Consider the following 72,089-nt stretch of genomic DNA (forward strand, 5'->3'; position numbering starts at 1 on the left):
GAACGCGCCAGGATGACCATATGCATGCCAGTTCTAATCCCTGCCGCTCTGCTTCCCATCCAGCTCCCTGCTTGTGGCCTGGCAATGTAGTTGAGGATGGCCCAAAGTTTGTGACTCTGAACCCAGGTGGGAGACTGGCAAGAAGCTCCTGGCTTCTGGCTTCAGATTGGGACAGCCATTGTGGCTGCTTGGGAAGTGAATTATCAGACAGAAGATCTTCCTCTCTACCTCTCCTCCTCTTTGTATATCTGCATTTCCAATAAAAATAAATAAATCTTAAAAAAAGAAAAGGTAGCCTGTACAGTTAAAAGCAGTTGAATGTCAACTCATACTGCTACTCAAAAGGCTATGCTTGGAATATTCTACCCCATCAACAAAACCCTGTGCAGGGAAGAAATAAGTGTGGATACAAATGAAGCTCCTCCCCGCAAACATGTGCAAGGGCTCAGTGCAGTAACCTAGTGGCTAAAATCCTTGCCCTGTATGTGTGAGATCGCATATGCACACCCGTTCATGTCCAGGCTGCCTCATTCCCATCCAGCTCCCTGCTTGTGGCATGGGAAAGATTTCGAGTTTGGCCCAAGGCCTTTGGGCCCTGTACCCATGTGGGGGACCTGGATGAAGCTCCTGGCCCTTGGATTCAGATCAGCTCAACTCCAGCCATTGCATACAACTGGGGAATAAGACAGTGGACAGAAGATGTTTTTCTCTGTCTCTCTCTTTATAAATCTGACTTTCCAGTGAAAAGTAAAATAATCTTTTAAAGCAGAGATGTGTTTGAGTAAAATAAGTGACTGATGTGTCTGTCTGTCCTGATCTAATTTTCTGTGTCTATTGAAAATTACAGGGTATTTGATATCTACTGATTGATTTTTAAAACTTTTTATTAATTAAGGGGTTGGCAGGGCTGAAGAACCTCCGTCTGGTGAGCATGCCCTCCTGGTAAAATGTAAACAGTGAGAAGTGAGAGGAGGAAGATGATGATGAAGTAATAGTTCCTGCTGTGATTTGAGCCACCCAGCCAGCACTAATGTAACTGCAGTGCTTTCAAGGTTTAAGGGTCTCTATGTCTCCAGAAGGGCCATCAACACTGTAGGGCCTGAGGACACTGTCAGTGTCTGAGGGTTGCTTTGTCTTCAAGTAGTTTAGTTATCATTTACTTTTTGTTTCCAGCTGGGAATTTTGGGTCCCAATGAATGCCATTAAAACTGATTGTGCCTGTACCTTGCCTGGTGGCTCACGTCCTTGCCTTGAACGCACTGTGATCCCATATGGGCACTGGTTTTATCCAGGCAATCCTGCTTCCCATCCAGCTTGTGCTTGTAACCTGTGACAGCATTCAAGGATGGTCCAAAACCTTGGGACCCTGCATCCCCATGTCACACTGGGAAGAGGATCTGGGCACCTGGCTTTGGATTGGCAGAGTACCAGCCATTGCAGTTGCTTAGGGAAGGAATCACTGGATGGAAGATCATCCCCTCTGTCTCTCCTCTTCTCTGTATATCTGACTTTACAATAAAAATAAATGCATCTTTGAAAAAAAAAACCAAAAAAATTGTGCCTCTTGTCAGCACATGATGCTGCAGTAAGCAATTCTCTTTATCTGACGAAGATTCCCACCAAAAGAATCATGTTTGGATGTACCAAGTCCCCTGGTGACTTAGAGACTCGTGGCTTTCAGGTTGCCTTGCTGTCTTGTGTGACTCCAGACTGCAGAATTTAGGGAAGTTTTAGTGGACAGCATTATAGTTAATTGCTCACAGCTTCCCAGTCCAGACTAACTGGCACTTTCTCTCCACCTCTTTGGCCACTAGAGCCTCACCACACAGAATATTGTTTGTTGTCAAAATAGCCTGTTGTTTCCAAACTCACTGCCTAAAGGTCCTCTGGCCTTAGTTAATGCTATGTATAGTATTAGGATAGAGATTTAGCTGGCATGTTTTCAGTTGTTTATATTTCTTGGAAGGTGCACTAGAAGAAAAGACCAGAGGGTAAGAGGAACATTCTCTATGTACACTCCTTCAGTTATAAACCAGAATCTTTTTGTAGAAAGTGATTAGGCCGGGCCCAGCGGCGTGGCCTAGCAGCTTAAGTCCTCACCTTGAACGCCCCGGAATCCCATATGGGCGCCGGTTCTAATCCCAGCAGCTCTACTTCCCATCCAGCTCCCTGCTTGTGGCCTGGGAAAGCAGTCGAGGATGGCCCAATGCATTGGGACACTGCACCCGTGTGGGAGACCTGGAAGAGGTTCCTGGTTCCCAGCTTCAGATCAGCACGGCACTGGCCGTTGCGGCTCACTTGGGGAGTGAATCATTGGATGGAAGATCTTCCTCCCTGTCTCTCCTCCTCTCTGTATATCTGACTTTGTCATAAAATAAATAAATCTAAAAAAAAAAGTGATTAGGCCATATCTCTAATCCTTGTCATCTCCATGATTTCTCTTACAATTGCCCTTGTATCCTCTTTTTTTTTTTCCTTTTTACACATGTTTGATTGAAAGGCACAGTTACAGAGCAGGTGAGATATAATGAAAGAGAGCGAGGTATTCCATCCAGTGGTCTATTCCAAAAATTGTTGCATCAGCTGGGACTGAGCCAGGCAGAAAAGTCAGGAGCCAAAAACTTATTCTGGGTCTTCCATGCAGGTACAGGGATCCAAGTGTTTTCCCAGGTGCTGTAAAAGAGAGCTGAATAGCAAGATGAACAGCAAAGTTTTGAACTGGTGCCTGTGTGACAGAGGCACTTTAAGTGGAAATTTGATCCACTGTGTCACTGTGCTGAAACAGTATCTCCAATTTGATATTTTCTGTCAACCTTTATTCTACCAAGGGCCATTTGGACACTTACATCATTAAGAATCCATAGAAGATCTTGAACTTAAGAATTGCCTTGGTAGCAGTATGATAGCCTAGTGGCTATATTCTCAACTTGCATTCATGGGAATTCCATAAGGCAGCTAGTTCATACCTCTGATGTCCCACTTCCCTTTCAACTTCCTGCTTGAGGCCCGGGGAAGCAGTCCCCCAAGCCTTAGGACCCTGCACTCACATGGGATATCTGAAAGAAACGCCTGGCTTCAGATTTGCTCAGACCTGGCTTTTTTTTTTTTTGGCTACATGTAGAGTGGATCAGTGGATGGACAAAAGTCTTTTCTCACTGTATCTCCTTCTCTCTGCATATCTGCTTTTCCAATAAATAATACTAATCCTACTAATAATAATGCAGCATTTTTGAAACAACCTGCTGGTAAGTTATTGCATTTCAAGTCCTCCCTGCTGTTACTCTAGGAAGGTCAGACCAACGGGCTTCACAGGCTCATACAACATTTGGAACACGCATTCTCCACCCCTCTTCTAAGCCAAATTCATAATTAGTTTAGCTAAAATAACAAAGAAGACATACTCAGGACATACTGCGTAGCAGTGGTCATCAGAACAATCTAGTACTGGTACAAAAACTGGGAAGATCAATGGAACAGGACAGAAATATCAGAAGAGAGCCCACACATGTATAGCCAACTAATCTTTGACAAGAAAACTGGAAACACACCAGGGGAAAATCCTTTTTTTATTCAACAAATGCTATTGGGACCACTGGATAGCAACTTTCAGCATTAGGAAGCAAGACCTGCACCTGTCACAGTGTACAAAAATCAGCTCTAAATGGTTCAAGGACCTAAATCTGCATCCAGAAACCATGAAAGTATTAAAGGAAAGCATTGGAAGCATCTTCCAATAACTAGTGTACTAGGAGACATCTTAGAAAAGATACCAAAAGCACAAATGGGACTACATCAAACTAAAAAGTTTTTGTACAGCAAAGAAAACAATTAACACAGTGAAGAAGCAGCCAACAGAAAGGGAGAAAAATTTGTGCACACTACACAAATGATATGGGACTAATATCCAGGATTTACAAAGAGCTTCAGAAACCCAGAGACCGTGAATAAAGAACCCTGCAAAAATGGGCAACGGAAATGAACAGACATTTTTCAAAAGAGCAAAGAGAAATGGCTAACAGACATAGGAAAAGATGCTCAGGCTCCCTTGCCTTCAGGGAGATACAAATGAAACCACATTGGGGTACCATCTAACTCCAGTGAGACTGGCCTACAATCAAAACTCCACTAACAATATCTGTTTGTGTGAATGTGGGGAAAAAGGTACCCTTATTCTAATTCATACCTTATTTCAAGGCGTTTCATTTGTGGGATGTATAGTGATGGAGTAATAGAGAGTACCATATCCAGATGTGGGGATGCAATGCAGTATGCATCCATACTTCCAGTTCAAAGATGGACACCCAGTGAAGCTTTTGGTAATTTGTAGATGATGGGATGTTGGACGATCTAACATTGTCTGTACTAGCAATTGAAGGGCACACTTAAATAGCAGACTGATTTAATCATGAATCCTTATAAAGGACTATACTGTTGTAGCAATGTGGGGAAACACTGTCCAGGATTGAGAGTGTTGGGGGATGGAAGAAATCCCAGTCTCTCAGAAATTGTACCATAAAATTCAAAATACGAATTAAAAAAATACTATGAAAAATAAATTTTGGGCCTAGTGTGGTAGCCTAGGAAATAATGACCTTGCCTTAAACATACCAGGATCTGATATGGGCATTGGTTCTAAACCCGGAAGCCCTGGTTGCCATTGAGGTCCCTACTTGTGGTCTGGAAAAACAGTCAAGGATTGCCCAAAGCCTTGGTAACCTGCACCCACGTGGGAGACCAGGAATAGGTTCATGGCGCCTGGCCTCGAATTGGCACAGTATCAACCATTATGGTCACCTGGGGATTAGATCATCGGATGGAAGGCCTTCCTCTCTGTTTCTACTCCTCTCCATATGTCTGGCTTTGCAATAAAAATAAGTAAATCTTTTAAAAATATAATAATTTTAACGGTCCTGTTCTGTTAGAAACAAAGCAAAATAAAGAGTCTCTTGAATGGAGAAACCAGGTCTGGGGACTGAGCCTCACAAAAAAATGCAAAAATGGAGCCAACATTTGCAAACAGTAAGTAATCAAATTATGTGGCTACCTTAGAATCCTCCCAAAGCTCCTTGGCCCTGGTAGCACTCCAACACAGCTGGAGACTCAACCTATTGTACCTCAAACAAGGAGGCCTTTGAATGACCCTGAGAAAAGCCTGCTGTTTCTATGCAAATTACCCTGGAATAACTGAGAATAGTCTTCCTCTAGTAAGAAACTTAAGGAAAGAGAAAAGTGAAGAGAAGATCAACAAAACAGATTTGAGAGTTTCTTCTCCTAGTCACCTTGCCCACCACATTGATTATGGTCTTATGCTTTTCCTGTTAGGGTTGCTGGTAGGCTGTATCATTATTAATTGATTGGTTACATATCCAAAAAAATTTATACTGCTAAATTTATGATCCCCAGGTCTCATTATAACTCCATTTCTGAAAGGCAATGAGTCAATGGTTTGACTCTAGTTACTAAGAAAGGGGGAGATGTGAAATCTGGCCACAAAATGGAGTCACTTTGGTTCAGGGCTGCACAAATGTGCTAACTTGCTGTTTATTCTTCTGTACAAATTGCATTTCCAGTTTCCTGCTTTGGGATGCGGATCACTAAGCTAAAATATCCTGAAACCTCAGTTCCAGAAATCTAGTTTGTATGATTGATTCACTCATTGTTTCTATGGCTGCCTCCTATGTCTGGCCAAGCCTACCCAGTATTCCCACGGCAACCTTCTGCAATTACTATCACCTACCCATTGTCTCTATGACAGTCTCCTGTAGCTGCCCAACTCACATGGATCCCATGGCTGTATAACTCATTCTTTTTATAAGAAATCATCTAAACCACACCTCAGGGTAACTCTGGGAAAAAAAGAAAGCTGGTTAATCCAATTGTTTTACCTGTCTCCTCAATACATTTTGCTGTGTAGCAGAGTAGTTTGGGTGCACTTCTTTGGCAGAGGCTTAGATCGGATGCAACAAAATAAGCCTAAAACATAGAACTCAAGTAACGCAGGATTATTGAGACTGTTTCCCTTGGGGTCAGATGCATATTGGGTTGAATCTTCTCATGTTCAGACTCCATATTACAGTGCAAATGTGAACATGGAGACAATCAACAAACAGAAAATACAAGGCCTGAGACTCCACCTTGTAGCAGTAGTCGATAAATCAACCAATACATAATTCATTCAAGCAGTAAAGGGAAAATTTCCCAACAAAACATAAACCCATCCTTCACAAGTTGGCACAAGAACCAGATCCAACAAATGAAAAACAACAGCCTAAGAATCTCTTTTGAAACAAAAACAAATAAATTAATAACTTCTTGAATACATCCCCATAACCACACAGAAAATACATTGAATAGGATAAACAATATTAAACCTTCACTATGTTAATCTCATCCAGGTTGTCAGAAATAAGACTACAACATAAAACACAAGTAAGCAGCATTACTGAAAGTTTCCCCTGGGATTGGATGCAAACAAGGTTACCTCATCTCCTGAACAGAATCTGGGTATACAATGGGAATGCAGGTATGGAAACAATTAATAAGCAGAAAACACAAGTTCTAAGCATATTTTTTCAAGCATAAAAAAACAAACTGATTAAGTAATTAAACAAAGGATATCTTACATTATCCAAACTATAAATTCACCAATTCACATGATGCCTGGCTCCAAAGGAGTAAGAATTACAATTTGTGGAATAATGCAATGGCACCAAGTACAAACAAAATGGCAAGCATTCAAAAAAAACAAAAAAAGAATGTAGGGCAGGAGACACTAGGAAGGGAGACTTACTCAAATTGAAACATCAAAATAGGATGTATATATGTAAGATCTGTAAGCTTTCTTTGCAATAAGCATGTAAATAAAGCTCATGGCATAATGGGTGGAGAGTAGGAAGAATATGAAAAGAAGTTCCAAAACAAGGGTGTGGGGGATGGTTGTGGAAGTTTGATATTCATAGGACTGTCTCTCAGTTGCCACAGGTTGTGTCAAGCTCCAGATCACAGTGACATCATAGACACTTACACGGATGAGTTGAAGCAACAAAAAGCTGACAGCACACCAACATTGGTGGGTCATGGCCAAGTGAAATGTCAAAGCTCTGAACTTGAGCTGCAGTCTGGGTCCTCGCTCTTGCTTCAGTCACATAACACAGTGTGGCTGTTCTGGTGACAGGAAGCATTCTGATTGGCTGTATTTCTGAACTCACAGGGCTGTGTGGCCATATAAGCTGTCCAATTAGCAGCTGCCTGGTCATAAGAACCCAGAATCCTGCAGCCTCAGCATTCTAGAAATGCCATGGTGAGACAGGCTCTTCTGTCTGGTGGAGACAGGTGGTGAGTGGCTCAAGTTCTGCTTTCTGTGGCTTTTCTCACTGTAAACGTCCTAACAGGGAACATGTTCAGCCTCTGTGGAAGGAGGCAGATTGTTACTCAGTGAACTTCAACAATGTGGCATCCTACGGGCTTTATCCAAGATAGGTCTGGGTAGCTCTCAGACCTGATGGGCAGCAAATCAAGAGCTCTGATTGCCATTTTGTACATTGTGGAAAAACGTTAAGACAGCAGAAACAACAGTGAGGTGCACATGTGCTGAGCTCAGTGAAAGATTTCTGAGCTCTTTGCATTGTACTGGCCCCAAAGAAAATAGTACAACCTATGGCATTGTGCAGGTCAAAATGAATCTGTGTGGCTCTCAGAAGTAAGAGCCAATGGGTTTTGCAAGACTGGCACCATCAACAACCTAGCAAGTTAGGACACCTGGTGTCTTAATCCTGGGAACTGCTCCAACAAGAAGTGGGAGAAAGCTTGTACAGACAACAGAGCAGCATCTCCAGAGTATTACAGAAGGTGGAGACTGGTGAGACAGGAGTTGGAACTATGGTGATCATGGTGGAAATCTAACATTAGAACCCAGACCTGGAACTTGCTAGACAGTGCAGAAGTGACTGCAAACAAAGAGCCATGTACCAACTCCAATAACTAAAATCAAATTGTAAACCTGTGGCTGATAGAGCTTAGAAACCTGCCCCAAGTAGAAGAATCTGATAAGCATAAGTACAATGGCCCAGAGCAAAAGAAGAGACAGAGGCACAATTAATATTACTGAAGACTCCCCTGCAAAGGAGCAAAAGCCTGTGCCAACCTCAGAGTTCACTGAGAAAGGCATTGAGAAAATGGAAGATACAGGATTCTAAACATTTGTTATAAAGCTTCTTATAAAAAATGAGAAGCATGTAAAGCAAGCATTCAAGGAATTTAATGAATATGTCACACTGGAAATGAATCAGATGAAACCTGATATATCAGAAATGAAAAATACAGTGAAGCAAATTAAAAATACAGTGGAGAGTCTCCAACCTAGAATGAAGGTGGTAGAAAAAAGAATCTAAAAATTGGAAGATATTTCCTATCACCAAAGGAAAACACACAAAAAGCTGGAAGCAGAGCTGGATCAGGCCAAAAAAAGTATTCAAGAATTGAAACACACTATTAAAAGGCCAAATTTAAGATTTATGGGAGTTCCAGAAGGTGCAGAAATAGAAACTGGAATTAAAATTGTATTCAATGAAATAAGAGAAAATTTCCCTAATATGGAGAAAGAATTGGGAAACAAGATCTAGGAGGGGTACAGAATTCCTAACTGTATTGACCAAAAACAATCTTCACCATGACATACGATAATCAAGCTCTCTTCAATCGAACGTAAGGGAAAGATTGTTTAATGTGCACGAGAAAAAAAATCAACTGACATATAAAAGAACGCCAATTATACTCATAGCAGACTTCTCACAGGGACCCTCTAAAGGCCAGAAAAGAATGGAGCAACATATTCCAGATTCTAAAAGCAAGCAATTGTTGGCCCAGGATAACGTACCCAGCAACACTTCCTTTTGTCTTTGAAAATGAAATAAAGTTCTTCCACAGTAAAGAAAAGTTATAAGATTATGCCTCTTCCAACCCTGTCCTACTAATGATACTTAAAGATGTTTTCTTGACAGAGATAAGGAATAGCGTCCACCAAACCCAAAATTGAATCATAAAATGGTAATAATAAAAGAAGTAAAATTTAAAGCAAAAGAATATGGAGCAGCTGTTACATGAACCAGCTCTTAGTATGAGAGAACAACATCACAGATGGTGGTGTAACTGGCCATCCCTTCAATTTTTAAGATTCATTTTATTGGACAGATATATAGAGAGGAGGAGAGGCAGAGAGGAAGATTTTCCATCTGTTGATTGATTCCCCAAGCAGCCTCAAAGACTGGAGGTGAGCTAATCTGAAGCCAGAAGCTCAGAGCCTCTTCCAGTCTCCCATATGGGTGCATAGTACCCAGGAGATTCTTCTGGATCTCCCACGTGGGTGCAGGGTCCCAAGGATTTGGGCCATCCTCAACAGCCTTCCCAGGCCACAAACAGGGAGCAGGATCAGAAGTGGAGCTGCCAGGATTAGAACCGGTACCCATATGGTATCCAGGTGCGTTCAATGCGAGGATTTTAGTTTCTGGCCATGGCACTGGGTCCCTTGCCTTCTTGATAATTGTATTTTTTCATATTTCCCCATAATAAAGGTGGCTCATTCAATTTATTTTAACTGATTTGAGTGTAATGTGTTTTCCTCTGAAGTGGTACAACACAGCTGCTATTTCTAAATATATTATATAAGCATATGATTGAGTGATCATTGCTACATTAATCAACTTGTACATTTGTCCTTGTTCACTTAGAAAATAAATTTATTTTGAGGATGGGGAGATAGATGGAGACCTGGACTTGAAAATGCTGTCTTGTACGCTTTACATTAGCTTGCCTGTAATTTTTCCAAATTACTCTCCAAAGTGCTGTCTGACTACTTTTGTTTAGAATTGCGAGAGATCACACCGGACTCAGCTGTAGGATGTTCAAGGGGAGTTTTTATTGCCCAAGCCTGAAGACAGCAGCTCCAACTACACTCCAGGACCTACTGCACCACATGTCAGAAGCCAGGGATTTTTAAGCCCTCACCTTCCAATTAGTTTGAAACGAACTCAGTATGTTTTAACACAAAGGAGGAAAGGAAGGTCCGGAGGCACTGAGTACTTCCCAGGAAGGATATAATTAATATTTCACTGCTGTTAGGCCCTACATTCTGGAACTCTTTGTGAGTACACAATTAGCTTCACAGACTCCACCAAGCTATGAACAGAGGGTGGGGGGCATAGCCACATTCCATTTGCCCAATGTCAAGGGGTGCTGGCTATCACTGGCTGCACCCCATAACACTTTCCGACCATGTTAAGGGTGTGAGTGAGATCATGCCAGACATGTCTAAGGTTTTATTAAGGAGTCTATTAACCAAGCTTAGTAATAATGAAAAATACTAAAAATAGCAGATCGCAAGTCCAATCAAAGCAGTAAACAGGGACCATGCTCAAGGGATTACCTGTCCTTGGTCAGCCAAGTGTCAAGGTGCCAGAGTAATGGAAACACCTGACAAGAAAGACAGTGAGCCCTCGCTTCACAGGCCTTTTAAAGGGGCTTGTGAGGGGAGTGGTTACACAACCATGCAATACCATCCCCTCTCGGTTGATGGGTATTCGATTCTGCCCACCTGTGGCTCACCTAAGCGTTGTGGACTAAGGAGTTGATTAGTACTCATTGGGCAGGAACAGGAACTCGGCTTATAACTAAAAAGACTAATTGGACTCATCTGTCTCCAATATCCTGGCTATATTAGGAGGGCAGAGAGAGTACACAAGGAGAGATGAAGGAGCAATCACTGGCTGCATTCCATATGAACCAGTGGTTGGAAGGGGTCTATGCATTTGTCTGTAAGACTTGAAATACGCAAATACATATTTAGAAATATTTCAAGACATCGGCCTGGCATGGAAGACTAGTGACTAAGTCTTTGCCTTCTATGTGCTGGGATCTTGCATGGGCACTTGTTCATTTCCCAGCAGTTCTACTTCCCATCTGGCTCTCTCTTTGTGATCTGGTAGCATGCAAGATGAGAACTTTGGCTTCTAGGCTACTGCACCAAGCTCACATAAGAATTCTTAATTGGGGTTGGCACAGTGGCATAGTGGCATAGTGGCTGAAGTCCTCAACTGCACTGAGATCTCATATGGACGCTGATTCTAATCCTGTCAGCCCCGCTTTGTGGAGAGCAGGAGTATGCCCCAAGATGGCACTTGTTATTGTCTTCTCACAGCACAAAGGCAGTAAACAAGTTTTAGGAAGTTGCAGAAGATTGGTTCAAGGTCTCATGCAGTCTTCATGGTGTGCGCGTGATTAAGGCTGTGATTGGTGTGTTTGATGCGTGGCCAAGCAGCCCTGTTGGAATTGGCTGTTGATAGGGTTTTAACCTAAGTTTGAGAAGAACAAAGAGAGAGAGAACAAAGAGGAGTAGTAGTGGTAGTAGTAGTAGTAGAAGAGGAAGCCTGTAAATATGCTGTAGTTACTGCCCTTCTGTATTATACTTGAATTTCTTGTTTTGTTATGTTATGTAAATAGTTTGTCCTTCAATAAATCCTCATAAGAGCAAGCACCTGTGTTGGAGCTTCACTCACTGGATGAGGGACCCTGTTACCGCTTCCCATCCAGCTCCCTGCTTGTGGCCTGGGAAGGCAGTCAAGGATGGCCCAGGGCTTTGGGATCCTACATCCATGTGAGAGACCCGGAAGAAGCTCCTGGCTCCTGGCTTCTTTCCCCTGGCTTTGAATGTGCTGAGCACTGGCTGTTGTGTCCATCTGGGTAGTGAATCTTCAGATGGAGGATATTTCTTTCTTTCTCTCCTCCTCTCTGTAGATCTGACTTTGCAATACAAATAAAATTTGGAAAAAGAGCTATTTATTTTCATTTTTGATGAAGTGTACATAGTTGATCATGGTGGTTGGATTCAAGGATTAGAGAAAAGTGGGTATGATCATTGTTTCCAAATTTTCTATTTTTTTTTCCTGGATAACTCCTTTTTAATTTATGGGGTTTTTTGATGCTTTTTACATAGTTGTTCACTGTCTTCAGGAAGCTGGGTCAGATCACTGTTTCCACAATCTCTATTTTTCCTTCCTGTAACTAGGGTGAAGGAGGGAAGCCACATCCAGCCTTCCAAACATCACTGCACCCTGGGATGGAAGACAGCCACCCAACAGCAACCCAGGGTCCTCCATGTGGGGCATGCACATCAGGTTTCAAAAGTTAAACAGTTCCAGATTACTTCCACTCCAAGCATAATGAAATCTCTACAGAATCCACTGGTAGACCTAGTCTACCTTAAAATTTCCATTGACCCAGTTATTCACTGCCAAAACTTGGTTGGGGTTGCTGATCGATTTATTCTGTCCTGTTTCCTCTGTTGTGGTACTAGGTGTCCTCTGAAGCTGCCAATGCACTGCCATTTCCTCCCTGTGCACCTGGATATGTTGTACACTGCTGTATCTAAGCCACTGAGGAGGCCCAGGTCTGAAACATGCACTACATGGTCAGACCATGGAACCTGAAGTTCTCTCCATGCTTGGGGCTATGAGTCCAGTGATTCAGTTGGGGGATCCCATAAAAATTTCATCTGATGTGACCACAGACCTGATTCTTGCCAAATCTTGCAATCGTGTTTTGTCCTATCTCTTCATGGTTAGGGTTCTGAATCCAGCAGTTCAACTGGGGGGATCCCCAAAGAAATTTGTCTGAGGTGTTCCCAGACCAGATTCTTGTATTTAGTAGCAAGTACAGGACCCACCAAAGTCCATCGCCCCAATCAGCAGGTGGTTGCAATTGCTGGGTTGGTTCTGTTTTCAGCCCCGACTTCCACTGGAACCAATAGGTGTTGCAGGCCAGCCTGGTTCTGCCCAGCACATACTTGGCCCTCACATAAACCAGTGGGAGCTGCAGCCTAGTCAGAGTGACTCACAATAACACCCACCAGGCCCATCCCTACCCTGGCTTGCCTGTATATGCAGCAGAGAAGTTCATTCTGTCCCACATCCCATTCAGCTCTCGTACATGTCAATGGGTATTAAAGCCTAGCTCCATCCAGCCAGCTCAACTATCCAGCCCTCACAGATGTTCTTGGGTTCCTTTCTGTCTAGCCACCCCAGCCCCTGTTCTAGGGTTTGTGCCTTCCCGTGGGAGTGGTAACAGAAGAAGGAGGAGCCCACTATTTCCCTCCCAGGCTTCTCCCACTCCCAGATTATTCACTCTCCAGGTGGTTCTGTGGTTTGACTTGACAGAATTAGCCCCCAGTGCCAGCTTCTGCCAGCTGATGCTGTAGCTAAGCCCAAACAACTCTCACTCACTCTAATTTTATTTGTACCAGCAGGGTCAATCAGCCCAGCCTGGCTTTTCCCTGATCTAGTTCACATGAAACACACAGGTGTAACCCTGCCTAATCTTGTCTGCACCCATCCCAGCTCATTCTCTCCAGTGGGAGTAGCTGTCGAGCAAAGGAATCCCCCCTTATTCCCCCTGCTGGCTTTGACCCCTCCCTTCCTGTTTCTCACACATGCTGGTTGGCTGCTGTGGTCACATCCAGGGCAGTTGACTTCACCTTGCCTTCCTTAATGTGCACTGGTTTTTGTTGTGACCACATCTGCCTTGACCCACATTCTGTTCTGGTGCTTGGATTCGCCAGTGGATGACATAAATTGATTTAGCCTGGTCTGCCCCTGAACCATGCCAAGTGTATGCCAGTGGGACACTCTCCATGGCCTGTTCTGGGCTGTTTCCTATCAGGCTTCTTGTGCTTACCTGCAGGGACTATGTCCTAGTTGCTCAGGTTCCTCCATCAGAACCTCTCCCAATGACAGATTTCATTCATACCACGGGATGTATGAGCCAGTGGTACTCAGTTCACCTCCTGTCCTAGCAGGAACAGTGGCTTTTCCTGACTGGACTTTAACCCAATCTGGTTCTTGCTATTGGAAGTTCCAGCCCAGCCACGGCTTGGAGGAATATTATTTAAACTTTGCTGTAATGTGGAAGAATTTTATTTCATTTTCAAACAAAAGGGAAAGCTTTGCTAGGTGTGTTATCCTGGGCCCCAAATTTTGCTTTTAGATTCTGAAATATGTCAGTTCATTCTCTTCTTGCTGAGTAACTTTCCTGAGAAGCCTTCTGTGATTTTAATTGGCATTCTTTCATATGTCAGTTGATTTTTTTTCAAGTGCACACTTAAGGATCTTTTCCTTATTTCAGTTGAAGAGTGCTTGATTATCATATGTCGTGGTGAAGATCACTTTTGCTCAACACTGTTGGGAGTTCTGTGCTCCTCCTGAATGTTGTTTCCCAATTTTTTCTCCAATTAGGGAAATGTTTTCTTATTATTTCATTAAATACATTTTAATCCCAGCTTCTGTTTCTGCACTGGTTATGCTATTTTTCTAGAATGTTGATCTTGCTGATCTTGCTGTAACCTGTGACTGTTAAGTCTGAGTGCTGCATGGTCTCTCACTCGGTTGCGGGGCCCCAAGTCTTTGTGTCATCCTTGACTGCTTTCTCAGACCACAAAGAACTAAGTGGGAAGCAAGGCTGCCAGGATGACAACTGGTACCTATATGACATTCTGGATTGTGCAAGATAAGGACTTTAGCCACTAGGCTCCTGCACCAGGCCCATTATAGGATTCTATAAGAATCACTGTAAATAACCTTGCACTCCCGTTTGGATTGTTCCATCATACATTTTCATGAAATTAGAAGCAGCTAATTCATTTGAATAATATTTTCATGATATTTATATTTTGGTCACAAGAGAAAAACTAAATTGTTTTTTATAAGATTTACTCATTTTTTTGTTAGAAAGTCTGATATAGGGCCCGGAGCGATAGTATAGCAGCTAAACTCCTCTTTAATACACTCGTATCCCATATGGGTGCTGGTTCTAATCCCAGCAGTCCCACTTTCCATCCAGCTCCCTGCTTGTGGCCTGGGAAAGCAGCCAATGACGGTCCAGAGCTTTGGGACCCTGCACCCATGTGGGAGACCTTGAGAAAGCTCCTAGCTCCTGTCTACGGATTGGCTCAGTTCCAGCCATTGCAGCTGTTTTGGGAGTGAACTATGGAATGGAAGATGTTCCTCTCCATCTCTCCTCCTCTTTGTATATCTGCCATTCCAATAAAAATAAATAAATCTTTAAAAAAAATAGAAAGTTGGGCCCGGCGGTGTGGCCAGCAGCTAAGATCCTAGCCTTGAATGCACCAGGATCCTGTATGGGCACCAGTTCAGGTGTCGGCAGCTCCACTTCCCATCCAGCTCCCTGCTCGTGGCCTAGGAGGGCAGTCAAGGATGGCCCAGAGCCTTGGGACCTTGCACCTGTGTGGGAGATCTGGAGGAAGTTCCTGACTCCTGGCTTCAGATTGGCACAGCACTGGACGTTGCGGTCACTTGGGCAGTGAATCATTGGACAGAAGATCTCCCTCATTGTCTCTCCTCCTCTCTGTATATCTGACTTTGTAATAAAAATAAATAAATATTAAAAAAATAGAAAGTCAGATATATAGAGAGAAGTGACAGAGCGGGAGATCTTCCATCTATTCATTAACTCCCCAAATGGCTACAATGTCCAGAGCTGTACCAGTTAAAGCCAGGAGCCAAGAGTTTCTTCTGGATCTCCCACGTGGGTGCAGGGTTCCAAGTCCATGGGCCATGTTTGACTGCTTTTCCAGGCCACACGCTGGGAGCTAGATGGGAAGCAGGGCTGCTGGGAATCCAACTGGTACACTGATGGCATCCCAGTATATGCAAATTGAGGACTTAAGCCACTAGGCCCTAGTCTTTTGTTTGTTTGCTTGCTTGCTTGTTTTAATCTTAGTATTAAGAAAAAAACCTGACTTTATTTTCTATTTCTGATGACTTTTACATAACTAACCAGGATAGGAAGGGTTTAGGAATATGGGTGCATGGGTGAGATCACTGTTTCCAAATTTTTTTTATCTTCTCCCTGTATCCTGTAAAAGAAGACAAATTAGAGGAGATGCTTCACCCAGCTTCCCCACAGCACCAGTACCCAGGGATGGGATACGGACAATCGGTGTCAGTCCAGGATCCCCAATGTGGTGCTTGCTTCCAAGGTTTCACACAAGCAGTTTTGCTAGTTCTGAAATTCTGTCAATGTTGCCAATCCAAGGATGAATAAATCCTTCCAAAGTCCTTTGGCTACCCAGTTTCCATTCACCCAGATATTTTCTGTCAGCACTTGGCTGGGGTAGTTGTCTCAATTTTATGCTCTGCTTCCCCTGCTATGGTATCAGATGTCCCTGACCAGCCCCAATGCACTGCCATGTACTGCACATACATCTGGGCATGCCCACTACTGCTTCATGTTTACCATGGAGATGGTGCAGACCTGATACATGTATTCCACAGTCAGCCCACAGATCCTGTGATTCTCCCCATTGTTAGAGTTCAGAGTCCAGCAATTCAGTTGGAAGGATCCCCAAAGAAACTTCATCTGAGATGATCCCAGACCTTATTCTTGTGTGTGCATGCCAGTACATGGTCCAACTCTGTCCATCACTGATGTCAGCCTATACAAGCACAATGGTAGTTGCAATTGCTATGACAGTTCTAGTTCTAACCTGGTTCTCATATAAGCCAACTGATCTTGCAGCCCAACCCAACATTGTCCACCACACAATTAGCCTTCACATTCATCAGCAGAAATTGCACCCTAGTCAGGGTGACACCCAATAAACCCAGACATGTCAATCCCCCAGCCCTGAGTCTTCAAAATGCTGCCATTTGCATCAAACTGGTCAGTCTTCCCCACATCTCATTCAGTTTTCATACACCCATAAGAGTGTTGGAGCTCAGTTCAAACCAACTGACACTGCAATCCAGTCCACAAAAATGCTGGTAAGTACAACTGCCTGTCTGGCCAGGCCAACTACCAGCCTTGATTGTCATGGCCACCTGTGAGTCTTGAGGCCCATCTGAGAGGGGCCCAAAAATTCCCCACCAGTCGCATCCCTAGACATGTATCTTACACTCATTAGGTGGTACTGCAGTCTTTTTGTTGATGTTGTTTATGAATACAGGTGCTCAGGAAGTTTCCACAGCCTTTTTCCTTTTTTACATTAACATTGTTAATTTGTTATTGTCTTTCTTTTGAATGTCGCATATACAGAGAAAACAGACAGAAAAATTTATTGCAAATAGATTCATTCCGTAAGTCGCTAAAGCAGCCAGTCCTGAGCCAAAATGAAGCCAGGAGACAGGAGCTTCTACCATTTCTACCATTCAGGTGCAGAGTCCCAAGGTTTTGGGCCATCCTCAGCTACTTTAACCAGGCCACAAGCAGGTAGCTGAATGGGAAGCAAGGCAGCCAGGATATGAACTATATGGGATCCAGGTGCTTGAAAAGTGAGGACTTTAGCCACTAGCCAACTGCACCTGGCTGAGTTATTTAGTCTTTCCATACAGGACCTGTCCTCTTCCATAATGTGCCAGGTAATGCTGAGACAAAGGTAAACCAGCTTACACTTACTTTGACTCATGGCTGCACCGGTGGATAGAGTTGGTTAGCACAGCTTGGCTCTCCCCCACTCAACTCACATGTAAGCTAGCAGGTATTGCAGCACTGCTCAGACTTGTCTGCCATGGTTTCAGTAATCACACTCACCAGTGGGAGCAGTGACGCAGCAGGAACCTCCCACCAGATACCCTACAGGTCTCACATGTATCAGTGGGTGCTGTACTCAAGTTGGTACAACATTCCTAAACTGAATATTTGTCAGCAGATGCTGTAGGCTGTCATGGCCCAATCTGCCCTCAGCTCTGGCTCCAGTTGATGGGGATCACTACACTGCCCAGCTCAACCATCCCCTAGCCCCAGCCTTAATGTAGACTGGATAGTGTTGGGGCCTGATCAACTTGTCCTGCACCCCTTTCTGGTTCTCACAACCTAAAGTAGGTGTTATGACCTGACCCACACATATGCTGATGGGACCACAACCTGGCTTGTTCTGGGCTGCTCCCAGACTTGCTTCCTGCACTCACCTACAGTGACTGCATCCTGAAAGGTGTTCCCCACACTGATCTATCAGGTCTCTTCCCAGTAATAGATATCACCATAAGGAAGGGACCTTAGCCCAGATTAACTTAATCCACTTTCTGTCCTGGTAGGAAAAATGGCCTTTCAAAATGGGCCCACATCCATTCCGCATCTTACTGTTGAGTGCTTCAGCCTAGCCATAACTGCTCTTCATGAAGACTAAGCTCTCATGAGGTTCAGGAGGTGCTCGGTCCATCCTACGCTCACCCTGTTTCTCTCAAACACCAGTGGCTGCTGGAGTATGGTCCACTCTGGTCATCCTCTGACCAGGTCCACACCCATGTCAAGTGACACTGCCATCATGTTCAGTCCTGTTCACAGCCTCTATTCCAGCGCTTATGGTCACTGGAGGGAACCACAATCCAGCTAAGTCATCTGTTAAACTCCTCTACCATGCCTTTTCCCAGCCACCAATCTCATGTGTGACACTGGTTGCTGTGACCCAACTCAGTTTAGCCTATTTCCTGTCTTGGCCTTTGCCAACAGATGCTGCAGCCTGATCTGGCCAACCTCCAGTCCCAAATTCTGCTGGTGGATGCTGCAACCTTGCTCTGCTTAGTCTGCCCTCATTCTGGCTCATGGAAACTTGGAGGTGTGGTAACCTAATACAGCCTGATCCATTCTCTAGTCTGGCTCCAGCACATGCTAGTGGGAGCCCTGCCAGGTAGGCCCCTAGTGCTAGCTTATGTTGCAGCCATGATAATTAGCCTAGCTCAGGTCTCTCACATGGGTTGGTGCATTAGTTTTATCCATAAAAGCTTTCTGCTTCCCCACTCCAAACCACTTGATCTCAGCCCCCATCCCCACTTACCAGCAAGTGCAATAACTTCATTGACACAAGTCTCTCAGACGTCATTCCATATCTGCAACATATCCCCTCAGTTGTATTCCCTCCCACTGATCTCCTTACCCCCTTCCTTGATCAAGCCACACATCATGCACATGGAGAATTCAATAGGCTTGTTTTATCTAACTAAAACCTTAGGTCACAAGTCTTCATATTCCTCTGAAATCATCAGTTAGGCTCCATTCAAGACTGCACTTTCAAGTGTCCACAAGTGCACCCTCTTCAGCCAGCCTATGCTATGTGGAAGCCAGCCAAATGCATGTGTTTTCTCTTAGTACTGAAGCAGTCAGGTGAACAGCAGTCGCGATAGAGGAACCCCCCAAAATAGTCTTGTAGAGAGGATTGAAAACTGCAAATGACAAAAATTCTAATAGGGACCCAGGTTCTCTTAGTTTTTATTCAACTCATGGAAATATATTTCAGGTTGGCTTACTACTTGTCCTTAATTTTGGGAGCTCCTAGTCTCTGCAATTTCTTTCCCATGAAAATAAAATGTGTGTCCTAAGGAGAAGCCTTGTATGGAGACAGAAACTTTAAGGAGACTTCAAGTTCAACCTTCTCACTATGAAGGAGGTAAAATACAGTTCCAGTGAGATGATATAACTGTACACCAAGGGCTTAATCACACAACTTACGGTAACTTTTGCCACAGCACACAATGTTTACGTGACTGGATAGGGTGTAGATAGAAAAAAAGAAAAAAATTATTGTTTTGCACTCCAACAGGAACACTCATATCCTGAAATTAACCTGCTCCAGGACACTTGGAGCATGCCCCACACTGGGGACCTGGGATGGTTGGAAGGCTGGGTGGGGCTTCTCCCTTTATTTCACCCCCTATTCAGATACAGGGGGAAAAAAAATATTGGTGTGTAAACAATGGTCTTACTCACTTTTCTGTAGCCCTTTACCCTTTGTACCCTAATCAACATTGTAAGATTATTTTTTTAAAAAAATGCTCAATTTGACAAATTTAAGCCTGGTCACTCCTCCACGGTGCTCAATGCATTCTGAGGAAAAAAAAAAAAAAAAGGTGTGTTTTATGTGTCAAGCTGAGATTAACTTATTGTAGAAAGGGGCCAGGATGTGTCAGTTAATAACATCCTCTAACAGATCTGAGAACCAGGATAGGGTGCAGGATCAGTGCTGGATCAGGCCACTACAATAGGCAACTCACATCAGGGCTCAGGCAGGGGGCCATGCAGTTCCTGGATAGGCTGCAGCACACAGCAACATGAAGTGGAATTGGGGGAAACCTGGAGCAAGACACACTGCACCACATGCTGGTGGAAGATGGGCTAAGTCAAGCCATGGCAGTCAGGGAGATGTTGGTGTTTGACCCGTAAGCCCTGGGGGCAGATCTAGTGCGGCACTGGTAGCCTTGTTTGGGCCCTTGGGCACAGCTGTGTGATGAGCCCAGTCCACAAGCCCCAGAGGCTCTATGTGTGGCAGGGCTTGTTACCTGGCCTGGATCCTTGGACGGACAGTGCGATGGGTCTTATGAGTCTGCGAGTCCTGGGAGTAGAGAGTGGGGCAGGCCTCAGGACACCCGGCTTTGGTATTTTACATGCCTGCATGATGCTGTTAGCTCAGTGAGCACCGAGGGTGGGGATCCAATGGGACATGATCAACTGGCTCAGGACTTGGCCCACTTGCAAGAACTGGTCCTTCTCAGTTGAAAAGTAGCATTGGACAACTGGCCTGGATCCACCTGGAGATGTCAGCCCACTGAGGCCTGAAGAGCACATCTGGACCATCTGAGATAAAGGAGGAGAGAACAAATTGGATAAGTACCCCAGCCAAATGATGACAGCAAATATCTGGGTGAATGGAGACTCTAAGGTCAACCATGTCAGCCAATGAACATTGAAAGAGTTCCCTCATCCCTGAATTGGTGAGATGAACAACATTTCAGAACTATCGGAACCACTTAGACAGAAACTTGGTTTGGCATTAGGGGTCCAGTACTCATTCTTAGGTACTGGGATGGTTGGATGGCTGGGTATAGCTTCTCTGCATATCATTTAACCGTGACCCAAAATAGGAAATAAAAAATAGAAAACTTGAAAATAATCATATCAATTTCTCTTTAATGATCTAACACACACATACACACACACACACACACACACACACACACACTCACACACTACATAGAAACCCAAAACAAGAAAAAAATGATTAGGTCATATCCCCCGTCCCAGCCATCGCACAAGTTTAAAGGTGGATGGAGCTTAGGCCCGCCTTCTTTCCAGGATATCCACTCCTGGTGTATTCACCGGGAAGGGATAAGCCTCTTGAGCCAGGGCATGCCCAGGCTCTGCTCACTGTGTGGTTGCAGTGGCCAGATCCAGGACCCCACACATGGAATATGACCCAACCTGGGTGTCTCCCAGCAGCCAATAGGCTTTTGAAAGTTCTCTGCACCCAGACACCAAGGTCTCACTCTCACAATCCTATCATCTTCATGATGTTAGCAGTGGAGACAGAGAAGTTTTATTTGCAAAGTGGCTATATGAGCAGGTGAAGAAGAGTGAAGGGGAAATCACTTCATGAAAGAAAACTAGGTGTTCTTGTGCCTCTTGAAATTAGAGACACCCAGTTAGTAACTCTTGACTTTTGCTCCAACTCTTGGTTACTGAAACAGGATGCATAACTGGAAAAAAAGGACCCACTCCTGTTTTCTCTCAATCCCTGTGGATCCCATCCTTCCACCTATTCCACACTCCTATGATGCAACCAGAGTATGTTAGGATACTGTCAGAGACTGGGAATGTTTTAAAAGTGGAAATGCAAGATATTCAATAAATCTGTTGCAGGAGGCTCTGGGAAGAGTGTTGCCAGGGATGACCTGAGCCAGGAGCTGATCAGAAACAACAGCAGAGAGTTCACAGCTCGGTGCTCACATGAGAATTCTGGTGAGAAGCAGGCAGGAGTGTACAAACTTCATTCTGCAGTTGAAGTAAGGCATTGATTACATGGCCAATTTTGAAAAAAAAAAAAATACCTCTCTTGCCCTCAGTGCTCATCATGGTTGGATCGGGCCTTGACTCTAAATATTAAATAGTAGAAGTGGTCCAGGTTGTCGCACATGAGATACATGTCAGTAAACTTAACAAAAACATTCCATTTACCTCAACATTAGTCATGGTATCCACTCTTAATTATTTTTTATTTGAAAAGTAGAATTAAAATGAGAAAGACCGAAGTAGGGAGTTGTCTTCTGTCCACTGGTTCATATCCCCAATGGCTGAATTACAGTTGCTGGGCTGCTGTGAAACCAGAAGCCAAAAGCAAAACCATCGTGGATTGGCTAGGATCTCAGACAGCTTACCTACTATGTAACAATGCTGGTGTGGTGCTCACTCTTACAGGTGAAAGACTTCAGGGACAGACTGCTATCTTGTAGCTCATACAATGGCAAAAACTTACTGTGGGAAGCCGTGATGCATTAAATCAGTGTGAATCTGAGCAGTAGTGGTGGCAGCTGACACATAAACTCCACCAGAAATAGGCACTCCAAGAGTCTGATGACAGACAATTATTTTGCCTCTGAGATATGCCTACTAGAATCTTGTGTGTTTTTTGACCAGCAGTCCCTGAGACTCCTGAGGGCAATGACAATGGTGTAGCTTGGCTGCAGAATCACCAGAAGCAAACTAGTGAGAGGAATGTCCCTTCATTGGGAAGATCATACAAGCATATATACAATAGAGAGGGAAGGCAGAGGGTGGTCTCAATAGTACTCCCATCCTACACTCTCATTGTAATTGGTCAGTAAGCATGCCTATCTCTCTGGACACTAAGCAAGTCACCAGTTGCATTTTGTAAGCAGGGTTGGAAGCTTAGTGTTTTAGGCCATGTGCAGGCAGACGAAGCTAGGCTAGCACCTTGGCTGAAAGCTATGCCTTTGGGCATGATCATTACATGTGACTGGTAAACAAGATGAGGGCTGCATTTACCTTGTTAGAGTTGCTTATCAGAAAAATTCTAGCACAATTCCTCAGGGACAGAGAGATTGGGATACAGCCTACTACTCTGGATGTATCCCGAGTGAACAGGCCAAGTTGGAGTCTTTCTGACCTGAGACCACTGCCAGGGCTTTGCCTCAGAGACACTGTGTGCCATGTACTATGGCATACTGCATGTGATAAGCAAGCAGAGATCCAGGGGCAATCACACAGAGTGTGATTATTCAAGGAGAGACAGTGGTCAAATAGCATCCACATTTGGCCAGATATCACAAGAGAATCTTCCCTCTGGACAAGATTCGCCCTTCAAACCTGGGTCTTTATTATTACAATTGCCACATGCATCAGTTGATATCTGTGATTTCAACATAATTTTGTAATGTGACGCGGAATTTTGAGATTCAAAAAAGCTCTCTGTATCATTCCAATTTTAGTATATGTGCTGCTGAAGCAAGCACACTAAGACGGTTTTTCAAATAAGTGTTGCAGACTGAACATTTATTATTAACATTAAATCTGAAAGCAGAGGTCATTCACACTCCCCACCTCACAACAAAGGGACATCATGTGCAAATTGAATCTTAATTATTTAAGCAACAAATAACCTCTCTTCTGAAATGACACTCCTCATGTTTATTGTTTAACACCTGCTGTGACTTTCAAAATATATTTCCACATTCACTGCCCTTTTACAATGTTTTGTATTTGTACTCTTGCTAATGGTTGTTTCATTCACTGTGTAAGCTCTGTCAGACCAAAGCAGGTTTATGTTAGCTACTCTGTTTAGATGCTTTGTAGTTCTGGGGTCTGTGAATCTGCAAATGATTGATTTCAGAAAAATGATTTTTCAGTCAATGCAGTGATATTTTACTCATTTCTGTAGATATACTAATTATTGAAGCATGGATGTTTTCCACTGCACACAAAATGTGTTTGTGTATGAATTTTAACACACATGTAATATTTTCATAATGCTCTTTCCATGTGAATTCTGATGTTGAACAAAACCTGACAAGTTTCCACACTCACTACATTCAAAAGGTTCTTATCCTATAGAGATTCGCTGATGTTAAATGAAACCTGCTTGGTGAGTAAATGCTTTTCACACAAACTAGATTTATAACAATTTATAACGATTCTCCCCTCTGTATACTCTGATGCATCGTTAGGCTTGATTTATGAGTGAAAGCTTTTCCACACTCACTACATTGATAAGGCTTTTTCCCTGGTGTGGATTATGTGATTTTGAACAAAACCTGATTGGTAAATGCCTTTCCACACTCACTATATTCATAAAGTTTTCCCAGGTGGACGCTCTGATGTGTAATGAGGTATGAGTTACGAGGAAAGCCTTTTCCATGATCACTATTTCCATATGTTTTATTCCCCTGTGTGCATTCTCTGATATATGATTAGGTGTGACTTCTGAGTAAAAGCTTTTCCACACTCACTACATTCATAAGGTTTTTCTCCAGTGTGCATTCTCTGATGTGAAATGAGTATGACTTACGAGGAAAGGCATTTCCACACTCACTGCATTCAAAAGGTTTCTCCCCTGTATGGACCCTCTGGTATGCAATGATGGTTGGCTTATGAGAAAAGCCGTTTCCACACTCCATACATTCATAATGCTTTTTCCTTGTGTGGATTCTCTGATGCACCATTAAGTATGCGTTATGAGAAAATGCTTTTCCACACTCACTGCATTCATATGGTTTTTTCCTCATGTCGATGCTCTGATGCCTCATGAGAGATAATTGCTGGTGAAAGGCTTTTCCATGCTCGTTGCATTCATATGGGTTCTCTGCACTTTGAAGGATCTGATCTCTAATGAGTTCTGACTTCTGGTACATGTTTCCTTTACATTCATTGGACACAAACAACTTTTCCCCTGTGTCAGTTCTCTGTTTTGTGCTAAGGCAAGATGTATAGTAGCCAACATGAATTGCTTCTCCCACACTGACAGGTTGCTGATTACATGGGTCTTTGGTATAAACTTGCTCACATGTAAGAGCTATCTTCTTCCCACTGAAAGTTTTCTACTTCCCCTGTGTTCAAAGGACTGTTGACAAATGTGGATCTTGTCAAGCTGACTGAGATTTCCCCACTCTCAAAGTTGTTCTCAGGGACATTAGAGACTTGCTGTTTTTCAAATGGCATTTCATCTGGCTTCCTGTGGGAAAAAGGGATTTAAAATAAACTATGATGTCATTTCCTCTCTCCTTTCAAGACAGCAGATCTCTGAGCCCCTCTAGGGAGTTGCTTTCCCCAGACCCTCTTCCAAGTTCTACTGGCCACTTAAGTAAAAGTTTTGCCTACAACTGCTTTCTATTTTCTGTTTCTATAGTATGTTAAAGCAAAAAGTCACTGAGCTTTCCTGGTAACAGTTGGTTGGGTGCAGAATATGGAACTTGAAAAAGACTTGGCTCTTATACAAGACCTATGAGGGTAGACTTAGCAAAGAGAAGACTCCACAAGGTTTGTACTGAACCTGTGGAAATGACCCTTGGTATCCCATCCCTCTGCAGAAACATGAACATGCCAACCCACCCACATAATCCCCAGGTACTGCCTAGCTCTAACTGAAACTCTAGATGGATTATACTTTTAGGAGGTGGTAGGCAGAGATAGTAAGTGCAACCATCTAAGACTTAAAAGTCTCTAATCACCAACTATCCATTTTCACTTTTCTTATCACATCAATTTTCATTTTGCAGTCAAACATGAAAACTCATGTTGGAGTAATGACAGTCCCCAGAAGAGGCCAAATTTCTGCATGACTTGAAATTCCTTAAGTAGATCCTGAATCCCAACCACCTGAAATGGGACCAAAGTTCTGGGCTACCTTTCCATGCTTCAGGTTTATGTGTCCTCATTGGAGGAATAATGAGAGTCCTGGAACCACCAAATATTCACTTTGGATTTAATTTTTTCATTTTTAAAATGTGTTTATATTTACTGGAAATTCAGGTATACAGAGAGAGGATGAGAGACACATAAGGATATTTTCCATGTGCTGATTCACTTTCCAAAAACCCACAACTCTCAGAGCTGAGCTGATTTAAACGTAGGAGCCAAGAACTTATTCTGTGTTTCCTATGCAGGTGTAGCTTCAGAAAGGTGTGAGTTGTCCTCAACAACTTTTCCAGGCCACAAGCAGAGAGCTGGATGTTAAGTGGGGCTGCCAGGGCACAAACCAGCGTCCATATATGATCCTAGTGCATGCAAGGTGGGGGCCATCCACTAGGCTACCATGCCATGCCCTCCAGTTTGATCTTTAGAAATGACTTATCTGGGCCTTTGGATGCCCCACTCTACACTTCATAGATGAGTTGAGACAGGGAAAGTTTCTTTAACTTTGTCACTCACATGGCTCCCTACCTCTGAGAGCTGTACAGCCCTGGAATCAGGTGTACCTTTGCAGCTGTGTAGTAGAAGCTATTTCCTTGCTGGTTGAGAGACAACCAATTGGTAGTGTCTCACCCACAGACGCCTGTCCAGACAAGGAATGCTCAGCAGACACTTAAAAATCCGCGACCCTTCTGAAAAAATTTGCTGTCTCCATTCAAGAGGCACACCATCTCCTGGCTCTCTCTCAAGAAATACTATTTAATTCCCTCTGCGTTCTATATACACTTGGTCACTTTGCAAATGAAACTTCTGTCTGCAAGTTAAAAATGAAAAAAAATAAGTAGAAAGAATGAAATCCTATTTCTCAAGTCTCATTTTTGTAAAATTTCCCTTTCATATTTTGTTTCAATTATGGCCTGTGCTAATACCAAGCATCTTTGTGGTAATGCAGCTCTCTTTTTGGTTATTATACAATTTTTTTGTGATTAAAACTTGCCTGAAGATTATTTCTTTTTTGATTAGCTCCAAGCAGCTCATTCTTCCTGTATGAATCGGAAATGAGGAAAAGAGTAATCATATGTATGAATCACATCTAAATGTTTCCATTCAGATGCTCAAGTGAAGTCAATGGAATTTGTTGCGATTCTAAGTCTAGCACATTGTTGTATTAGTAAAATGTGGACATTTATGAGCATTATTAATAGGCATTAAAACTTATCCTATTAATGCCTTAACATAATACCCATTTTCTTTTTTTTAAAAGATTTACTTATTTTATTACAAAGTCAGATATACAGAGAGGAGGAGAGACAGAGAGAAAGCTCTTCCATCCGATGATTCACTCCCCAAGTGAGCTGCAATGGCTGGTGCACACCGATTCGAAGCCAGGAACCTGAAACCTCTTCCGGGTCTCCCATGCGGGTGCAGGGTCCCAATGCATTGCGCCGTCCTTGACTGCTTTCCCGGGCCACAAGCAGGGAGCTGGATGGGAAGTGGAGCTGCCGGGATTAGAACTGGCGCCCATATGGGATCCCGGGACGTTCAAGGCGAGGACTTTAGCCACTAGGCCACGCCGCCAGGCGCTACCCATTTTCTCAAATAAAAAATTCAATTACGTGACATTGTGTATTTAACTTAATGTGGGAAATGAGAGAAAATATGGTATAAAAATTTAAAATAAGGCTTGGGGTATCTTACATCCCATATCAGCACTAATTTGTCTTTTCCTGGCTACTCTGCTTCACATACAACTTCCTGAAAATGTATCTTGGCAGGTGGCAGATGTGATTCAAGTGTTTGAGATTATGAAAAAAAAACATATATAGTTCTAAATGTATGGTGACACATTGGCAAATTGCTAGAATAAACCTATACATGGAGACTACAGAATGTCTGTGTCTCACCGGCTGTCCTTCTGAAAGAAAGTTAAAGTAAAAATCAAATATAATTCCAGTCAACCTTTACTGAGATATGTATCAACTTCACTGCCCATTATGTGCTGACCTACCTGCCAGTCTCTGCTGGACAGATTTCTCCACTGTCCATGGTGCGGATTCTTGCTCCAACTTGAAGATCACATCAGGTTTTGTTATGGAGTACCCTGTTAAAGGAGAATGATGTAGATTTTCTGAAATCCCCACTAGTCCTACCAACTATTACATTTTATAAACTCTTCTTTCATTAGCAAACTATACAGAAGTGTTCTGTAAGACATGACAGAACTTCACTCACCCACAGACAGAAGATTTTTATATGTCTCAAGCATCACCTCCCTGTACAGGGTCCTCTGAGTATTGTCCATTGCCTGCCATTCTTCCTGGGTAAAGTCCACAGCCACATCTTCAAATGACACCAACACCTGTAACAGCACATGTCTTCTCAGTTCTGGATCACTAAATAGAAACACTGGCAGTGCATTCTCTGCATGTTTAATCTGCAACTTCTATGTCTGTAGTTTAATTTACAATTTATACAGCATCATAGGGTAACAGTTAAATGGAAATATCTTGTGCTGTATTACTTTTGCAATTCCAACTTAACAACAGAATATTCCTTATTCTCTTAAAGGTTATTTTCTCTAAAGATTCTCATTCTAATGAATTACTGCAGGCATTGCTAGAATATTTCTTCAAGTGGAAGATAGCATTCTATTTGTCCATTATTATCACTCTGCTTTTCAAATAAATTAAGATAAATAGTCATATTCTCACTGAGCCAAAGTATTAACTCAGGACATGTAATATTAAGCTGCTTTTATTTCTCCTGTGTGTTCAATTTGCATCTTCTATGAATACAGCTTAATTTACAATCTATATGGTAACATAAGATAAAAACAAAATGAAACATTTTGTCCTCTATTACGTTTGCAATTCTGAGGCTACAATTCCACTATTATTCTGTATCAGACTGTTTTCTCTGATAACCATAAAATGAATTAAAATTGTATAATCTTTAGATACACAAGAGATAAATATCATGCTAGATTAGATCATTAAGATAAATGCTTAATTATGTTTCTATTCTGCTCCATTGATCTTCTTCTCTATTTTTTTGCCAGTACCAGGCTGTTTTGATAACCACTGCCCTATAGTATGTCCAGAGGTCCGGAACTGTGATTCCCCCTGCTAACTTCCTGTTCTTGAGAATGGTTCTAGCTATTCGTGGTTTTTTGTGTTTCCAGACGAACCTTTGAATCATTGTTTCCAGATCTGTGAAGAATGTTTTGGGCAATTTGATTGGGATTGCATTGAATGTATATATTGCTTTTGGCAGTATAGACATTTTAATGATATTGATTTTACCTATCCAGGAGCATGGGATGTTACTCCATCTTTCTAGATCTTGTTCAATTTCTTTTTTAAGTAGTTTGTAGTTTTCTTCAAATAGCTCTCCTACATTTTTGGTTAGGTTAATTCCCAGATACTTCATGCTTTCCTTTGTTACTTTGAATGGTATCTTGCTGGTTAGGTCTTTTTCCAACTTGGGGCTGTTAGCATACACTATGGCTGTTGATTTTTGTTCATTAATTTTGTACCCTGCCACTCTACCGAACTCTTGTATAAGTTCTAGTAGTCTCTGTGTTGAGCCTTTTGACTCTTCCATATAAAGAATCATGTCATCTGCATATAGTGAAAGCTTGACTTCTTCATTTCCCATTTGGATTCCTTTGATTTCTTTTTCTTGTCTTATGGCCTCAGCGAGTACCTCTAGAACTATGTTGAATAGCAGCGGAGAAAGCGGACATCCCTGTCTTCTTCCAGATCTCAGTGGGAAGGGTTCCAGTTTTTCTCCATTCAGTATGATGCTGGCATTGGGTTTTGCATATATTGCTTTGATTATGTTGTGGATTTTTCCATCTATGCCTACCTTGGTTAGAGTCTTTAGCAGGAAGTTGTGCTGAATTTTGTCGAAAGCTTTTTCTGCATCTATTGATACTATCATGTGATTCTTGTTTTTCAGTTTTTGGATGTGGTGTATCACATTTATGGATTTCCGAATGTTGAACCATCCCTGCATTCCAGGGATGAATCCTACTTGATCTGGATGAATGATCTGTCTGATGTGTTTTTGAATTCTGTTGGCTAGGATTTTGTTGAGAATCTTAGCATCAATGTTCATCAAAGAGATAGGTCTGTAGTTTTCTTTCTCTGTAGGATCTCTGCCCGGTTTTGGGATTAAGGTAATGTTGGCTTCATAGAATGAGTTTGGAAGGGTTGCTTCCTTTTCTATTGTTTTGAAGAGTTTGTAGAGGATTGGGGTTAGTTCTGTTCGGAATGTTTTGTAGAATTCTGGAGTGAAGCTGTCTGGGCCTGGGCTTTTCTTTATTGGGAGGTCTTTAATCACTGATTCAATCTCTGCTTCAGTTATGGATTTGTTCAGGTTGATTGTTGCCTCTGGGCTAAGTTTTGGCAGGTTGTGTGAGTCTAAGAACTTTTCCATTTCTTGGTGGTCTTCTGATTTGTTGGAGTACAGTGCTTTGTAGTAATTTCTGATTATGTTCTTAATGGTTGTAATGTCTGTTGTTATGTTGCCTTTTTCATCTTTGATGCTGTTAATTCTTGTTTTCTCTTGTTTTTTCTTTGTCAGACGGGCCAGCGGGGTGTCTATTTTGTTTATCTTTTCAAAAAACCAGCTTTTTGATTCGTTGATTTTGTGTATGGTTATTTTTATTTCTATCTGGTTGATTTCCTCCCTTGTTTTGATGATTTCTTGTTTCCTGTTGTGTGTGGGGCTCATCTGCTGCTGCTTTTCCAATTCCTGGAGGTGTGTGGTTAGTTCCTGTATTTGGCGGTGGGAACCCACAGAAATACAGCCAAATAATCTTTGACAAAAAGACAAACGACAACCCAGGCAAATGGGAAGGTCTGTTCAATAAATGCTGTTGGGACAACTGGTTGATAGCCTGCAGAAACAAAAAGATAGACCCACATCTTTCACCATATACTAAGATCAAATCCAAATGGATAAAAGATTTAAACCTACATCCAGAAACCTTCAAACTTTTGGAAGAAAATGTTGGAAACACACTGGAACACTTAGGGGTAGGCCCTCACTTCCTAAAAAAGACTCCAAATGCAGTAGAAATCGAGACCAAAATAAACAACTGGGACCTCATCAAACTAAGAAGCTTCTGTACAGCTAGAGAAACAATCAACAAAGTAAAAAGGCAACCCACAGAATGGGAGAAGATCTTCGCACACGACATAGGTGATAGAGGGCTGATCTCCAGAATATACAAAGAGCTACAAAACAACCAAAATGTCAAAACAAACAAGCCACTCAAGAAATGGGCATGGGAAATGGGCAAACACTTCACAAAGGAACAAACCCAAATGGCAAATAAACATATGAAAAAATGCTCAAGTTCCCTGGCAATAAGGGAAATCCAAATTAAAACATCAATGAGGTACCACCTAACGCCAGTAAGACTGGCCCACATGAATAAAAGCACCAACAACACTTGTTGGCGAGGTTGCGGGGAAAAGGGAACCCTACTCCACTGCTGGTGGGGCTGCAGGCTGGTACAGCCTATATGGAAATCAGTATGGAGAACATTCAAACAACTCAAATACAACATACCGTATGACCCGGCAATAGCACTCCTAGGAATATATCCAAAACACTTGTTCTATGAGAAACCAACATGCACTCCTATGTTCATAGCAGCACAATCAGTAATTGCAAAACCATGGAAGCAGCCAAAATGCCCATCAGCAGAGGATTGGATAAGAAAGCTATGGTTCATCTACTCCATGGAATAATACTCAGCTATTAAAAAAAAAACAAAATGCAGTTCTTTGTGGCCAAATGGGCCAAACTGGAAACCATAATGCTAAGGGAAATGAGCCAATCCCAAAAGGTTAAATACCACATGTTTGCCTTAATTTAAGATGATATGATCTCATGTATAACATGTTATGTTTTGAATGTTATAGGTTGTGTATAAACTAAAATTGAAATGTCAATGAGATGGTCACAGAAGGTAGCTGGGAACTCGCATTTACTTTTAACATATTGGTTTCTCATTACTATGTCAATTAATTCCATGGTGATGTAAATTTTTGCTGATGGTATGTTGGAGCTTTCAATTGATCGGGATGATAGTCTGCTGGCTCTGTCTTCAGACCAGAGAGTGTATACCTAAGAAGCCGTTGAACTTGACTGGACAATAAGATGCTGGACTCTATGTTTGGTATATGCTTGCAATGGGGGAATCTCAACTGAACTTGAACTGTGGTTATGCAACAAGGTGGAGGAATCCACCATGGTGGGAGGGTTTGGGGAGGGGTGGGGAGAATCCCAGTACCTATGAAACTGTGTCACATAATACAATGTAATTAATGAATTTAAAATAAAATTAAAAAAAAATGCTTAATTATGTAAGCATTGTACAAGATAATGAGAAACATTTTAAGTATGTTACTAATAATTTTGTCAAATATGTTCAGATACTTAAAATATTATAAAACAATAATAAAATTCAATTGTTCTATTTCAAAATGAAGTAATGAAATGCTGAAAATATTATTAAAGTGTGCTTGCATGAGGAAACATTTCCTATAGCTTATACTGGAATTAAATATATATATAATAGATGGCAATATATATCAATAATACACATCATATATGTACATACGCAAAAGTTAAAAAAAACTATGGAATACATATACATGTAATTCCAGTGTACACATATAAAACAATAGATATATGTATTTTTTTCACTTTTGAGTGTGCAATACTAAAATTCTTTCTACTTTGCTTTCACTTTACGTTTTATGGAATAACAGTTAAATTGAAATTTTAATTTCTGCATAATAAACTTCAGATTAGGAGACACAAATGATTGTGTCATGCAGAGCTATCTTCTTCTGACAATTGGTTGGCATCAGCAGTCACAGCCTGCCAGCTGAAGGGAAACCTAGTCCCTTTTTCTTCAATGTTTGGATGTCCTAGAGCATTAACTAGTTATCTTGCTTTTTCCTTTGTTCCAGTTATTTATTTACTAATTTTAACATAAAAACAGAGCTAATGTAATTATATATATAATTTTAAGAGTATGATACTACTTTTGAATCTTCTCTTTTTTCCCCATTACCCTTAATCATTTGAAATATCATGTTTTAAATTCACATTGTACTCAAAATGTTAATCTTTTCAGTAAATGATTAAAAAGAATGTAAAATGTCCAATTAAATAGGTAAGTGCTATAAATATAATGAAATGAAAAGATGTTTTAATTATACAATTTACAGACAGATCATTAAAACTACAGTAGAATAACATCATCAGCTATTTGAAAAAGATATAAATCAAAAGTGACAAATCATGTTTGCAGCAATACTGATAAATACCATTGTTCTCCCCTTTTGTTGTTGCTTCTGATATTTTTTGCTACTCTACATAACAGAATATCATATTTGTATATCTGTATTTAGGATATTTCACTCAACATCTTGCCCTCTAGTTATACTTCTTTTGATATAATACACAGAATTTTGTTCCACAGCTGGATAACAGCCTGTTGTACACAGATACTATGTCAGGAGCCATGCGCTATAACCACACTGAAGCCATTTTGAATATAGACCTATGGGACAGTGGAAAACCCCCGGTTGGCTAGATGCTTGGGAAAGAAGTTATGAAACTAATCACACGCTTAGCTTCAATTGTTCCTAGCAACTGTTTCAGAATGTGATTGATGCTGTACTTACCAACATCTTGTTACTGATTACCTACGCTATTGTCGATATGTTGGTTACTATTGTTGATATGGTGGCTGCTCAAGAACAATCGGTCTTGAGACCATGGCTTGCATCCCAGTTTCTCTTTCCCTGAGCCTTAGTTACTGAAGAATATAAAAACCCTCAGTTGAAATCAATAAACTGACAGCTTGATCAGACCTACTGTCTTGCTGTCCATTCTTTGTGTCTCTTGTCCCTTCATTCTCTCCTAGGTTGGCTGCGACCCCGTTGACTGTCCTGCTGGACAGGACAATACTACATTTCCTTATTCAATTATATAATGAAGGACACCTCAATTCATTCCATAGCTTGTGTATTATGAATAGTGCTGCTATAAAAAGATGGTATCTCTTTTACACAATCTATTCATAACTTTCAGAAAATACAACTAGTAGAGAGATTGCTCAAACTTACAGTAATCTTAAATTTAATATTTTAAATTTTATTTAAAGTTTTTAATTTTATTTAACCTTTTTTAAAAGATTTACTTGTTTTTATTGCAAAGTCAGATATACAGAGAAAAAAGAGTGAGAGAAAAGATGGTCTTCCATCGGATGATTCACTGCCCAAGAGGTTTCAACAGCTGGTGCTGTGCCAACCTGAAGACAGGATCCAGGAGGTCTTTCAGGTCTCCCATGCAGGTGCAGGGTCCCAAGGTTGTGCTCCAAACTTGACTGCTTTCCCAGGCCACAGGATGGGAAACAGGAATGCTGGGATTAGAACAAGCACTCATATGGGATCCGAGCATGTTGAAGACGAGGAGTTTAGCTGCTAGGCCACCACGTTGGGCCCAGAAATCTAACTTTCTAAATATTTAAGAAATTTTATACTATTTTTCACATGCTGACTTAATTGATAACTCCATCAACATGGTAGAAAAGCTCCCATTTTTTACTTCCTCACCAGTATTTATTACCCTTTCTTCTATATAATAATAGTCATTCTGATAGGGTTGAGATATCTTGCTGTGATTTTGATTTACATTTCCCAAATGGGTACATTTTGAGAACTACCAGCTGAGGTCTTTGATCATTTCCTTACCGAACAGAGGATGTTTACGTTGTTAACGTCACAAGGAGCTTGAAAGATACAAGTTGCCAATTAGAACAACACATGGAACTTCCTGTATCATAATACTTGACAAATTAATAAGAGCAAAACAGAGGGCCCAGTGCTGTGGAATAGCAGCTAAAGTCCTCGCCTTGAACATGCTGGGATCCCATATGGGTGAGGGTTCTAATCCCGGCAGCTCCACTTCCCTTCCAGCTACACTTCCATTCCTGCTTCCTGCCTGTGGCCTGGGAAAGCAGCCGAAGACAGCACAAAGTTTTGGGACCTGCTCCCACGTGGGAGACCTGGAGGGAGTTCCTGGCTCCTGGCTTCAGATCGGCCCTGCACCAGCCTTTAAAGTCACTTGTGGAGTGAATCATTAGATGGAAGATCTTCACTGTCTTTCTTCCTCTCTATATATCTGATTTTGTAATAAAAATAAAAATAAATTTTAAAAAAAGTGATATAGGAACTTTAATAATCCAAAGAGCTCATACTACAAGTACAATCAAAAAAAAAACAAACCTAACATTTCCTAGTGAAACATGACTTCCATTTATATTTGGGATTTTTTGTTTCCCTTTTTTGAAAGATTTATTTATTTGAAAACGACAGATAGAGAAATTGGAAAGGGGGCCTGGCACAATAGCCTAGGAGTGAAAGCCCTCATCTTGCATGTGCCGGGATGCCATATAGGTGCCAGTGTGTGTCCTAGCTAATCTGTTTCCTATCCACAAGCCATTTTACTTGCAGGTAAATGAGTGGGGAAACATCTAGTGGTGTGGATGGTAGAACTGAAGAAATTTCTAGGTCAGATGAGTACACATGCCCACATGGGAAACGTGAGCTGGGATGGTTAACAAGGACTACCATCACCCACCAGTGCACAATTAAGGTAGGGCTGGGGGCCTGTCTGGCAGGGAAAGATTACACTACTGACAATGAGTTTCATAGAAGGGGAAGATAATGTGAGATTGGGTCATGATACTGACAGGCTTGCATGAGAACCAAGTCTGAGGCAGATCCTGTGGGGAATAGGTGAGTTCAACCTGTGGAACTGCAATTTCTGCAGGCTGACCCAAGAGCTGAGAGTCGTAAAGATCTGAGCTACACATGACCATGGAACCCTCTGACACTCATGAATACGGGGATTGGGAACAGGAAACACTGGTCCAGGCTGCAGCACAAAGCAGTCTGCTGTTCAAAACAACATTGAAAGGAACCATGGCAGGACAGACCTAGTATAGGTTATTAGGTGTCACTTTGATTGGGGTGCAGTTCCCAAATGGTGTACATGAGAGCTGAATGTGGGATGGGCATGGTTGGGCTCCACCACAGCATCGACTGGTTTGCATAAGAGATGGGATTGGAGACAAAACTTTTCCAGCAACTGCAACCATCAGTGTGTGCATAGGCTGATGTAGCTTACACACCGAGATGGACCCTGGACTGGGAAGTAAACAAAAATGTCTATGATTTCTTCAGGAAACCATCACTGAACCAATGGAGTCAGAACTCCAAAAATGTGGACAAATGTGGAATCTGTGCATTAACTTTGGAGTTCATGTGTCAGTACTGGGCCTCCTCATTTGCTGAATGAACATGCTCAGATGCACATAGGGGATATGGCAGTCTGTTGGAGCCTGTAGATGAAGGAGGGTAGATAAAGATTGTACAACTAATCCAGCCAAGTGTTGACAGTTAAAATCTGACTGAATAGAAACTCCAGTTGGAATGTCAACCAATGGACCTTGGAAGGATTTCTTAAAGAAAGCACTTGAAAGAAATCCTCAGAGCATGCTCCATATCGGGGACCCTGGAAAATAAGATGGCCATTCCACATCCCAGGGTTCTTTTCTCCTTCTCTTCACCATCCCCCAGACACAGGAGGAAGAAGATTTGGAAACAATGGTCTCATCCACTTCCCCCTAATTCTCATCCTTCCTAGTTTAATCAGTAGCCACATGTGCATGCATGCTCCCTTCTCAACAGTGTAAACATCATCAAATTAAAATTCATAAAAGAGTCATAAGAAATGAATTACTGAGATTCAAGACACACATTTTATAGTATATTTATATGGCAACCAAAGCATACTCTTATTTGCAACTATACTTCCTACTGCAAACGAGAAAGAACCAACCATCATCAGAGAAATACAAATAGCAAAAGTTTGCTTTTCATGGCCAACACCTGAAAAATAACAACAAAAATATCAAATGATATCCTAAGTACTGATCTTCAAGTCTCAGAAAAATAAGAAGCCAAGTCTAGGAGTAGAAAAAGGAAATTCAAAATAAAGATTAATGAAGAAATGAATAAAAACAATATTCAGCAACTCTGAAGATAAAGGAAAACATTAATTGTTCTTAAACGGAAAACAAAATCAATAAACCTTTTACTAGATTCATCAAAAAGTAGGCTCAAGTAAATTACATCAAAAAGAAGAGGGACATATTAAAATTGATATCACGGGGGGAGGCAAGATGGTGGCATAAGGTACAGACACGTTTGATAAGACGGAGAATCTTTAGGCAGGGAGAACTACAATAAGTAGATTACAGGGAAAAAATACAGCTCAGGCAGTAAGCAGGGGATGCCTGGAACTCCCCTGGAAACAGGGAAGCTGCAGAAATGAGACAGCAGTGTTGTAGTGGAGTGAAGAACCCAGCAGCAGTCAGCGAGCAGCAACTCAGACACCAGTAATCCAGCCTCCTGCGATCCAGTGCCAGCCAGACACCCAGCAGTGGCCTCCACACTGTCAGGTGAGAGCCAGGGACCGCATGGGGAGCTTAGAAAGGGAGTATAGTCTGGGAGCAGACATTCAAGCTGAGTGACTTGGACGAGCCACAGGTGGAGAGAGTAGGGGACTCAGGGCAACATTTTGTGTGGAGAGGCGGAACATGGAGTTGACAGAGCAGCACAGAGACTCCTTTCTGGCTGCTCACATGGAACTGATCCAAGGGGGGAAGGGAGCAGCAGCTTCACTCCCTGTAGGGTAGGTGTGGTCCCTGGAGCTGAAAGCCAGCAGTCGCAAATCTCGGCCTGGCGCCATCTTGGGTAGCAGGGCAGCAAGTGTGAACCCCAAGCGAAGATCCAAAGTGGGCATGTTAGTATCTAATCGCGCTGAGCTGAGCCTACAGCACCAGCCTTGCAGCCTAGGGTCTGTGTGGTTCCTGGAGCTGAGGGCCGACAGCCCCCTGATCTTTGTTGGTGCCCCTACGGGCCCCATCTTGGACACTGAGGCAAGTGCTCCGAACACTGATTAAACTGCAAGAGGAGGAGTGGTAAACTGTGCATGCGCTATTTTAGCAGCACTCAGATAACAGTGTCATGGGACCAGACACTGTTACACTGAAGGGGGGACAGCTGAGTAGCCCAAGAACGGACCTGGGGACAAAAATACCACCATCTTAGAGCACTGCTCAGGCTCCACAGGAAAAAACATCCCCGACAAGGCACACCACCAACACCACCCAAAATAACCTCAGGAGGTACTCAGACTTATGGACATCAGGGGTGACAATCTCAGTGCTGCTATTAAAATCAGTGCCACAGACAAAGCAGTTATTCAGGACAGCTGTGTTTTCCAAATCCAGGGCACTAATTGAACATAAAAATCAACTTATTCACCTGTAGGTAATACATCATAGAGATGATTTCGTCAAACAGACTGGCAACTACAAAAGGTAAAAGACGAGACAAAAGCACTATGAATGTTACTGAAAACTTTCCAACAAAAGAGTAAAAGCTTCGCCCACTCTCACAGTTAACTGAGGAAGACATTGAGAAAATGAGAGACGAAGAACTCAGAAAACTTGCTGCAAAGCTGCTGGTCAACAATAAGAAGTATGGCCTCCGAGGGCATCCAATTCCCTGTGGCCTCCTAGGCAGTTGGGATGTAGTTCTTGTTGCTCATATTAATAGTTTGTGCTGAAGGTCTGGGAGTCTTCATGGTTGGGATCCAAGCTTCCTCCTTACCACCTGCTCCAATCTGGAGTGCCCTCCTGCTGCACGCACATGACCTCCTGTGAAGAGGTTGTCAGGATCGCACCCAATTCCCCCCTCATGCATTGGTATAGTAGTTTTATTGTTGTTTAGTGCCGCTTTGAGTCTGTTGTCTTTGAATTACCAGATTTGATCTTGATAGGCTATATTGTACTTTTTCCTCACTCTTTTTATGGTCCTGAAAGACTTCTCTGCACTCCCTCCCCATCACGGATTAACATAGCGTATTGAGGGTAAAGTAGGTTTTACAGTTTTTCGATGTAGATCTTAAGTATTTTGAAGTAATTGTTGGTTTATTGTTTATATCACATTATCTTATTACATTGGATACAGGTTGTTATAGATTGCACTAAGATTACAATATACAGGTACTATCTTCCAAGTTGTCATCTTATCATCTCAGATTAAGGCAAACATGTGGTATTTAACCTTTTGGGATTGGTTCATTTCTCTTAGCATAATGGATTCCAGTCGGGCCCATTTGACCACAAAGAACTGCATTTCGTTTTTTTTTTAATAGCTGAGTAGTATTCCATAGAGTAGATGAACCATAGCTTTCTTATCCAGTCTTCTATTGATGGGCATTTTTGTTGCTTCCAGGTTTTTGCGATTGTAGATTGTGCTGCTATGAACATAGGTGTGCATGCTGGTTTCTTGTGTAGGAGATGCTTTGGATACATCCCTAGGAGTGCTATTGCTGGATCATATGGTATGTTGATTTTCAGTTGTTTGAGTATTCGCCAAACTGATTCCCATAGAGCTTGTGCAAGTCTGCAGTCCCACCAGCAGTGGAGAAGGGTTCCCTTTTCCCCACATCCTCGCCAGCAAGTGTTGGTGGTATCATGTATGTGTGCCATCCTTACTGGAGTTAGGTGGTACCTCATTGTTGTCTTCATTTGGATTTCCCTTATTGCCAGGGAACTTGAACAGTTTTTCATATGCTTGTTTGCCATTTGGGTTTGCTCTTTTGTGAAATGTCTGCCCATTTCCCATGCCATTTCTTGAGCAGTTTGTTTGTTCTGGTGTTCTGGTTTCTCTGGAGTTCTTTGTATATTCTGGAGACCAGCCCTCTATCTCCTATGTAGTGTGCAAAGATCTTCTCCCATTCTGTAGGTTGTTTTTTTTACTTTGTTGATTGTTTCCCTTGCTGTACAAAAGCTTCTTAGTTTGATGAGGTCCCAATTGTTTATTTTGTTCTCGATTTCTACTGTTTTTGGAGTCTTTTTTAGAAAGGCAGGGCCTACTCTGAGGTCACCCACCCCCAACCGGAGCTTCCACAGGGGATGGAAGAAGTCAAAACACTACCGTGCAGAAACCAACATCATCGGAAAGACAACCAAAAGCCCTGAGCGGTCCGCAGACACAGAAGAACGATAAATGTCCTTCGGGACCAGGGAGGAGAGCTTTCTCTGGTCCGAGCCTGGCTCCAACTCTGGACCCCCAACTCCCTCGCAGTGACCATCAGGATCGCTCCAAAAACCCCTCGTAGCAAACAATCATACAAACTAAAAAAACCTAAAATAAATAGACAAACAACAAAAAGTAGAGCTTGGAATCTGACAGGAAAGAGATGGCGTGGATTGGCTCATGCCTCGCTGGGTGGAACACAAAGATAAGTCACTCCTCACCATGGTGTTGGGGATTTCCCTGCACAACCCCCCCCTCAAAAAAATGTTCTGCACCTTAATTGTTGACAAATGTCTTGTTAGAGTTACAAGCCAGTCTAGATTACCCTAAAATCTGCGAAGATCAGCAAAATTATACTTCAACACAACAAATGGCTAAATACTAAAATGAAATAGACACGAGACAGCTGAATGGTACCTTATAGCCATTTTAAGGTATATAGCAGCCGGTCCTGTATATAAACTAAAATTGAAATGTCAATGAGCTAAGCATAGATTGTGGTTAAGAACTTGCTTTTTTTTTTTTTTTTCAACATACTGTTTACTCAAAACCATGTCAATTCCATAATGTTGCAAACTGCTGTTGATGTTATATTGGGACTCTTATTTGACTGGGATGATATTTTACCAGCTCTAACTTCGGACCACAAATGGTCTCCCCAAGAACCTGTTCAACCCATCCGGACAATAAGTAGCTGGACTCTATGCTTGGTATACATATGCAAGGAAAGAATCTTGATTGAATTTGAACTGTAATACTGCATCAAGGTGGAGGAATCCAACAGGGGGGAGGGGCGTGGGGAGGGGAGGATTCCCAGAGCCTATGAAACTGTCACATAATGCAAAATAATTAATAATAATAATAGTAAAAATAATAATAAAAACAATGAGAAGTATGAACAGTTCAAAGAAGAAATAGCAGTAATACATCAAATTAAGGCTGATATATCAGAAATGAAGAACACAGAAGAGCAAATTAAAAATACAGTGGAGATTTGATCTTGATAGGCTATATTGTACTTTTTTTTCACTCTTTTTATGGTCCGGAAAGATTTCCCTGCACTCCCTCCCCATTACAGGTTAATACATAATACCACCAACACTTGCTGGCGAGGATGTGGGGAAAAGGGAACCCTTCTCCACTGCTGGTGGGACTGCAGACTTGCACAAGCTCTATGGGAATCAGTTTGGCGAATACTCAAACAACTGAAAATCAACATACCATATGATCCAGCAATAGCACTCCTAGGGATACATCCAAAACATCTCCTACACAAGAAACCAGCATGCACGTCTATGTTCATAGCAGCACAATCTACAATCGCAAAAACCTGGAAGCAACAAAAATGCCCATCAATAGAAGACTGGATAAGGAAGCTATGGTTCATCTACTCTATGGAATACTACTCAGCTATTAAAAAAAACGAAATGCAGTTCTTTGTGGTCAAATGGGCCCGACTGGAATCCATTATACTAAGAGAAATGAACCAATCCCAAAAGGTTAAATACCACATGTTTGCCTTAATCTGAGATAAAACCTAATATACTTTTAAAACCCTATGCAACTCAGAAATGCGGTGGGAGAGCAGAGAAATCTTCCATCTCCTTAGAATGTGTGAGGAAGACGTGAGGTATAACCTATCAGGAACATAACAGGTGACTTATAGCCAACAGATTCAAATCAGCATTAGACAACAGTAAAACTACAAAGACATCCAGGGGGAATCAAGAGCAGTCCTGAAAACTTCTTAACAGCAGTTCATATGCACAGACTGGGGGTGTGGGGGGACAGCAGAGTGGAGCAGAGAGACAGGAGGATGCTTTTATTCCAACCCTGGAGACTCCTGAATTCTCACCAAGGACTATCAGTATGGACACCAAGGACTACATCCCACTGCCAAAGAGACCACGGGGAATTGGAGTGCCTCCGGAGGCCGAGATCTCTGAGGTTACCCACCCCCATTTGGATCTACCACATGTGATGGAAGTAGCCCAAATCTTTCCTCACCAAATCCTTCCTAGCCCAAATCCCGGGTCACTGGAACCACATCCAGGAACCCTGAGTGATCCACAAAAACAGAAGAGTAAATTTACTTCGGGACTAGGGTTTTACTTAGTCCCAACTTTGAATCCCCACCCTCTTGCAATGACCATCTGGGTCACTCTAGAGGCAGACCCAAAACACACACACACACACACACACACACACACACACACACACACACACAAATTAGAAGAGACAGAGAACAACAAGGAAAGCTTAGAACCAGACAGGAAATGCTCAGTGTGGACTCACACATACCTTAGTAGGAAAGACATAAAGATTAGTTACTCCTCACTAAGGTACTGAAGATTTCTCTGCACACTCCTCCTAAAACTGTTCTGCACCTCAATTGTTGACATATGCCTTGTTAGAGTTATAACTCAGTTTAGACTGTCCTAAAATATGCCAAGTTGAGCAAAATTATGCTTCAACACTATAAACTATAAACTATTTATAAACTATAAATACTAAAATGGAAATAGACCCGAGACAGCTGAAGAGTACTCTGTAGCCATTTTAAGGTGTGTAGCAGCTGGTTCTGTGTACAAACTAAAACTGAAATGTCAATGAAGGAGTCACAGAATGTAGTTAAGAACTTACAATTCTTTTAACATATTGGTTACTCAATACCATGTCAATTAATTCCATAATGTTGTAAATTGTTGTTGATGTTATGTTGTGGCCTTACATTGATTGGGATGATATTCTGTCAGCTCTGCCTTCAGACCAGAGATGGTCTCCTCAAGAAACCGTTGAATTTACCTGGACAATAAGATGCTGGACCCTATGCTTGGTACATGCTTGCAATCAAAGAATCTTGACTGATTTTGAAATGTAATACAGCAACAAGGTGGAGGAATCACCCAAGAAGGGAGGGTACGGGGAAGGGTGGGAGCAATCCCAGAGTCTATGAAACTGTGTCACATAATGCAATAGATTTTTAAAAAATATATATAGATATATTCAATGTATCTATATATATTAAAAAAGAAATGCACCAAATTAAAAGTGCAAGAATTGTTGGCTCATAAATGGGTGTTGGATTCCTATAGGGGGTACTGAACAGGTACTAGAATCAGACGAGTATTGGTTACAATATTCTTTATTAAAGTTAAATTTCATATAAGGTTTCATACATGCAATGTGGTTGTCCAAATTAGAAACATATGGGGGTGACAATTAATCTACCCTCTCTTAGGTACAAGGCATATAAAGACTGTGATGTCTCCCATGAGAAAGATTTTAAGACAGTTAGATTATCCACTCTGACATTCAACTGAAACAATTATAAAATGTGGCAATTTATGCAGTACCCATGCAAAGAAAGGGCTTCAGAAAGGAGGAGAAGGAGTTTGGAGGGAAACAATGTATGAGTGAACTTTGGGAAACATCATAGAAGCTCACCATTCCATATTCACAATCAAGAAACACCCCAACCAGACCCACAGGCCTCTCCACATAGTGATGTAATAATGGAGAACTGGTGCAGAGGATGTGACCATCACCGCACTTCATGGAATAAAGGAAAAATGCACCCTCTGTGTTAATAATGGTATCGGGGTCTTCCAAGCTGGAATCACTACAGAGTCCTAGAATCCAGGTGGAGGAGTGCGATACATCCACCTCGAAGTAATGCTTGCCAGAGCGGAAGGTCGGTGCACCCCACGCAACAAAACTCTGTGCTCTCGGGACTTGACTGGCAGCATCGTGGTGTTCTCCAAATATTTGATATCTGAGCTCCTCAGAAAGGAGTAGGTAGCGACTCGCCACTTTCTTTTTCAAACCATTAGGCCCTGCAAAAAGAAACAAACAAAAATTAGTCAATGAATTACCATTTCCATGTTCTAAAATCAAATCTATCTATCTTTTTTCTGTGCATAGAATCAATTCAGGTGTCCTCCTAGTAAAAAACAAGATACGGACAAAAACCAGAAGGCACATGTTCAGTTTGCTGTCATGCTACCAAGATTAAGGACTTTGTTGCTTCAAAAAATTTAAATTACAGTGAAAATGAAGATCAAAATATTGACTATGGGAGCCGATATCCCTCATGGGGGCCAGTTTGTTCCCAGTAAGATGCACTTGCAAGCCAGCTCCCTGCCAGTGAGCCAAGATCATCTGCCTGTTGGCAAGCTTCACTACAAAGCTCAGTTTGGATCACTGTAAAGTGATTCAACAAAGGGCAAAGTAAAATTTTAGTAAACCCTATTGTGTTTCCAGGTGCACAACATGGACTAATATGGGAAATGGCTCCTGTGCCACCCACTGAAGAAGGCAATGAGAGCTAGACTGATGCAGGCTGATGCTTACCTCTGAAATTATTCAGCATCTGTCGAAGTCCACTGATGCTCCAAGAAGTCAGCACAGGGTCCACTGGTTGGGGCCTGTATCTCCGCATGAGCTCTGCTCTGTGAGGAACAACACGTAGCACTTCAGGCAGGGGCAATCACACAGGCACCAAGACATCTAGAGAGTACCCAAGCAATTTTGCTTGAAGGTTTTAATTTTGCAGGTTTTTGAAGGTAAATTTCGCTCACTACTTCATTGCGATAAAATGGTTCATTAGGCTGAATATCACATCACATCGGATCACCTCACCTTCTGAGGTGTTTTCCATCCCTGAAATATTGGCCACCATGCTCATCCTACCAGGATCCCCTAGTTCAGGGAAAGTAGAGTTCTGGCAATCTTTTCTCTCTCTCTCTCTTTTTTTAAGATTCTTTTTTTATTACAAAGGCAAATACACAGAGAGGATTAGAGACAGAGAAGAAGATCTTTCTTCCAATGATTCACTCTCCAAGTGGCCACAATGTCCGGTGCTGCGCTGATCCGAAGCCAGGAGCAAGAAACTTCCTCCAGGTCTCCCACATGGGATCAGAATTCCAAGGTTTTGGGCTGTCCTTGACTGCCTTCCCAGGCCACAAGCAGGAAGCAGGGTGGGACGTGGAGTTGCCGGGATTAGAACCGGCACCCATATTGAATGCCAGCGCATTCAAGGTGAGGAGTTTAGCTGCTAGGCCACAGTGCCAGACACCAAGTTCTGGCAATTACATAGATCCAAAATCACAGGCAATCATCTATGGGCAATTTACCAGCAATTATCCCCAGCAGTACATCTGTGAGACATCCTCCGAGCCAGGAGGCTTGGGGCTTGTCTGCCATACAAGGAAAAGCAATTCCAGCCTGGCAGCCCTGGTCCTGGGGAAGCTGAGTGAGAGAATCCCCCTGATCCTGCCCTGCCTGGAAATGGGAAATTCTAGGAGAAAGCAAGGCCTGCTCACTGCTACTTCCAAGAGCAAAACCTCCCTTCTCTCCCCATCCTGAGGAATCCTCCTCTTTCCTGTGCTGATATTACTTTCCCACCATTCACTTTGATGGGATATTGCAGCAGCAGAAAGAGCAGAGAGGACAGACGGGGTGAAACAGACTCTTTCTGCAGAACCATGCATTGCCACATTTGAAGTCAGCCACTTCTAAACTTACCCCAAGGAGAAAAGTGCTGAGAACCCCAGCTGAACTAATTGGGGACACAGACTGATAAAACTGTTAATATATCACATTACAAGCACCTGACTCATCTTTAGGGCCACAATTTCTCACCCATCAGAGATGGTTGCTCTACACTCACCTTTCCAATTCCGTCTTCACATTCTGCAAGAAAAAGAAAATAACAAAAAAGCAGTTACTTTTGAGAACTCTTTCCTGAACTTTTGTGGAAAACTCATCATTTTTGTGAATGTGGTTTGCTTTAGTTGCTAGGAAATATCCACATCTGAAAGTAACAGAACCTGAGCTACCTCATGAAGCAATTCCAGTGTATGCCCAAAACAGATGGACCTCAGCATGAAGCTGTGAAGAGATGCCACAGGATGTAGGCTGAAGGTCAAATCCCAGCTGTCATTCCTAGAGAGAGCTGAGTACTTTTGACTACATTGCTAAGCAGAGAAGAGAGCTGTCTGAGAAGCAGAGTGCATTGCAATAGGTGACTGATCCTGGCCCAAGCAAAAGGCAAAGCCTCCAAGTTGTTTAGCCAATTGATTTTAGATAAGGATCAGAGTGTTCTAGAAGACAGGCTGTGGAGATATTTTTCTACGTAGCCAATTACAAGTTTATAGCATTGTCCATGGTTGTGCAAATTAGTCTTTTTAATATCAATATCAATATATTCTCAAGTTCTGGCTGCAGTTTCCTTAGAGAAAATGCGTTCCTAATCCTTTCAAGTTTCGATGGCTGATCCTGCTCAACACAGGAAGCTTACTTATTTTCAGAATGGATAAGAATCATGCTGCACTGGCATGATTATGTTTCTGGGTAAGTTTTTTTCTGGGGGCAGCATTTTTGATTACAAAGTAGAGAATCTTATCCAATGTATTATGGCAAAGATACAGAAACGATTTTCTGCCCATGCAGAATTAAGTGTTAGGGCAATGAAATCTTTGAGTCATTTTGACACGTGTCATGCAGCTGAGAGTAGCTACAGGTGCAGTTAACATTTTAGTGTCCTGACAATCTGCTCAGAGAAGCCAACATGTCTCTGAACGTGGCCCTTCCCTGCTCACCTGCAGGAACTCCATGTCAGGCTTGTGGCACATCTCAACCAGCTCTTTGTATTTTTCTTTCACGCATTCTATGTGTTGGGTCATTCTCGATTCATGGTCCTGGAGCTGCTGCAAAAGCTCCCGTGCTTCGCTGTGCAGTCTCTGCAGATGCAGCTCTTCTTCCTCATGAAGAAGCATATGCATCTTCTGATACTGTGCCTTGATCATCTCCTCCCTTAGGGACACATACTCCTGTAGAGAGATTAGCTTGTGAGAATTGCATACCTGCACACTTAACAGGAATTTGAAGCATCTGATATCACTAGCTGAGTTGCTGAGTTGACCCCACTATCCCTGGGAGCACCTGTTTCAGCCTCTTTGCTTCACATCTTGCTCATTCTAATGTGCTAAGGCAGCATGCATGGCCTAAGGGCTTGTGCCTTTGATGGCTCATATGAGGGCTGTGGTGGAGGGTGAGTCAGCTCCATTCAACCTGACATTGCCATGGATCTTCCTGCCACTTGGGAAGTGAAGCAGAATATGGAAGATATCTGCTTGTATTTCTCTCTCTCTGTCACATGTATCTTCAAATAGTGAAAAACTCTCAAGAAATACTTTATCAGTCAGTTGTATGTTGAGTTAGCACACCATTTGCTAGGTGCTGTGGGGTGCTAGGAATGCCTCTACACACTTCTAGTCCTTTCTCTTTAAATATACTCCAGAAAGAACTCAGGGTCTCTCTCTAGATAGCTGTCTCACTTTCTGTCTCTTCTCTCACCCTAGTCTTCATCAATGTTCGAATTGCATCACTAATTCTATTCATCTCTATACCTTTTGCTTCCTGGCCTTTATGTCTGTTTTTTTCATTTTAATGCTTAAATATTATACAGTACACAGATATTTGTGCAATTATTCAATTTTCCACTTTGGTACTATTATTTTCTCATTTGTATTTTAGTACTTGTGTGTCTGAGAAGATTTTTGTAACACTTCTAAGTTGCATCAGGAATAGCTGGGATGATGATTTCCTGTAGTATCCTTCTCATGAGCTCTTTCAGCTAGTGAGAGAGTTATCCTTGCAACACTGTGCTTTGGGTGTAAGGAAATCACTCCCCTTGAAGAGGAAGTGGAAATTGCTCAAAGGTATAAGGTGTTAGGTTCATTGCATCCAATCTTTTCATTCTTACCATAAAGGACTGCTTCCTCCTTATTTCCTCAGGAACATGGATTTTCAGTTCCTGCATAAATTCCCATAGAGCATTCATTTCCTTTAGAACAGTTCCCTGTAAAATAATTTCAGGGTTAGGAAACAATGAGGTGAGGTAGTGTCTATTCCCCTTCCTTGATGTATTTGACATGGCAGTGGCTCTGGCATTTTCTACCCTTCCTATTCCTTTCCTTTCTTTTCCTTTCCTTTCTTTTCCTTCCTTTCCTTTCCTTTCCTTTCATTTCCTTTCATTTTTTCCTTTCCTTTCCTTTCCTTTCCTTTCTTTTCCTTTCCTTTCCTTTCCTTTCCTTTCCTTTCCTTTCCTTTCCTTTCCTTTCCTTTCCTTTCCTTTCCTTTCCTTTCATTTTTTTCCTTTCCTTTCCTTTCTTTCCTTTCCTTTCCTTTCCTTTCTTTTCCTTTCCTTTCTGGTTTAGTGTTTTGTTCTTGGTTTCATATAGAATATGTCTTCATAGTGTCACAAAATGACCAATTTTACATCTGATCTCTAGGACAAGGACATGACAGAACATTACAATGGAATGTCTGAAGAAAGCCCGAAGGCAGTATACAGCATTTATGGAAAAAACTGTGTGTACTTGACTTTTCCATGAAGCAGGACCTGTTGCAGACCACTGGCTCTATCAACCCCGACTGAGGGTGCATGCACACTATTTCTACATTGGCTCTCCTTCAGATCAAATCAACCCAACTTGAGACTTGATCAACCTGAGCCACAGCATTGAAGTACATACTAGCCTCTTGGAATATATAGTGAAAATACCACATCTACTGTGTCTTTCTCAACTACACTGGAGCCTTAGTCCACATCTTTCTCTCCAACTTGAGGTCTCTGAGATCCTACTCAGCTCTTCAGATATCACTCACCCTGGATTCCTCAGCAGCAAACTGCATCTGGCTGTGGCCATGTCCGTTGGCTCCTGAAGATTCAGAGACAGAATCACAGCACACGTTCTTGTCCAACTCACCCAGGAGTCCTGTGTCATTGTTGTGTATACCACAGACCTGCCCATGTGAGCTCGGGTGCTGCCTCATTCTGTCCAGCCTGACAGCTGTGGCCAGTTTCTGAAGTCTTATGTTGGTTTTAAAGTTTGTCTTCTCTGACTTGTGCCTACACTCTGGGCAGCAGAGTGGCGCTGAGCCTTCTTCCCAGCACAGGTAGATGCAGGGTCGGCAAAAGCTGTGGCCACACTCCATTGTGACAGGATCCAGGAAATACTGCAAGCAAATGCTGCATGTGACATTGTTCTGGAACTCTTGCACTATGAATGGATCCATGCTTCTGTGCAAATACTGTAAAATTAGAGAGAATTGTGGTAATTTTTTCCTGAGGCAACAATGCTGAGACAGCTCTGTCCAGCTAAGGCTCTGGGTATACTCATTATTAAGTCAGCCCCACACAAAACTCGATTTCAGAAGTACAAACAAGCAGGGGCTTTAAGCCAAGAGATAAGGAATTAAGGCAAGTATCAGCTTTGTTTCAGGTACAATACAAATTTCCTTAGCAGGGCCCTGCCAAAAGGACTTTTGTCTAAATTCCTCTCTTTGAAATAGTCGTCACCCCATGTTGGCACCAGCTCTAATCCAGGTACCCTGATTTCAAACCTGTTTCCTGCCTGTGTCATGGGAAAGCATTGGGGACCACGCACGTCTTGATCCTTGTTCCCGTCTGGTGTCCACATGGAATCTCGGCACATGCAAAGCAAGGACTTTAACCACTGGGCTATCACACTGAGCCCATAACTCATTGATTTTAAAGATTTCTTTGTTTATTTATATTTGTTGCAACGTTATCTCTACAGAGAGGAGGAGAAACAGAGAGGAAGATCTTTTGTCCTATGATTCACTCCCCAAGTGACCAGAACAGCTGGATCTGGGCCGATCCAAAGCCAGAAGCAAGGAGATTCTTTGCAATCTCCCTCACGCATGCAGGGTCCCAAGCATTGCACTGTCCTCAGCTGCTTTCCCAGGCCACAGTCAGGCAGCAGGATGGGAAGCAGGGCCGCCAGAATTAGAACTGACACCCATATGGGATCCCGGCACATTCCAGGCAAGGCCATTAGCCTCTAGGCCACCACGCTGAAATCACCATTTATTCACATTCATTGCAAAGCCTAGCCAGAAAATGCAGGAAAAACAGACGAAAAGCTCCTCCATTAGCTGACCATGCACAGAAAGGCAACAAGGTTGAGGCCAAGTCAACCTGAAGCCAGGAGGAGGAGTCTTCTGGATTCTGCAAGGATGCTGTGGAACACGTAGGCACGCCGCCGTCCTCACCTCCCTTCTGGGCATAAGTAGGGAGCAGCACAGAACTAGATCCCATGCAACACAAAATCTGCACCACATGGGACCAAGGCGCCTGCAGGCAGAGGTTCAGCCGGCTGACCCAATACATGATTATTTTCAGCAAGTGGGAATGCCACTTGTTTGCTCAAATGAGACCAGTAGGAACTGACCACTAAGCTTAAAATAGGCTTATAAGACAGAATATGCAGAAGGGCCTTCCTCTAAATTCCATGCTCACCTGTGTCTGCTATCACTGGTATTACCACTGAGAACTACAAAAATGTCCAGGAAGATGAGTAGTCACAGGTTCCTTCAGGTCTGTGACGCGGGGCTACTGCCTGTTAAAACGGCGGCTGTTCGCTGAGAAGGCTCTGAGGAAGTCTGCTTTTATAGTGTTCACCTCGCCTTGAGCCACACCCACCCAATCAGCGGAGCCTCTGATGTCAGCAGAAATCAGAGCGTATGATGGGGCTAGAGAGAAAGGTTTGAACAGGTGTTGGATTTAGAAGGTACAGTAAACACGAGTTGGGCTCACTGACTGACACATGTAGACTAGGTTTGTTGGGAACTATGGGGTTGTAGAGATACTGCAGATGTTTCCAGAGGAACTTTTCACTGAGATCTGGAAAGGGGACATCCGGAAAAGCAGCAGACAAGGATCCAACCAGTGCAGCCTTTGGCACCGTATTGGAAATCTGAGTGGATTGCCAGAATCCTGGATTCAGCCTGACCTAGGCCCTAAGGCTTCAGGTCATTTGAGAAGTAACCCCACATGGAAGATTCCTGTCTGTCTGTCTGTGTGTGCGTGTGTCTGTCTGTGAATTCCTTTCTGTGTGCCACTCGGCCTTGCAAATTGATGAAATCATTCTTTCCTAATGAAGAAATGATAAGGATTGATACTGTCCCTGCCATATTGCTAAGAGCTTCCTAGGTCATCTAGTTCTACACTGCATCCAGTTCTCAACCAGATTGCCCGGGTTGGTGTGATAGCCAATCGCTGTGTTTATTAATCCATAACATTAATTGCAGATTTAGTGACACCTTTTGATCATATCTATGCTTTTCTGGTTTTGGCTGGTTTTTCAGACACCAGTTTCACTGTCTTTCGTTGCACCAATGTCATGCCTCTCCCGTCTCCCAGGCTGTATATTACATTGAGAGATCAATTGGAGTGATTGCTTTAATATGCATCACATCAAATAAATCCCGGTTATATTCCCACTGACAAAAGTGCTGACCAGCCAATTTCAAATCACTATCCTTTCTTTTCCCTTCTCTGCATGACTCTGTGACTGAAATCAATTGATAAAGCTTGAACGCAATTTGATTTGATGTTTTTCTGCAACTTATTTTCAATGACCATTGCATTGAAAACAGAGTTAACAGTGTCTGAGTAAGAGTAAGACAAATAGATACAGGGAAGTTCAATTCCTCCCATGCTTTCACAGCCAGAGTTGGGGTAGGCTGAGGCTTGGAGACCATTAACTGCTCTGGTATCCAAAAAGACTGGGCAGAACCCTAGCTATTTGATTGTGAGTCACTGCATGCTGCTCAGTAGGAAGTTCAGCTGGAAGCTGAGAGGGATTAAATCCAGCTTTCCTATTTTTTTTTCCTTTTTCTTTAATGAATTGGCTGATTCTTTAAAAAAGCTTTGATCTACACAGAGAAAGAGAAAACTGCAATCATGTGTTGTCTACTAGTTGATCCCTAGGGGGCCACGATAGACAGGGTGAGAATAGAACTGGCTTAAGGGAGGGGCCATTTGTTAACACCCTTCCAGAAGATGTCATTGAAAGCAATTGGATTAAACTGAATTTCTTATGCTGAACTTCATAAGAAATGACTTTAAGAAGACAATTTTCCCTTAGACTTGACAAGCACAGTAGATGATGTGCTTCAGTTTAAAGGACATTTCTGAAAATTCCTTTCTTTCAATTACAAATGTGTGTATATCCATGACTATAAGAATCCTAACCTAAGCGATGCTGATGATGCATCTGGAGATACTTGATATGAAAGAGACACAGCCACATATTTCTGTGTTTTAGTTCCATGAATCTGTAGCTCAAGGATTTCAGGAGATGGGTTGCCCAATTTCTATGGCTGATGAGTGATGAATGGTGGGTCGAGTGAGGTGAGGAATCCTATCACCAGACAGGACAGAATTTCCAGAGCAGCAGGTCAAGGATAGCCTCTGCACGAAGCCAGCTTGAATGAATCCCTGATGTCTCACCCGACAGCTGAATTGTGTCTAGTCAGTTTCTCCTCCACCTACCAGGATTGCATCCTTTTCATGCAAAGAAGAGAGACTGTGGGGATAAAGCCATTCTCCCGTGGGCCTTGGAAGGTCACCCACACTCTTGCCCAAGATATATCATATCAAAAACAAGAAGAGAGTCTTAGCTCAAGAGATATGGGAACACAAATGGGACTTGGAGTGACAGAGATGGCAAAAATATAAGCGAAACATAGCTTCTACTTTTTTCACAGTTTCTCATTTCTTCTTTGAAAGAGTTAGAGACCTGTGATATCACACACACACACACACACACACACACACACACACACACACAGATTTTGTAGGTGAAGTGAGTGAGATCTGCTTGATATTACTGAGTACACTCCTAAGAAGCAATGTGGGGTCTGTCACTCTAGAGCTCGCTTTCCTGTGTTAGAAGGCTCTTAATCCTGAAGGCTGCCCTCTCTTTTCTGAGCCCACAACTTCACCTGTGGCCACCTCACCCAGCAGGGACTGTCTGGAAGGTGCTCAGTGGGAGCAGGTGGCTCACGGGCTGCAGAGGTGCAAAGAAAGGAGGACCAGGCTAGCGTGTTCAGGTCCTCTAAGCTGAACCCACTCAAAGTAATGAGAACACAGGTGCCTGAGATTCACATGCTCTTGACTGACCTCTTCAGTGGAGCGGGGCAGGATCATGGAGAGGGAAGTGGAGAGTGGGATCAGAGACAGGAGCCAGAGGCACAGGAGCTGGCATGGCGCCTCAGCTGACTAGTCCTCTGCCTTCTGATTCATGAACAATCCTCTCCACTTCCAATCCTGTGTTCTGCTGATGGCCTGGGAAAGAAGTGGACAATGGTTGAAAGTGTGGGGCACTGGTACGTACCCATGTGGAACATTCAGTATTGGAACCATTTGTGGAGTGAGCATGTGGATGGAAGATCACACTCTTTCTGTGCTTAATTTTGTCAATCAGATATTTTATTGAAAAGCAGTAAATTAAATCAATGATTAAAATAGAAATAGAACTGCGGAGGTCAGCACAAGAACTGTGATTGTTTGATATAGAGAATCAATGACAAAGAAATCTGGTAGCAAACCCCTAACACTCCAGTTTGAAGAATTTGTGAGGTCTAGCTTTCAGTATGTCGATGTGTCTCCTCCTCACGTATCAGCCTTTAGGTAGGACTTGATACAGGTGAGTACTGACTGAAAGCTAGTATCTTTTCTTTCTTCACTCACGGCATGCCCATCATAAATTCTGTATCTGGGCTTGGTGTTATGGCTCAGTGTCTAAATCCTTGCTTTGCCACACCAGGAGCCCATATGGGTATCTGTTTGTGGCCATGACGCAGCCAATGGAAGATCTTTTCTCCTTGTCTCTCCTTTCCTCTAAAATCTGCCTTTCTGATGGTTTGTTACTGAGTGAGATAATACATCATGAAATAAATATTGGATACATTCTCTCTCTCACTCTCTCTGTGTGCATTGATGTATACATGTATATAGGAATATATGCATGCACACTCACATATATATGTGTATATATGTGCATATATATGAAGCATACATTAGTTTGAAGGTGTGCATTTGAAGTATTTGTTAAGATAAAATGCAATATTCTAGAAAGAAGCTTAGCAGTTGCCTGTCTCAAGCAGGGAGTTTGGGATTTAAGACACAAGGTAAGATTCGAGGAACAGGATATGTCAGACTTCTCTATCAGTGGGTTGGGGCAGGGTTGGATTGGGCACTTCAGGAGGGACGAGAGAAGGTGCAAGTGCTACTCATCTGCCTTCCCTGGAAGGTTTCAGAAGCTAGGATGTAAGAGAATGTTCTGAGCAGTGGCAGACATTAAGACACACACACACACACCACACACAAACACTCAAAACACACACACACACACACTCTACTCTCACTCATGCAGGTTTTCTACAATGTCCCTTCCCTCTTGGAACGGTATGTCACTCTGATTTTTCAAGTTTAGAATTCTCCATCTCTCCTATATATCTGACTTTGCAATAAAAAGAAATAAATTTTAAGAAAAACAACAAATTTGCATACAGAAGTTTAAGACTAGAGTGGATGATAAATGTTGAGGTGGTTAAAGACTCATCTCTGTAGCCAGATAGGCCTAAACATAACACAAAATCAATGTTTCTTTCTAAATCACATGTCCACGACTTGGGCTCTAATTCTCTCTCTCTCTCTCTCTCTCTCTCTCTCTCTCTCTCTCTCTCTCTCTTTCTCTCTGTCTTTTTTCCTTTTAATTTGCCAATCTAAACAGTCACTTCCTGGACTCCTTTACTTTAGCACACTAAAGGGACACTTGAAATCCATGATAAATAGCTAGCCTCTCTGCTTCAAACCCACAAAGCTAGCTTTCTCCAAACCTTGATTGAGTTTGATCTAAGACTATTGGCTGTGCTTGATGTTCAATTGAACGCTCAGCCTATAAAACAATCAGCTATTGGGTTTAGGTGCTACTTTGAGTTGAGACTCCTTATTCAAGAAAGAAAATACACATTTTTTGTTTCGTATTTGAGCAAATCTCATTTTCCCAGGTTGTGTTCCTGCCAACAGGTAGACGGTGATTTCTGAGATTCTTCTCGACAGCAATGGGCAGCACAATGAATCTACTATCTGCCCTTACAATTAACTTTAAGAGATCATCTGTGGGCCTCGCATTCTGTGCAAGAATATCCACAGATGACAATGATGGTGGCTTGAGAAATTACTTCAATGTGTCGCTCATGGATTGTTCCATTTCTCTGGTTGAATCTATTTCCAACATTTTCTCGTGTATTTTGTGCAAACTGAAGCTTTCAAAAGATTCAAAGTAGGACCTTTGAATATGGGTTTTAAGCGATTTCAGCATATTTAGCCTAATTTTGTCGGCCTAAGAAATATTAGCAGTTCCTCTGTGACTATGGGGAATTGATTGCATAATTCTTGGGCAGAATCAGAATTCCCAGATACCCACATCTCTCCTATGAAGAGCAAAATCCTTTCCGGTGAGCTAGAAACCACTCCTGTGTATCATCATTGCATTATATGAAATGTGCAGAAAAAATGAAATATTCATTGATGTTTGTTTAGGTACTATGTTTATGGCAGTGATGAATTAAGTTTACATATTCAACACAATGGAAATGTTTTTAGGAATGGCTTCTACGTTTAGTTGAACCACTGATTCCAGAAGATTCTGGTATGCACAGGAAGGTGTTTGGTGTTTTGTGTACTTCAGAAAAATTGAGAACAGACATCATAAGATGTTGAAAATCTAGAAATGTATAGAGTAGAAGGATGAATAGCGTCAGGGATCACATCACACAAACTAACGTATTCAAAGGTTCTAATCGTGGGTGCAGTGCCACCCTTCTGTTTTCCAATTCATTTATTTTTGTATTGAGTTTTAAAGATGTAGTGCATTTCATTGGAATGTCAGATTGACAGAGAAAAGCAGACACACAAGGAAAGATCTTCCCACTGCTGGTTACCTCCCCCAGGAACCACAAGGGCTAGAGCTAAGCTAATTTGAGGCAAGGAGACAGTAGTCTCTTCAGGTTCAACCATGCAGATGCAGGGTCCCAAGGTTTTGGACAGCCCTCAGTGGCTTTCCCTAACCACGGGAAGGGTGATGGAAGCGGAGTGCCAAAGCCGGGATACAAACTGGTGTCCACATGGAATCTCGGCACATGCAAAGCAAGGACTTTAACCACTGGGCTATCACACTGGGCCCATAACTCATTGAGTTTCAAGATTTCTTTGTTTATTTATATTTGTTACAGCGTTATCTCTACAGAGAGGAGGAGAAACAGAGAGGAGGATCTTTTGTCCTATGATTCACTCCCCAAGTGACCAGAACAGCTGGATCTGGGCCGATCCAAAGCCAGAAGCAAGGAGATTCTTTGCAATCTCCCTCACGCATGCAGGGTCCCAAGCATCGCACTGTCCTCAACTGCTTTCCCAGGCCCCAGTCAGGCAGCAGGATGGGAAGCAGGGCCGCCAGAATTAGAACTGGCACCCATATGGGATCCCGGCACATTCCAGGCAAGGCCATTAGCCTCTAGGCCACCACGCTGAAATCACCATTTATTCACATTCATTGCAAAGCCTAGCCAGAAAATGCAGGAAAAACAGACGAAAAGCTCCTCCATTAGCTGACCATGCACAGAAAGACAACAAGGTTGAGGCCAAGTCAACCTGAAGCCAGGAGGAGGAGTCTTCTGGATTCTGCAAGGATGCTGTGGAACACGTAGGCACGCCGCCGTCCTCACCTCCCTTCTGGGCATAAGTAGGGAGCAGCACAGAACTAGATCCCATGCAACACAAAATCTGCACCACATGGGACCAAGGCGCCTGCAGGCAGAAGTTCAGCCGGCTGACCCAATACATGATTATTTTCAGCAAGTGGGAATGCCACTTGTTTGCTCAAATGAGACCAGTAGGAACTGACCACTAAGCTTAAAATAGGCTTATAAGACAGAATATGCAGAAGGGCCTTCCTCTAAATTCCATGCTCACCTGTGTCTGCTATCACTGGTATTACCACTGAGAACTCCAAAAATGTCCAGGAAGGTGTGTAGTCACAGGCTTCTTCAGGTCTGTGACGCGGGGCTGCTGCCTGTTAAAACGGCGGCTGTTCGCTGAGAAGGCTCTGAGGAAGTCTGCTTTTATAGTGTTCACCTTGCCTTGAGCCACACCCACCCAATCAGGGGAGCCTCTGATGTCAGCAGAAATCAGAGCGTATGATGGGGTTAGAGAGAAAGGTTTGAACAGGTGTTGGATTTAGAAGGTACAGTAAACACGAGTTGGGCTCACTGACTGACACATGTAGACTAGGTTTGTTGGGAACTATGGGGTTGTAGAGACACTGCAGATGTTTCCAGAGGAACTTTTCACTGAGATCTGGAAAGGGGACATCCGGAAAAGCAGCAGACAAGGATCCAACCAGTGCAGCCTTTGGCACTGTATTGGAAATCTGAGTGGATTGCCAGAATCCTGGTTTCAGCCTGACCTAGGCCCTAACGCTTCAGGTCATTTGAGAAGTGACCCCACATGGAAGATTCCTGTCTGTCTGTCTGTCTGTGAATTCCTTTCTGTGTGCCACTCGGCCTTGCAAATTGATGAAATCATTCTTTCCTAATGAAGAAATGATAAGGATTGATACTGTCCCTGCCATATTGCTAAGAGCTTCCTAGGTCATCTAGTTCTACACTGCATCCAGTTCTCAACCAGATTGCCGGGTTGGTGTGATAGCCAATCGCTGTGTTTATTAATCCATAACATTAATTGCAGATTTAGTGACACCTTTTGATCATATCTATGCTTTTCTGGTTTTGGCTGGTTTTTCAGACACCAGTTTCACTGTCTTTCGTTGCACCAACGTCATGCCTCTCCCGTCTCCCAGGCTGTATATTACATTGAGAGATCAATTGGAGTGATTGCTTTAACATGCATCACATCAAATTAATCCCGGTTATATTCCCACTGACAAAAGTGCTGACCAGCCAATTTCAAATCACTATCCTTTCTTTTCCCTTCTCTGCATGACTCTGTGACTGAAATCAATTGATAAAGCTTGAACGCAATTTGATTTGATGTTTTTCTGCAACTTATTTTCAATGACCATTGCATTGAAAACAGAGTTAACAGTGTCTGAGTAAGAGTAAGACAAATAGATACAGGGAAGTTCAATTCCTCCCATGCTTTCACAGCCAGAGTTGGGGTAGGCTGAGGCTTGGAGACCATTAACTGCTCTGGTATCCAAAAAGACTAGGCAGAACCCTAGCTATTTGATTGTGAGTCACTGCATGCTGCTCAGTAGGAAGTTCAGCTGGAAGCTGAGCGGGATTAAATCCAGCTTTCCTGTTTTTTTTTTTTTTCCTTTTTCTTTAATGAATTGGTTGATTCTTTAAAACATTTTTTGATCTACACAGAGAAAGAGAAAACGGCAATCATATGTTGTCTACTAGTTGATCCCTAGGGGGCCACGATAGACAGGGTGAGAAGAGAACTGGCTTAAGGGAGGGGCCATTTGTTAACACCCTTCTGGAAGATGTCATTGAAAGCAATTGGATTAAACTGAATTTCTTATGCTGAACTTCATAAGAAATGACTTTAAGAAGACAATTTTCCCTTAGACTTGACAAGCACAGTAGATGATGTGCTTCAGTTTAAAGGACATTTCTGAAAATTCCTTTCTTTCAATTACAAATGTGTGTATATCCATGACTATAAGAATCCTAACCTAGGCGATGCTGATGATGCATCTGGAGATACTTGATATGAAAGAGACACAGCCACATATTTCTGTGTTTTAGTTCCATGAATCTGTAGCTCAAGGATTTCAGGAGATGGGTTGCCCGATTTCTATGGCTGATGAGTGATGAATGGTGGGTCGAGTGAGGTGAGGAATCCTATCACCAGACAGGACAGAATTTCCAGAGCAGCAGGTCAAGGATAGCCTCTGCATGAAGCCAGCTTGAATGAATCCCTGATGTCTCACCCTGACAGCTGAGTTGTGTCTAGTCAGTTTCTCCTCCACCTACCAGGATTGCATCCTTTTCATGCAAAGAAGAGAGACTGTGGGGATAAAGCCATTCTCCCACGGGCCTTGGAAGGTCACCCACACTCTTGCCCAAGACATATCATATCAAAAACAAGAAGAGAGTCTTAGCTCAAGAGATATGGGAACACAAATGGGACTTGGAGTGACAGAGATGGCAAAAATATAAGCGAAACATAGCTTCTACTTTTTTCACAGTTTCTCATTTCTTCTTTGAAAGAGTTAGAGACCTGTGATCACACACACACACACACACACACACACACACACACAGATTTTGTAGGTGAAGTGAGTGAGATCTGCTTGATATTACTGAGTACACTCCTAAGAAGCAATGTGGGGTCTGTCACTCTAGAGCTCGCTTTCCTGTGTTAGAAGGCTCTTAATCCTGAAGGCTGCCCTCTCTTTTCTGAGCCCACAACTTCACCTGTGGCCACCTCACCCAGCAGGGACTGTCTGGAAGGTGCTCAGTGGGAGCAGGTGGCTCACGGGCTGCAGAGGTGCAAAGAAAGGAGGACCAGGCTAGCGTGTTCAGGTCCTCTAAGCTGAACCCACTCAAAGTAATGAGAACACAGGTGCCTGAGATTCACATGCTCTTGACTGACCTCTTCAGTGGAGCGGGGCAGGATCATGGAGAGGGAAGTGGAGAGTGGGATCAGAGACAGGAGCCAGAGGCACAGGAGCTGGCATGGCGCCTCAGCTGACTAGTCCTCTGCCTTCTGATTCATGAACAATCCTCTCCACTTCCAATCCTGTGTTCTGCTGATGGCCTGGGAAAGAAGTGGACAATGGTTGAAAGTGTGGGGCACTGGTACGTACCCATGTGGAACATTCAGTATTGGAACCATTTGTGGAGTGAGCATGTGGATGGAAGATCACACTCTTTCTGTGCTTAATTTTGTCAATCAGATATTTTATTGAAAAGCAGTAAATTAAATCAATGATTAAAATAGAAATAGAACTGCGGAGGTCAGCACAAGAACTGTGATTGTTTGATATAGAGAATCAACGACAAAGAAATCTGGTAGCAAACCCCTAACACTCCAGGTTGAAGAATTTGTGAGGTCTAGCTTTCAGTATGTCGATGTGTCTCCTCCTCACGTATCAGCCTTTACGTAGGACTTGATACAGGTGAGTACTGACTGAAAGCTAGTATCTTTTCTTTCTTCACTCACGGCATGCCCATCATAAATTCTGTATCTGGGCTTGGTGTTATGGCTCAGTGTCTAAATCCTTGCTTTGCCACACCAGGAGCCCATATGGGTATCTGTTTGTGGCCATGACGCAGCCAATGGAAGATCTTTTCTCCTTGTCTCTCCTTTCCTCTAAAATCTGCCTTTCTGATGATTTGTTACTGAGTGAGATGATACATCATGAAATAAATATTGGATACATTCTCTCTCTCACTCTCTCTGTGTGCATTGATGTATACATGTATATAGGAATATATGCATGCACACTCACATATATATGTGTATATATGTGTATATATATGAAGCATACATTAGTTTGAAGGTGTGCATTTGAAGTATTTGTTAAGATAAAATGCAATATTCTAGAAAGAAGCTTAGCAGTTGCCTGTCTCAAGCAGGGAGTTTGGGATTTAAGACACAAGGTAAGATTCGAGGAACAGGATATGTCAGACTTCTCTATCAGTGGGTTGGGGCAGGGTTGGATTGGGCACTTCAGGAAGGACGAGAGAAGGTGCAAGTGCTACTCATCTGCCTTCCCTGGAAGGTTTCAGAAGCTAGGATGTAAGAGAATGTTCTGAGCAGTGGCAGACATTAAGACACACACACACACCACACACAAACACTCAAAACACACACACACACACACACACACACACACACACACACACTCTACTCTCAATTCATGCAAGTTTCCTACAATGTCCCTTCCCTCTTTGGAACGGTATGTCACTCTGATTTTTCAAGTTTAGAATTCTCCATCTCTCCTATATATCTGACTTTGCAATAAAAAGAAATAAATTTTAAGAAAACAAATTTGCATACAGAAGTTTAAGACTAGAGTGGATGATAAATGTTGAGGTGGTTAAAGACTCATCTCTGTAGCCAGATAGGCCTAAACATAACACAAAATCAATGTTTCTTTCTAAATCACATGTCCACGACTTGGGCTCTAATTGTCTCTCTCTCTCTCTCTCTCTCTCTCTCTCTCTCTTTCTTTTTTTCTCTCTGTCTTTTTTCCTTTTAATTTGCCAATCTAAACAGTCACTTCCTGGACTCCTTTACTTTAACACACTAAAGGGACACTTGAAATCCATGATAAATAGCTAGCCTCTCTGCTTCAAACCCACAAAGCTAGCTTTCTCCAAACCTTGATTGAGTTTGATCTAAGACTATTGGCTGTGCTTGATGTTCAATTGAACGCTCAGCCTATAAAACAATCAGCTATTGGGTTTAGGTGCTACTTTGAGTTGAGACTCCTTATTCAAGAAAGAAAATACACATTTTTTGTTTCGTATTTGAGCAAATCTCATTTTCCCAGGTTGTGTTCCTGCCAACAGGTAGACGGTGATTTCTGAGATTCTTCTCGACAGCAACGGGCAGCACAATGAATCTACTATCTGCCCTTACAATTAACTTTAAGAGATCATCTGTGGGCCTCGCATTCTGTGCAAGAATATCCACAGATGACAATGATGGTGGCTTGATAAATTACTTCAATGTGTCGCTCATGGATTGTTCCATTTCTCTGGTTGAATCTATTTCCAACATTTTCTCGTGTATTTTGTGCAAACTGAAGCTTTCAAAAGATACAAAGTAGGACCTTTGAATATGGGTTTTAAGCAATTTCAACATATTTTGCCTAATTTTGTTGTCCTAAGAAATATTAGCAGTTCCTCTGTGACTATGGGGAATTGATTGCATAATTCCTGGGCAGAATCAGAATTCCCAGATACCCACGTCTCTCCTATGAAGAGCAAAATCCTTTCCGGTGAGCTAGAAACCACTCCTGTGTATCATCATTGCATTATATGAAATGTGCAGAAAAAATGAAATATTCATTGATGTTTGTTTAGGTGCTATGTTTATGGCAGAGATGAGTTAAGTTTACATATTCAACACAATGGAAATGTTTTTAGGAATGGCTTCTACGTTTAGTTGAACCACTGATTCCAGAAGATTCTGGTATGCACAGAAGGTGTTTGGTGTTTTGTGTACTTCAGAAAAATTGAGAACAGACATCATAAGATGTTGAAAATCTAGAAATGTATAGAGTAGAAGGATGAATAGCGTCAGGGACCACATCACACAAACTAACGTAGTCAAAGGTTCTAATCGTGGGTGCAGTGCCACCCTTCTGTTTTCCAATTCATTTATTTTTGTATTGAGTTTTAAAGATGTAGTGCATTTCATTGGAATGTCAGATTGACAGAGAAAAGCAGACACAGAAGGAAAGATCTTCCCACTGCTGGTTACCTCCCCCAGGAACCACAAGGGCTAGAGCTAAGCTAATTTGAGGCAAGGAGCCAGTAGTCTCTTCAGGTTCAACCATGCAGATGCAGGGTCCCAAGGTTTTGGACAGCCCTCAGTGGCTTTCCCTAACCACGGGAAGGGTGATGGAAGCGGAGTGCCAAAGCCGGGATACAAACTGGTGTCCACATGGAATCTCGGCACATGCAAAGCAAGGACTTGAACCACTGGGCTATCACACTGGGCCCATAACTCATTGAGTTTCAAGATTTCTTTGTTTATTTATATTTGTTACAGCGTTATCTCTACAGAGAGGAGGAGAAACAGAGAGGAAGATCTTTTGTCCTATGATTCACTCCCCAAGTGACCAGAACAGCTGGATCTGGGCCGATCCAAAGCCAGAAGCAAGGAGATTCTTCGCGATCTCCCTCACGCATGCAGGGTCTCAAGCATTGCACTGTCCTCAACTGCTTTCCCAGGCCCCAGTCAGGCAGCAGGATGGGAAGCAGGGCCGCCAGAATTAGAACTGGCACCCATATGGGATCCCGGCACGTTCCAGGCAAGGCCATTAGCCTCTAAGCCACCACACTGAAATCACCATTTATTCACATTCATTGCAAAGCCTAGCCAGAAAATGCAGGAAAAACAGACGAAAAGCTCCTCCATTAGCTGACCATGCACAGAAAGGCAACAAGGTTGAGGCCAAGTCAACCTGAAGCCAGGAGGAGGAGTCTTCTGGATTCTGCAAGGATGCTGTGGAACACGTAGGCACGCCGCCGTCCTCACCTCCCTTCTGGGCATAAGTAGGGAGCAGCACAGAACTAGATCCCATGCAACACAAAATCTGCACCACATGGGACCAAGGCGCCTGCAGGCAGAAGTTCAGCCGGCTGACCCAATACATGATTATTTTCAGCAAGTGGGAATGCCACTTGTTTGCTCAAATGAGACCAGTAGGAACTGACCACTAAGCTTAAAATAGGCTTATAAGACAGAATATGCAGAAGGGCCTTCCTCTAAATTCCATGCTCACCTGTGTCTGCTATCACTGGTATTACCACTGAGAACTCCAAAAATGTCCAGGAAGATGAGTAGTCACAGGCTTCTTCAGGTCTGTGACGCGGGGCTGCTGCCTGTTAAAACGGCGGCTGTTCGCTGAGAAGGCTCTGAGGAAGTCTGCTTTTATAGTGTTCACCTCGCCTTGAGCCACACCCACCCAATCAGCGGAGCCTCTGATGTCAGCAGAAATCAGAGTGCATGATGGGGTTAGAGAGAAAGGTTTGAACAGGTGTTGGATTTAGAAGGTACAGTAAGCACGAGTTGGGCTCACTGACTGACACATGTAGACCAGGTTTGTTGGGAACTATGGGGTTGTAGAGACACTGCAGATGTTTCCAGAGGAACTTTTCACTGAGATCTGGAAAGGGGACATCCGGAAAAGCAGCAGACAAGGATCCAACCAGTGCAGCCTTTGGCACCGTATTGGAAATCTGAGTGGATTGCCAGAATCCTGGTTTCAGCCTGACCTAGGCCCTAACGCTTCAGGTCATTTGAGAAGTGACCCCACATGGAAGATTCCTGTCTGTCTGTCTGTGAATTCTTTCTGTGTGACACTCGGCCTTGCAAATTGATGAAATCATTCTTTCCTAATGAAGAAATGATAAGGATTGATACTGTCCCTGCCATATTGCTAAGAGCTTCCTAGGTCATCTAGTTCTACACTGCATCCAGTTCTCAACCAGATTGCCCGGGTTGGTGTGGAAGCCAATCGCTGTGCTTATTAATCCATAACATTAATTGCAGATTTAGTGACACCTTTTGATCATATCTATGCTTTTCTGGTTTTGGCTGGTTTTTCAGACACCAGTTTCACTGTCTTTCGTTGCACCAACGTCATGCCTCTCCCGTCTCCCAGGCTGTATATTACATTGAGAGATCAATTGGAGTGATTGCTTTAACATGCATCACATCAAATTAATCCCGGTTATATTCCCACTGACAAAAGTGCTGACCAGCCAATTTCAAATCACTATCCTTTCTTTTCCCTTCTCTGCATGACTCTGTGACTGAAACCAATTGATAAAGCTTGAACACGATATGATTTGATGTTTTTCTGCAACTTATTTTCAATGACCATTGCATTGAAAACAGAGTTAACAGTGTCTGAGTAAGAGTAAGACAAATAGATACAGGGAAGTTCAATTCCTCCCATGCTTTCACAGCCAGAGTTGGGGTAGGCTGAGGCTTGGAGACCATTAACTGCTCTGGTATCCAAAAAAAATTGGGCAGAACCCTAGCTATTTGATTGTGAGTCACTGCATGCTGCTCAGTAGGAAGTTCAGCTGGAAGCTGAGCGGGATTAAATCCAGCTTTCCTGGTTTTTTTTTTTTCCTTTTTCTTTAATGAATTGGTTGATTCTTTAAAACATTTTTTGATCTACACAGAGAAAGAGAAAACTGCAATCATATGTTGTCTACTAGTTGATCCCTAGGGGGCCACGATAGACAGGGTGAGAAGAGAACTGGCTTAAGGGAGGGGCCATTTGTTAACACCCTTCTGGAAGATGTCATTGAAAGCAATTGGATTAAACTGAATTTCTTATGCTGAACTTCATAAGAAATGACTTTAAGAAGACAATTTTCCCTTAGACTTGACAAGCACAGTAGATGATGTGCTTCAGTTTAAAGGACATTTTGAAAATTCCTTTCTTTCAATTACAAATGAGTGTATATCCATGACTATAAGAATCCTAACCTAGGCGATGCTGATGATGCATCTGGAGATACTTGATATGAAAGAGACACAGCCACATATTTCTGTGTTTTAGTTCCATGAATCTGTAGCTCAAGGATTTCAGGAGATGGGTTGCTTGATTTCTATGGCCGATGAGTGATGAATGGTGGGTCGAGTGAGGTGAGGAATCCTATCACCAGACAGGACATTCTGTCTGCCAGAGCAGCAGGTCAAGGATAGCCTCTGCACAAAGCCAGCTTGAATGAATCCCTGATGTCTCACCCTGACAGCTGAATTGTGTCTAGTCAGTTTCTCCTCCACCTACCAGGATTGCATCCTTTTCATGCAAAGAAGAGAGACTGTGGGGATAAAGCCATTCTCCCACGGGCCTTGGAAGGTCACCCACACTCTTGCCCAAGACATATCATATCAAAAACAAGAAGAGAGTCTTAGCTCAAGAGATATGGGAACACAAATGGGACTTGGAGTGACAGAGATGGCAAAAATATAAGCGAAACATAGCTTCTACTTTTTTCACAGTTTCTCATTTCTTCTTTGAAAGAGTTAGAGACCTGTGATCACACACACACACACACACACACACACACACACACACACACACACACAGATTTTGTAGGTGAAGTGAGTGAGATCTGCTTGATATTACTGAGTACACTCCTAAGAAGCAATGTGGGGTCTGTCACTCTAGAGCTCGCTTTCCTGTGTTAGAAGGCTCTTAATCCTGAAGGCTGCCCTCTCTTTTCTGAGCCCACAACTTCACCTGTGGCCACCTCACCCAGCAGGGACTGTCTGGAAGGTGCTCAGTGGGAGCAGGTGGCTCACGGGCTGCAGAGGTGCAAAGACAGGAGGACCAGGCTAGCGTGTTCAGGTCCTCTAAGCTGAACCCACTCAAAGTAATGAGAACATAGGTGCCTGAGATTCACATGCTCTTGACTGACCTCTTCAGTGGAGCGGGGCAGGATCATGGAGAGGGAAGTGGAGAGTGGGATCAGAGACAGGAGCCAGAGGCACAGGAGCTGGCATGGCGCCTCAGCTGACTAGTCCTCTGCCTTCTGATTCATGAACAATCCTCTCCACTTCCAATCCTGTGTTCTGCTGATGGCCTGGGAAAGAAGTGGACAATGGTTGAAAGTGTGGGGCACTGGTACGTACCCATGTGGAACATTCAGTATTGGAACCATTTGTGGAGTGAGCATGTGGATGGGAGATCACACTCTTTCTGTGCTTAATTTTGTCAATCAGATATTTTATTGAAAAGCAGTAAATTAAATCAATGATTAAAATAGAAATAGAACTGCGGAGGTCAGCACAAGAACTGTGATTGTTTGATATAGAGAATCAATGACAAAGAAATCTGGTAGCAAACCCCTAACACTCCAGGTTGAAGAATTTGTGAGGTCTAGCTTTCAGTATGTCGATGTGTCTCCTCCTCACGTATCAGCCTTTACGTAGGACTTGATACAGGTGAGTACTGACTGAAAGCTAGTATCTTTTCTTTCTTCACTCACGGCATGCCCATCATAAATTCTGTATCTGGGCTTGGTGTTATGGCTCAGTGTCTAAATCCTTGCTTTGCCACACCAGGAGCCCATATGGGTATCTGTTTGTGGCCATGACGCAGCCAATGGAAGATCTTTTCTCCTTGTCTCTCCTTTCCTCTAAAATCTGCCTTTCTGATGATTTGTTACTGAGTGAGATAATACATCATGAAATAAATATTGGATACATTCTCTCTCTCACTCTCTCTGTGTGCATTGATGTATACATGTATATAGGAATATATGCATGCACACTCACACATATATGTGTATATATGTGTATATATATGAAGCATACATTAGTTTGAAGGTGTGCATTTGAAGTATTTGTTAAGATAAAATGCAATATTCTAGAAAGAAGCTTAGCAGTTGCCTGTCTCAAGCAGGGAGTTTGGGATTTAAGACACAAGGTAAGATTCGAGGAACAGGATATGTCAGACTTCTCTATCAGTGGGTTGGGACAGGGTGGGATTGGGCACTTCAGGAGGGACGAGAGAAGGTGCAAGTGCTACTCATCTGCCTTCCCTGGAAGGTTTCCGAAGCTAGGATGTAAGAGAATGTTCTGAGCAGTGGCAGACATTAAGACACACACACACACACCACACACAAACACTCAAAACACACACACACAAACACTCTACTCTCACTCATGCAGGTTTTCTACAATGTCCCTTCCCTCTTTGGAATGGTATGTCACTCTGATTTTTCAAGTTTAGAATTCTCCAACTCTCCTATATATCTGACTTTGCAATAAAAAGTAATAAATTTTAAGAAAAACAACAAATTTGCATACAGAAGTTTAAGACTAGAGTGGATGATAAATGTTGAGGTGGTTAAAGACTCATCTCTGTAGCCAGATAGGCCTAAACATAACACAAAATCAATGTTTCTTTCTAAATCACATGTCCACGACTTGGGCTCTAATTGTCTCTCTCTCTCTCTCTCTCTCTCTCTCTTTTTTTCTCTCTGTCTTTTTTCCTTTTAATTTGCCAATCTAAACAGTCACTTCCTGGACTCCTTTACTTTAACACACTAAAGGGACACTTGAAATCCATGATAAATAGCTAGCCTCTCTGCTTCAAACCCACAAAGCTAGCTTTCTCCAAACCTTGATTGAGTTTGATCTAAGACTATTGGCTGTGCTTGATGTTCAATTGAACGCTCAGCCTATAAAACAATCAGCTATTGGGTTTAGGTGCTACTTTGAGTTGAGACTCCTTATTCAAGAAAGAAAATACACATTTTTTGTTTCGTATTTGAGCAAATCTCATTTTCCCAGGTTGTGTTCCTGCCAACAGGTAGACGGTGATTTCTGAGATTCTTCTCGACAGCAACGGGCAGCACAATGAATCTACTATCTGCCCTTACAATTAACTTTAAGAGATCATCTGTGGGCCTCGCATTCTGTGCAAGAATATCCACAGATGACAATGATGGTGGCTTGAGAAATTACTTCAATGTGTCGCTCATGGATTGTTCCATTTCTCTGGTTGAATCTATTTCCAACATTTTCTCGTGTATTTTGTGCAAACTGAAGCTTTCAAAAGATACAAAGTAGGACCTTTGAATATGGGTTTTAAGCAATTTCAACATATTTAGCCTAATTTTGTTGGCCTAAGAAATATTAGCAGTTCCTCTGTGACTATGGGGAATTGATTGCATAATTCCTGGGCAGAATCAGAATTCCCAGATACCCACGTCTCTCCTATGAAGAGCAAAATCCTTTCCGGTGAGCTAGAAACCACTCCTGTGTATCATCATTGCATTATATGAAATGTGCAGAAAAAATGAAATATTCATTGATGTTTGTTTAGGTGCTATGTTTATGGCAGAGATGAGTTAAGTTTACATATTCAACACAATGGAAATGTTTATAGGAATGGCTTCTACGTTTAGTTGAACCACTGATTCCAGAAGATTCTGGTATGCACAGAAGGTGTTTGGTGTTTTGTGTACTTCAGAAAAATTGAGAACAGACATCATAAGATGTTGAAAATCTAGAAATGTATAGAGTAGAAGGATGAATAGCGTCAGGGACCACATCACACAAACTAACGTAGTCAAAGGTTCTAATCGTGGGTGCAGTGCCACCCTTCTGTTTTCCAATTCATTTATTTTTGTATTGAGTTTTAAAGATGTAGTGCATTTCATTGGAATGTCAGATTGACAGAGAAAAGCAGACACAGAAGGAAAGATCTTCCCACTGCTGGTTACCTCCCCCAGGAACCACAAGGGCTAGAGCTAAGCTAATTTGAGGCAAGGAGCCAGTAGTCTCTTCAGGTTCAACCATGCAGATGCAGGGTCCCAAGGTTTTGGACAGCCCTCAGTGGCTTTCCCTAACCACGGGAAGGGTGATGGAAGCGGAGTGCCAAAGCCGGGATACAAACTGGTGTCCACATGGAATCTCGGCACATGCAAAGCAAGGACTTGAACCACTGGGCTATCACACTGGGCCCATAACTCATTGAGTTTCAAGATTTCTTTGTTTATTTATATTTGTTACAGCGTTATCTCTACAGAGAGGAGGAGAAACAGAGAGGAAGATCTTTTGTCCTATGATTCACTCCCCAAGTGACCAGAACAGCTGGATCTGGGCCGATCCAAAGCCAGAAGCAAGGAGATTCTTCGCGATCTCCCTCACGCATGCAGGGTCTCAAGCATTGCACTGTCCTCAACTGCTTTCCCAGGCCCCAGTCAGACAGCAGGATGGGAAGCAGGGCCGCCAGAATTAGAACTGGCACCCATATGGGATCCCGGCACATTCCAGGCAAGGCCATTAGCCTCTAGGCCACCACACTGAAATCACCATTTATTCACATTCATTGCAAAGCCTAGCCAGAAAATGCAGGAAAAACAGACGAAAAGCTCCTCCATTAGCTGACCATGCACAGAAAGGCAACAAGGTTGAGGCCAAGTCAACCTGAAGCCAGGAGGAGGAGTCTTCTGGATTCTGCAAGGATGCTGTGGAACACGTAGGCACGCCGCCGTCCTCACCTCCCTTCTGGGCATAAGTAGGGAGCAGCACAGAACTAGATCCCATGCAACACAAAATCTGCACCACATGGGACCAAGGCGCCTGCAGGCAGAGGTTCAGCCGGCTGACCCAATACATGATTATTTTCAGCAAGTGGGAATGCCACTTGTTTGCTCAAATGAGACCAGTAGGAACTGACCACTAAGCTTAAAATAGGCTTATAAGACAGAATATGCAGAAGGGCCTTCCTCTAAATTCCATGCTCACCTGTGTCTGCTATCACTGGTATTACCACTGAGAACTCCAAAAATGTCCAGGAAGATGAGTAGTCACAGGCTTCTTCAGGTCTGTGACGCGGGGCTGCTGCCTGTTAAAACGGCGGCTGTTCGCTGAGAAGGCTCTGAGGAAGTCTGCTTTTATAGTGTTCACCTCGCCTTGAGCCACACCCACCCAATCAGCGGAGCCTCTGATGTCAGCAGAAATCAGAGTGCATGATGGGGTTAGAGAGAAAGGTTTGAACAGGTGTTGGATTTAGAAGGTACAGTAAGCACGAGTTGGGCTCACTGACTGACACATGTAGACCAGGTTTGTTGGGAACTATGGGTTGTAGAGACACTGCAGATGTTTCCAGAGGAACTTTTCACTGAGATCTGGAAAGGGGACATCCGGAAAAGCAGCAGACAAGGATCCAACCAGTGCAGCCTTTGGCACCGTATTGGAAATCTGAGTGGATTGCCAGAATCCTGGTTTCAGCCTGACCTAGGCCCTAACGCTTCAGGTCATTTGAGAAGTGACCCCACATGGAAGATTCCTGTCTGTCTGTCTGTGAATTCTTTCTGTGTGACACTCGGCCTTGCAAATTGATGAAATCATTCTTTCCTAATGAAGAAATGATAAGGATTGATACTGTCCCTGCCATATTGCTAAGAGCTTCCTAGGTCATCTAGTTCTACACTGCATCCAGTTCTCAACCAGATTGCCCGGGTTGGTGTGGAAGCCAATCGCTGTGCTTATTAATCCATAACATTAATTGCAGATTTAGTGACACCTTTTGATCATATCTATGCTTTTCTGGTTTTGGCTGGTTTTTCAGACACCAGTTTCACTGTCTTTCGTTGCACCAACGTCATGCCTCTCCCGTCTCCCAGGCTGTATATTACATTGAGAGATCAATTGGAGTGATTGCTTTAACATGCATCACATCAAATTAATCCCGGTTATATTCCCACTGACAAAAGTGCTGACCAGCCAATTTCAAATCACTATCCTTTCTTTTCCCTTCTCTGCATGACTCTGTGACTGAAACCAATTGATAAAGCTTGAACACGATATGATTTGATGTTTTTCTGCAACTTATTTTCAATGACCATTGCATTGAAAACAGAGTTAACAGTGTCTGAGTAAGAGTAAGACAAATAGATACAGGAAAGTTCAATTCCTCCCATGCTTTCACAGCCAGAGTTGGGGTAGGCTGAGGCTTGGAGACCATTAACTGCTCTGGTATCCAAAAAAAATTGGGCAGAACCCTAGCTATTTGATTGTGAGTCACTGCATGCTGCTCAGTAGGAAGTTCAGCTGGAAGCTGAGCGGGATTAAATCCAGCTTTCCTGGTTTTTTTTTTTTCCTTTTTCTTTAATGAATTGGTTGATTCTTTAAAACATTTTTTGATCTACACAGAGAAAGAGAAAACTGCAATCATATGTTGTCTACTAGTTGATCCCTAGGGGGCCACGATAGACAGGGTGAGAAGAGAACTGGCTTAAGGGAGGGGCCATTTGTTAACACCCTTCTGGAAGATGTCATTGAAAGCAATTGGATTAAACTGAATTTCTTATGCTGAACTTCATAAGAAATGACTTTAAGAAGACAATTTTCCCTTAGACTTGACAAGCACAGTAGATGATGTGCTTCAGTTTAAAGGACATTTTGAAAATTCCTTTCTTTCAATTACAAATGAGTGTATATCCATGACTATAAGAATCCTAACCTAGGCGATGCTGATGATGCATCTGGAGATACTTGATATGAAAGAGACACAGCCACATATTTCTGTGTTTTAGTTCCATGAATCTGTAGCTCAAGGATTTCAGGAGATGGGTTGCCCGATTTCTATGGCTGATGAGTGATGAATGGTGGGTCGAGTGAGGTGAGGAATCCTATCACCAGACAGGACAGAATTTCCAGAGCAGCAGGTCAAGGATAGCCTCTGCATGAAGTCAGCTTGAATGAATCCCTGATGTCTCACCCTGACAGCTGAGTTGTGTCTAGTCAGTTTCTCCTCCACCTACCAGGATTGCATCCTTTTCATGCAAAGAAGAGAGACTGTGGGGATAAAGCCATTCTCCCGCAGGCCTTGGAAGGTCACCCACACTCTTGCCCAAGACATATCATATCAAAAACAAGAAGAGAGTCTTAGCTCAAGAGATATGGGAACATAAATGGGACTTGGAGTGACAGAGATGGCAAAAATATAAGCGAAACATAGCTTCTACTTTTTTCACAGTTTCTCATTTCTTCTTTGAAAGAGTTAGAGACCTGTGATCACACACACACACACACACACACACACACACACACACACACACAGA

General features: G+C 42.6%; 2 protein-coding genes across 2 annotated transcripts; both read right to left on the reverse strand.

The window, feature by feature from the left end:
* Nucleotides 1-23,969: 23,969 nt before the first annotated feature.
* On the reverse strand, nt 23,970-24,695 carry LOC131483050 (zinc finger protein 391-like). Its single transcript, XM_058679914.1, is given in 3 exon segments — nt 23,970-24,058; nt 24,228-24,344; nt 24,347-24,695. Coding segments are annotated over 3 exon segments (555 nt in total).
* Nucleotides 24,696-38,148: 13,453 nt separating this feature from the next.
* On the reverse strand, nt 38,149-48,902 carry LOC131483051 (tripartite motif-containing protein 64-like). Its single transcript, XM_058679915.1, has 7 exons — nt 48,573-48,902; nt 47,668-47,763; nt 46,502-46,732; nt 45,571-45,593; nt 44,253-44,350; nt 43,453-43,735; nt 38,149-38,164 (listed from the first exon to the last, which is right to left on the reverse strand). Exons 1-7 carry the CDS (start codon nt 48,900-48,902, stop codon nt 38,149-38,151), a joined length of 1,077 nt encoding a protein of 358 aa, XP_058535898.1.
* Nucleotides 48,903-72,089: the final 23,187 nt, after the last annotated feature.

Source organism: Ochotona princeps, chromosome 22, assembly GCF_030435755.1.
Source record: "Ochotona princeps isolate mOchPri1 chromosome 22, mOchPri1.hap1, whole genome shotgun sequence".
NCBI classification, from domain to species: domain Eukaryota; kingdom Metazoa; phylum Chordata; class Mammalia; order Lagomorpha; family Ochotonidae; genus Ochotona; species Ochotona princeps.

Coding starts and splice junctions, on each gene's coding strand:
- LOC131483051 (XM_058679915.1), bottom strand. CDS start 48,902: ATGGAGTGTGGCCACAGCTTTTGCCGACCCTGCATCTACCTGTGCTGG. Junction 45,594..46,501: donor CTGACATGGAGTTCCTGCAG/GTGAGCAGGGAA, acceptor TTTTTCTTGCAG/AATGTGAAGACGGAATTGGA. Junction 44,351..45,570: donor GTGAAGACGGAATTGGAAAG/GTGAGTGTAGAG, acceptor TGTTCCTCACAG/AGCAGAGCTCATGCGGAGAT.